At 43.2% G+C, this 72,089-nt stretch overlaps 1 long non-coding RNA gene across 1 annotated transcript; it reads left to right on the forward strand.

The window, feature by feature from the left end:
- The first annotated feature begins 7,587 nt into the window (after positions 1–7,587).
- LOC125173455 (uncharacterized) lies at positions 7,588–15,785 on the forward strand. Its single transcript, XR_007155027.1, has 3 exons — positions 7,588–7,739; positions 12,577–12,677; positions 15,198–15,785. It is a non-coding gene; the product is annotated as an uncharacterized LOC125173455 (long non-coding RNA).
- The last annotated feature ends 56,304 nt before the right edge of the window (positions 15,786–72,089 follow it).

Genomic DNA, 72,089 nt, shown 5'->3' on the forward strand with positions numbered 1-72,089 from the left:
CAAAGATAAATAAACACGGCTCCAAGTCTTATAGTAAATTTCTTTGGTCCATCAGGCTTTGTGCAAAGATTGTGAAGTTAAATTGTAAACTCTGAGAATAAGAGTCTTAAAGTGAGGGGTTTCCATGTCTTAAAGAAGATAAAGATATGCCCAAGAGATAATATTCAAAAATGAGGTCGTGAAGAGAAAGATACTCCAAACGGCAGCATCTCTAGGAAAAATTTAGCAGAGACCTCTGAGAGACTGTCCTAATAAAAAATTATTAAAAAACAAACTAATGGACTAAATGAACAAAATGTAAAAAATGATGATCTCGGGACAGTGCAAGCAAGTGAGAAGATCAATAAGGTTAATGAAGACAAAGAAAATAAAAATGAATTGTGAAGTTCGAAAGTGGCAATGGATATTTCTTTCCTTGCTGAACTGATGACCTTGGGCCCATGGTCATCATGGGGAAATCAAGGGGAAATTTCCGCCGTGCAGGTTTCACCGCAGCCATAGGTTAAAGGAATATCGGTAAGGATGTCAGTCTTTGGAAAACCTTGTGAGCACCATTATTGAGTTATGACTGTCGCTGGAGCAGCGTATTCGATGGAATAGGATCTAAATTTCCCCAAGGCAAGAGCGAGTGCTTGGAAGCCAACGAAGTTTAGTGACACCCTTTCATTTTTCTACGCTCAAGTCCTTTGTCAGCTTCAGAACTAGGAAGTCAGCTATTAAATTAGAGAGGAAATAACGCCAGACTCCAGATGTGGCTGCTTCACCCTCCTGACTTTAGCCAGATGTGTCCAAACCATGGCATTCATCATGATTAGTGTGAAGGTGTGGAACGTGTCAGACAACACACTGGCCAGAGTCCTGATCCCAGCTCCTTCACACAGGGAGACACCCCTCCCCAGTGGAGAAACGCTGCTCAAGGGGCAAGGGGTAGAGGTGAATGAAGTCTCTTTAAAAGTCCTGTAAAAGGTAGTAACAATTTTATTTTACGGATAATTGATCCTAGCTCTAAGTTCCAATGACCTCCATTGGGTCATTTGCCCAGCTATATTTAAGCAGTCGCCCCTGGTCCTGCAGCCGTCCTGTCTCCTAGGTACAGAATCTATCCCTATGTATTTGCTTTCTGTTTTGGGGTAAAGCCCCCCATGTTCCTCTCCTTTCACCCACTTTTGGTTGGTAGAAAGCTCGAATTGGCACCAGCTGGGAATTACGTCGAGGGCAACATGGAAGGACCTTGAATCTCAGCTAGTTTTTAGAGGACACTGAGGGATTAACTGAGGCTCCTGGTGGAAGATTGGGGGGTGGGTGTTGGGCAAGCTGGACTAAATTCTTGCTGAGGGTTTAGGGGCATTTAAACCCAGTCACCCTGGTCTAGGTGTGGGCTGGTCTCCAGGGTGATCCTAAGAGGTCACAGGTTATCACTGTCCCACTATTAGACTCCACAAGTCACCTGCCTTTCACACCTGGTGATGAGACTGGGGATACCTGAAGGGTGTGAGTGCTGGAAGCTGCTGTTTGGACCAAGTGAAAATGAGCGAGTGCTTTCAGGGAATCTTCCCCGGAGCCTGCAGCCCACATAACTAGAATAGGTTTTGTCAGGCGGGAGACCCGTCATAGAATATGATTGGAAAGGACTGAGCTGTGCCCTGTATATAGTTTAAGGGTTCTATGTATATATTTTTAAAATGTTTATTTAGTTTTGAGAGAGAATGAGAGGGAGAGAGAGAGAGAGAGAGAGAGAGAGAGAGAGAGATTGAGCGCACGGTGGGGGGGGGGCGGTGGGGCAGAGAAAGGGAGACAGAGCATCTGAAGCAGGTTCCCCACTGAGAGCAGAGAGCCCGATGTGGGGCTTGAACTCCTGAACTATGAGATCACGACCTGAGCCAAGTCAGACCCTTAACTGACTGAGCCACTCAGGTGCCCCTAAGGGTCCTACATATTGATCAGGAAGTTTTCCTTAGAGCCATAAACTCTCCTCTGAGAATTATTTGGTCAAAGAGCACCCTCTTTGTTGAATGAAATGATAATAAGTACCCAGATCGAATGGTTCCTTCTCACATTAACTAAAACAAAACGGACAATGACAACAAAAAAGGTCACATGCAGGTTCTAAGTGTTTTATGCTGACCAAGCATGGTAGGTCACTTCTAAAATTCCCCAGACGAGATGGTGCTTTTTGTTTGGGCAAGGATATTAGCATTATTTGAAAAGAGTCTTTAGACTATTCTAACAGTTCTAATTGGCATTCTACTATGAATAAAAACCACACATGATTCTCTCAAGTATTTTTTAATAATACTCTTCACCTTGGCAGTGTAGATAAACTTGAATTTCCTTTCATTCCTTCTAAAAGGCAGAGAGGGAAGGAGGGAAGGACAGAGAGAAAGTGAGAGAGAGAGAGAGAGAGGGAGAATGGCAATGAGAATCATGAACAATTTTAGTTCATTCGGAAGTCGAGGAGACATATTTTTCAAATGTATTCTCTAAATCCAGATTCCTGTAACAGATGCTCTCATCTCTCAAGCTCTTTTCATCTGTAATTCAATTTCCTCCTAAACGTGATGCTGACATCTGTTGTAATGCAGATATGTCCTCAAGTACCTGCAATTTCTCTGTCAAGCTCAGTGTCATGTTAAAGAACTGTGAACTTTGCAGGGCTTGGGAGCAGACAGTGGAATCCACAGGGCTGCAGGCAGAAAGAAATTTAATGTCTCTTTCATGGTTCTGATGTTTCAGCATCTTTTCTTCTGACACTGAAGCTCTCCTTAAAGGTTTTCAAGGGAACATAAAGTGTTTATTTAATAGTGCAATTGATTGTTTCAGCTTCACTTCTGGAGCCACCTGAAATCAGCACACGCTAAGACTTAGCAGGGAGGCAGGGACTCCGTCTTCAGATTCTTCCTGACAGGGTGGATTAGATAAATTACCACACAATTCTCTAAAGTATTTTAAAAACAAAGACAAAGCACTGCATGTTGCATTTAAAGATGCTGATCTTTGTCCTCTTTCTTTTTTCATTCCCTTCCCATAGCATTACTATAAATCAAGAGCCTTTGAGGCGTGGATTGAGCTCAATCATTCCATCATTAATTAATTCATTAAATAGATCTCTGTCGAGTCTCGGTTCCGTGACTGGTATTGTGCCAGGTGCTGGGGATGGAAAGGTTGATGTGACACGGGATCCATTTTCAAGGAATTCCAACAGCATTTTGTTGTTGTTGTTGTTTTTTAAAGTACAGAACCTCAACCCAGCCTCCAAGGGGGGAATGAAGACAGTTGTACGCCAAAGGAAAGTTCTGAATTCTGACAAGAATACACGCCCACTGTTGGCTTAAATAATTTTCTTCTAGCAGGGACTTGTTTTCGAGCTTCCTAGGAAAGTGGGAATCTTTGCTCTATGCCAGCTAATTTGGAGCTGATAGCGATGGGGAAGAGTGGAACGTTCCTTCGCACCCTTTCTGCGTCTCTCACTGCAGACAATCAGCTGACATCTGAAGCATGACACTTGATTATCCATGTCATTTCTGTAGGTGGCTTTGCCAGGCCTACGTTAGGATCACGAAATCATTCAGGCCTTTAAAAAGGTTTGTCACAACACTTAACCTGGACATCTTCTCTACCAATTGCCATCATTTGGGTTTTTGTATGACACCATCCAAGGGCTCAGCGGGCTGTGCGAATGCGTGGTTTGTGTCATTCCATGCTGACTTAGGGCTGAGTCTGGCTAGGACAGCCAGCGCAGCTGTGACTGGCAGTAGTAAGGGACAGGGGATAGGACTGCAGGCTGCAGCCACACAGCTGCTTGAAGGTTGGTCTGGTGTAAGGGAGAGACAAAGGGGAGTCTGAATTATTCATCGTAATTTCTCAGCAATTTCCTTTAACTAAGATATTGCAGACTGTTAGGCCTGGGCTGAACCTGGGCCACAGATGTGTTCTTATTGGGCCTGTACTGTATTAAAATTGTAATTTCGTAAAAATTGGTTGCCAGCACATAAACCCTGGGAGATTTCACATTAAAGATCTATCTTCCACTAAAAACTGGAACGTTTAGAGGCGCCCGGGTGGCTCAGTCAGTTAAGCATCTGACTTCGTCTCAGGTCATGATCTCACGGTTCATGAGTTTGAGACCCGCATCGGGCTCTGCGCTGACAGCTTGGAGCCTGGAGCCTGCTTTGGATTCTGTGTCTCCCTCTCTCTTTGCTCCTCCCCCACTCCTTCTTTTTCTCTCTGTCTCTCTCTCTGCCTCTCTCTCTTTCTGTCTCAAAAATACCTAAACACTAAAAAAAATTTTTTTTTCAATAAAAAAAAAATTGGAACATTTAGCAACACAGGGCCTACGTTGGTGGCAACAGTGAGCTATCCACTCAGGTGGGACATCCATTTTCCATATGACCTCAGTTTTTACTCCTCTTAACTGTCTCCCACCCAGCTGGCTTCATTATTCAGCTACCTGCCTGGTCCCCTGTTCCACATGGATTAGTTCAACAAAAAGTCTCTTGGGTCAATTGAAAAGTCTTCACTGGGTCACTTCTCTGCTTGTAAGACCTTGCTAGGGACGGTGGGAAAAGCAAAAGATATTCCTGCCCAGATGGGGAAGAAGAGATGAACATGTGCAATAATGAAGGACATGGCCGAAAGACCGCAAGTCAGCGTCAGAATTCGGAGAAAGAGATGCCATGGATGTTCTTAGTCATTAAGCTTCTGCATTTGATTACTTCCAGTTTCCAGAAAAGGAGAAAAACCATCTCTCTTTCCTGCAAAAGAAATTCTGAGGAAGTTTAGAATGTAGCCAGTTAACCCGTCTAAGTGCATGAGGCATCTGTATTCTGATCGCATTTTCAAGAAAATCTCTTTGTTAGGCAGAATAAGAACCCACATCCGGGCAATCAGTATCACTCACACCTGAGAGAATATAAAAAGAAATGACGCTCAATAGGCTACAGAGATTTGGAAGAAGGATTAATACCACCAGCTCCATTCTGCAACTCTTCGAGAGCCCACACGGAAAAGCTCATGCTTCAAAAGGATTGTCATTGTTGAGAAAGACCGGGGCAATGTTTTTAAAATTCTAAGTTTAATTTAATATCGACTCTCTGGCTAGACTTGTGGTCTGGGTTTGCTTTATGAGAGGAAGGCTGACACAGAAAGCAGGAAAGGTCAAGGTCTTATTGGCATTAAATAGGGAACAGTTGGCTACTTTCCCTAGGAGCAAACTCATGGCCCATTATGCCACCGCTTTGCTCATATTTGAAAACAAGAACTAGTCAGCACAGCGGGACAATTTAAAGACATTGCCGATGGCTGGGAGATTCCAGTCTCTCGCGTGATTTAGCGCATACACATACATGCACGAGATGCCGTGCTTCTGGTAATGAATGCTGATCAGTGAGGACACTGAGCAACTGGAACGATCAGTAAAGACCTTGTTTGAGTCTTAATAAAAATGAACATTTATCGACCACTTATTATGTCTTAGACACTGTCCTAAATGCTTTGTATGTATTACTGAATCCTTACAACAGCCTTACAAAGTAAGCTCCATAATACTCCCATTTTACAGATTCAAAAAAGGAGGCAGAGAGAGGCTAAGTGAGGTCACCAGCGACCCAGAGCACCAATGGGAGGCGAAGTCAAGTTTGAGGCCGGTGTGTATGCCATTAGCCACCGGGCGATACTTGGGTTCAGCGTGCCTTGCTCTTTCACTGTGGGGATTACGAGCCCTCAAACTTCTGCTTTTTAGAAGAAATTGGGTAATGTTAACAGTCGGGGCGTTCGTGAGTTTATAAGTAGCCCCCCAGACCGAGGAAAAGACCACAGTCCTTTTCTTTCATTCCACTCCTGGACATCGCAGGAGAAAATCACAACATCAGGGCGAATGGTTTCATACAAGGACACCGTAAGCTCAGAAGGAGGTCCCAGAGCTGCTGAGCGCTGCTTGCAGTCATCGGCAGGGGGGCCAGCACAACTGCTGTCCCCAGGTGCCAGGCTCTTAGGCTGCAGTTCCCACCAACCCCTCTAAGATGACAGACCTCGGCAGAAGACCCTTGCTCCAATTCGCTGAGAAAATGAGACCAATGTGACATGATCTAGCCTCTCCTTCCCTGCTAGGATGCCCTGTGTGCTCACTCCTTCTTTACTTCAGCCCTGTTATCTCAGAGGGAAAAAAAGCTCCAGTCTTCCCATCAGAGACTGACCCTACTTTTGTGCTCACCACCCCCTCCCTGCGGCTTCCGAGGCCTGCTTCTGCAGTTACCTCTGGCATTTCTTGGCTGGGGAGTCTTTCTACCCTCTGTTGATCCCCCCTGGGGGTGAGGGGGTGGGCGGTGGAGTGAAGGCGGGGGCCTAGTGACTAGGAGCTCAGCTTCTGGATCAGGCTGCCTGGCTATACGCCCATGCATTAGTCACTGCCTGACCTCGGGCACGAAGGCTCAACTTCATCTTGACAATGGAACCGGTTGGGAAGCCTAGCATGGTCGAGACGACTGAGTGAGCTAAGTCGTGCTGAGCGCCGTCCGCATCCTGGATCTGGCTACTTCCTTTCTGTGTCAGCGTTCTTCGCTTCCTCCCTCCACCAGCTTTACGCTCACAAACGTCACTGCAACCACTCTAGGTGACACCACCACTTGCTCAGTTGGTTGAGCGTCGGACTCTTGATTTTGGCTCAGGTCAATGATCTCGTGGTTCCGGGGTTCGAGCCCTGCGTCAGGCTCCTGCTGGCAGCGTAGAGCCCGCTCGGGATTACTCTCTCTCCCTCTCGCTCTCTGCCCCTCCCCCAATTGGCTGCACTCTCTCTCTCAAAATAAGTAAACTTTAAAAAATCGGTTTGAAAAAAAAAAGAGGAAGAAACTTTAGTAACAGCAAAGTCTAGGTAGAACAGTGGAGACGTGCCCATGGGCTCTGAGGTCAGACCGCCAGGCACCGCCTATTGCCCTCTGTGTGACCTCAGGGAAGTTCCTTAAGGGCTCTGTGCGTCAATGTCTCATCAACCTGTGGAGTTGTTGAGAAGTCTGAAATTAGTGATTCTGAACAGAGCGCTCAGAAGAGGGCCTGTTCCAAATAGGCATTGAGGGAAAGGGTCCTTGTTATTATCAGAATTGGCACTTTAGGGGCGCCTGGGTGGCGCAGCCGGTTGAGTGTCCGACTTCAGCCAGGTCACGATCTCGAGGTCCGTGAGTTCGAGCCCCGCGTCAGGCTCTGGGCTGATGGCTCAGAGCCTGGAGCCTGTTTCCGATTCTGTGTCTCCCTCTCTCTCTGCCCCTCCCCCGTTCATGCTGTGTCTCTCTCTGTCCCAAAAATAAATAAACGTTGAAAAAAAAATTAAAAAAAAAAAAAAAAAGAATTGGCACTTTAGAGACCTTTCTCATGTCCCGTATCAGGAGATCAAGCAAATACACAGACTTGCATGAATCTTAACATCACAATCAGATGCGAGGGATCAGAGTTTATCGGCAAGAAGCCTGCTTACTAGATAAGGAAGTATGGGGCTACAGAAGGTTAAACTCAGAATAATAAAGTGCTGCAACACAGACTCGTTCCCAGCAGCTATAGCCCAGGAATCGTGATTAAGTCCAAAAGTCTTACCAGCGGGATTGAAAGTCCTCCTGCCAGTTCCATCGCGACTGGTTCCGCCAAAACTCTGATCATGTGCCTCTTAAAGGAAGTTGGGAGCACAGGCGCAGAGCATAGAAAGCTGAAGGGGCTTTGGGGGATCCTGGCTTTGGGGTACCTTCCGGTTTCCACCGGTGAGCACAGCGCGCCGTGGGGGTTGCGGGCCGGCTCCTCACTCGGAAAACAGCGGGGTTTTAGACCCGGGGAGTCCCTCTTCCGGACCGTGAGAAGCAGAGGCTCAGAGAGACATGTGCTGTCTGTGGACTCCTTTTGTGTGCATTTCCTGGGTGGTTCTTGCGTCTTTCATCTCAGTTACTGACTCAGCTTCACCCTGCTTAGCTTGCAAGACCTTTCAGGGAAACCAGAGCGCGAGATGCCGGCGCTGCGAGTGTCACCTATGATTAAGGAGCCGGAGGGAGTGATTTATGTGGAAAGATTAAAATCTCTCAATGTGGATGGCCGGTGCTGCTCTGAGTGGGGCTTCAGGCATTTGCCAACTGCCCGGCCCGAGTGCCACAGGCTTCCGTCGTGGGGGGACGGTTGAAGGGTGATGCGGGTGGCAGAAACGTCATGGTGTTAAATAAAACAAGGCGCTACTTCCGGAGGAGCGGAAAAGACCAGACTGAGACAGGAAATTCTTCTGTGGCTCTTGTCAGGCCACTGGATATCTCCGGAATTTTCTACACGTAGAACTTGAAGCTCCCTCATCAGAGAGACAGTTCTCAGTAGCTCTTACCTCTTTCCCCTGCAGAGCCCCCTCGCCCCCATTCCTGGGGCTCCCTTTGCTTCCTCCCACTGTCCCTCCACTAAGGCCCCTACCCTCTACCCCCAGTCTTTCCCGCTACCCCTTTGCTCCTCCCCTCCCCAGAGCCCCTCTTCCACCATTCCAAAGAGAGTTCCTCTGTGCCCTGATTTTAAGTGAGGACCACGGGCCTAGAGTTCATTGGATAAATTCTTTACTATTCAACTTTAAGCAAGATAATTAACTGAGTCTCCCAGATAACACTGACCAAACCCTTTGGAAGCGTTGAGACTTTTCAACCCCGGATGTGTGTGTATGTATGTGTGCTTTCATTTGTGTGTATAAACAGAAGCAAGGGTGCTTTACAACAGCCTGAACATGACCTCATGTAGGTGACAGTGTATTCCCAACATGGCTAAGCAAAGATGTGCAGTCATTGACTTAATTGGAGTGGTCAAGGAGTGCTTCTTAAGGAAGTGATGGTGAATGTCAAAGACTGAAGGATGAGTCTGAGTTAGCAAGGTGAAGGGGTGAGGCGGAAGAGAGAATTTCCTGAATGTTGACAAAGAATCTTGTTTTGCAGTAGCCTACCCCATGTCATGATTTGGACAACGTGGTCACTATACCATTAACTATAATAGACAAAATACACAAATGGTGTCCTAGCCATATAGATTTTCTTTTTCTTTTTTTTAATTTAATTTTTTTTTTTTAATTTACATCCAAATTAGTTAGCATATAGTGCAACAATGATTTTAGGAGTAGATTCCTTGGTGCCCCTGACCCATTTAGCCCATCCTCCCTCCCACCAGCCCTCCAGTAACCCTCTGTTTGTTCTCCATATTTATGAGTCTCTTATGCTTTGTCCCCCTCCCTGTTTTTATTTTTGTTTCCCTTCCCTTAGGTTCATCTGTTTTGTCTCTTAAAGTCCTCATATGAGTGAAGTCATATTTGTCTTTGACTAATTTCACTTAGCATAATACCCTCCAGTTCCATCCACGTAGTTGCAAATGGCAAGATTTCATTCTTTTTGATTGCCGAGTAATACTCCATTGTATATATATACCACGTGTTATTTATTCATTCATCCATCGATGGCCATTTGGGCTCTTTCCATACTTTGGCTATTGTTGATAGTGCTGCTATAAACATGGGGGTGCATGTGTCCCTTCGAAACAGCACACCTGTATCCCATGGATAAATGCCTAGTAGTGCAATTGCTGGGTCGTAGGGTAGTTCTATTTTTAGTTTTCTGAGGAACCTCCATACTGTTTTCCAGAGTGGCTGCACCGGCTTGCATTCCCACAGATTTTCTTTTTCTAATGAGCAAGACAAAGATAATCTATCTATACTTCTTCCCTTGTCCAGTGGCCTTCATATGGCACACTAAGCCGTTTTCAGTCTTCTCCTGACCCCTCCCTAGTGGGCCTTGAGTTCTAGCCTTTATAACTCCCAGATCACATCATTCCCTTTTGGACCTCTGTACCCTTGAACGGTCTTTTCTTCTGTTTCTGGATTGTCCTCCACTGTTTGGATTTGTCTGTAAAGCTCTTGACATTTCTGCTAAGACCTGCCTTAAAAATCACCTCCTCTGGGAGGCCCTCCATGATCCAGTTAAGGGCATCTTTATAGCATTATAGTGCCTTATACCTGTCTCTATTTGGAACATATGTCAATATCATGCATATTTGAATATAAGTTGCCCCTTCTGGCCTGTGAGTATGTTCGATTCTTTTTTTGGATGCTCAGTGCCTAGCATCGTGTTGGGCATAATGTAGGTGCTTAATAAATGTTTGTTGAACCAATGGATAAATTGCAGTATACATATGCATATTCCATAACTACAGTGTGTATGTATAAACACTCATGGATTAGCAATAAACTGAAGCTCAGAGAGTAGAACATTTGGACTTTCCGTTTTGTTGGGTAATTGAAAAAACACACAAACATTTAATCACTTAGCTCCAAGTAGTATAACTATTTTTTTTTTTTTTACGGGCAAAATGCAGGTGTCTCTCTTTAAAAATAATTTCCTTAAATGTGATAAGATTTATTATTTTTTTGGCTCATATCTGTTAGGTTATTATAGTGTTTTAAAATATCTGGCTTAGATCACTTGAAATTCTGAAATTATACTTTAAGCAGCTATTAGCATAATGATATTATCTATTAATAGAGATTCCTACAGGAGTTAAAGGTACCTGCAATTTACATGAAATCAGAAAACTTGGTGTGATTGGTAGCATCACAACAAACCCAGCATGACTATTGTAATGACTACATTTCCCATCACTGTAATTATCTCCTAAAACTTTTATTGGGAACATTGATTGCCATTTGCTCACTCATTCGCTTTGAGAAAGTGGAATGGTGAACAAGTGCCAGGAGCGAAACTGTAGCCGTACGGGTCCTCTGCAAAGTACCCACTAGAGGACTACGGAAGGGTTTGCCATTGGCCGGGAGAGCTGTGTGACCGGTCCGTGTTCAAAATAATGATGGATTCCACATTTCTTTCAATTACCAAGAATTCCGGTGAAGAAGATGAATGAGACATGGTGGTTTTCTAAGAGAAACTATGAAATGATAGTTTATAGTTGAAGAATATTTGGCAAAAATGTCTTGTGTTCCCTTCCCCGGCATGGTGCATCCTGAAGGTTCCCCTATTTGAAGGAAGGTAGGGATTCACCTTCTTCGTTCTCTCTCTGGGTTTCTTTTTAGATTATGTTTTAAAGTACTAAAAAATTAATAAAAAACATTTAATGGAAGTATAGTCAGTGATTCTTGAGTCTGTCCACCTGTCTCGGTCTTCTGTGCCTGGTCGGTAAGCCAGGCGACCGTCGGCCCTCCCCCAGACCAATGCAGCTGCTTGCAACTGCCCTTCCCACTTCTAACTGTGCCCAGCTCTCCAGGGCACTCTCTCCACTGCGGCCAAAGTGCTCCTTCTAAGTAGCAGATCTGATCATGTCACTCCCTTGCTTAAAGTACCTCTCTAACCCCCCAAATCTTTATCATGGCTTATAAGGCTTCCATGATCTGATCCATGGGTAGCCCTGCAGACCTACACCTCAGCACATCCCTGTGGAATTCACACACTCCAGGCACAAGGGACCACCGGGGCTCCTACTGGGCTCTTGCTCCTGACCATGGCCTCTCTCTCCTGTCCCTCCTCAGGCCAACTTCTCATCACCAAGATAGACGGTCCCCTCTCCACTCCAACGGCATCCTTATCACGCTGTCCTGAGGCTGCCTTTTGACTGGTCTGTTTCTGCCGCTGCTCTGTAAATTCGATGAGAGCAAGACTGGGTCTGTCTGGTTTGTCTTGTATCCTCAGCACTGAACACAGAGAGATGGCAGCCAGGCACGGCGAAGAGAGGGAGCCACTCTGTTTCCCAATCTTTCTGGTTGTTGCCTTTAACTCAGGTCGAAGACAAAGCGTGCATTGAGCCCCGGTATCTACTTCTAGGTATTGCTTCACACTTGGCCTTGTGCAAGTGGATTTTCCTTTTGGAAGATGGCTGAGAGAACAGAATGAAAAATAAGGCTGTGGTTCTAATCAGGTTGTTGTGAGGACAGAAAATGTAAACGTGGGTGATCAGGTTCAGTCTGTTTCTCCCAGACCCCGCAGGAAGCATCACAGGCCGGCAGAGCGGAATTGGAGCGTGTGCGTGCGCGTGTGTGATGTGTGCGCGCAGACCCGGCTGCATTGTGTGGCCGCGCCCGACGCCAGGTTAGCTTTGTTGGAAACTAATGCCTGTGAGTTCTTCAGATAAAGCAGTTGCTGATCTCTGCTTTCTTTGCCAGAGAATGACCTATGCGTGTTAAATGGCGTGTGTTAGAAAGAGAAAAGCTGCAAATCTTAGAAGGTTACTCTGAGATGCCTGATATCTACTGTAGCCCAGATTTTATGACTCAAAAGGTTATTTAGTCTCATGGAACATGGCTATATATGTGTGTACATGTTGACTGGCATTGGACCAAACCAATTTAGAAGAATGTAGCTTCTATCAAGAAATGAGATTGCAGAATATAAGAAAAGGTAACCAGGACAAACAGTGGTGGGTAGGTTGTAGAGATCTCCATTTCTTGGCACATATTAAAATTAGTTTGCGTGTCACGTCTTTTTTTTCCCTTAAAAAAATGTTTTTTCTTAAAGCTTCCCCAAGAGCTCTCATTGAGGCTTCTTTGGAGGTGAGCTATACAAACTGCTGACTCTCTTCTTTCTGTTACAGACTAACAGATCATCCTGGAAATGTTTTCCTGCCATTGCTTAACCCTGTGCAGACACCTTGGGCCCCATGGCTCCCTTTGTGTAACGGATGGCACAAATTGGGTAATACATTTGAACAAGTCTGGCTGATTCCTGCCAGGATGCAGACAGAATAAGCAGCAAAGGAAGTCTACAAAATACCTGTTTCACTTCCTCTCTCCCTTCTCCGTCCCTTCCTTCCTCCCTGGGTCCACATAGTCCAATGCAGAGGCTTAGCAAGCACCAGGCATGTTGGCTTACTGATAAATCGCAAAGCAAATAGATGTTTCATTTGCATTTTTTCTTGGAAAACAATCAGGTGGTACGAGCCTGCCTGGGGTTGCTGGCAAGAATGTCAGTGATTGTTTAGCCACCCAAACAATTTCTTCTTTCTCTAGTTTTCTGCTGGGCGCTTTAAGTTGTATCTTGCTCCTTTAAGCAAAATAGCTGACTTGACTTGTCTCTGACTTGTGGGAATAATTGAATTCTTATGGCAGGGGCTGAGTAACCGGAGAGCAGCAAATGAAAATTTCACTCTACAACATACCCACACTCTTCAACACGCAGACGTGTGGGCTCGTCCACGGCGATCTCTGTGGTTCGGAGAGACATTTGGGGGAATATCTGTGTACTATTTGCCTTTCTCATTTTCCAACCAATCTTAGGGAGGGGTGGTCAATGCTCTAAAGCTCAACAGGGGCGTTGAAAGATAAACTTTGCATGATCGAGGAGCGTGTGGAGTTTTAGAAGTTGAGAAGCACAGTGATGAAGAGAGGTGGGTCATTTAGTGATTTATCCAACCTGCACTTTTATGGAAAAACTGTGCCTTGGTAGAGAAGGAATCAGAAAGGCGAAGAAACTAACGTGAATTGGATGCTCAGTTATGCTCAATAATTAATTTGAGTGGATTAGCATATTTAATCCTTGCAACAAAGCTGTTGTCCCACCTATTTTACAGATGAGGAAGGTAAGGATTAGAGAGATCAAGTTTACTTGTCAAGTACACCCATCCAGTAAGAGACAGAATAAGTACCTGAACTCAGATTTCTCTGATGCCCAATATAGCTGCAATTCTATCACTTTAAATTATCGGGATGGGGGGGGGGGACCTCCAATGTATACCACTGTGGCCCATGGGGTCCCTAGTCCACCTTATCACAGCAGTGTCTTTCTCTTGCTGCCTTGCCTGTCTGTCTCTGCTGCTCTTAAAGCCTCATCGGTGCTGGATAGTTCTGGGGAATTCTCTGAGCACCACAGGCCATCCTTACCTTTGGAGGTGTGTTTGGCTTTAGCATGTATCCTTTACACAGAATTAGGAAGGAGCACTTAAAAAAAAGATTATTTATTTATTTTTAGTTTTAGATCTATTTTGAAAGTTTTATTTATTTATTTTGAGAGAGACAGAGCCAGCCTGAGAGGGGCAGGGGCAGAGAAAGAGGGAGAGAGAGAGAGAGAGAGAGAGAGAGAGAATCCCAAGCTGGCTCTGCACTGTCAGCACAGAGCCTGACATGGAGCTCGGACCCAGGAACCATGAAATCATGACCTGAGCTGAAATCAAGAGTCAGTCGCTTAGCTGACTGAGCCACCCAGAGAACCCTGCTGGATGATTTCTTGAGCTCACCCATTACTTTTCTAACCATTTAGAATTAGTTTGGGTATCTACACTGAGTCATCAGTCAACATGCATTTTTGAAGGCCTTTCAGAGTAAACCATAGTCGTTATCTGCCTGGGAGATACAGGAAGACTCTCACTCCAGTTAAGATTCACGAACAGCCTAACAATCTAGTTGGGGAGATAGACAAGATACATATCTATCTCTCTGTCTCTTTTGATCTCTATCCCTATGTCTGTATATATGTCATTGACTATAAAATTAAAGCAGTGAGAACATTTCTCAGGGCTTCAAACACCTGCTAATCAAGAAAATGAGTAAATATAACCAGGAGGTTTGGAAAAGACTTGAAATTGAGCATATTCTTTTTAGAACCTGATAATGCCTGCGTATTAGCTTTTCATGAGGACCAAAAAGGGTTATTCTCTTTAAACACACACACACACACACACACACACACACACACAAACAAAAAACCTCCTCTTTTGTACAACAGTCGCCTGAATAGTCAGGAGTTGGCAAGGTCTTTTCTGATGTTTATTGGAGCAGCTGTGGAAATAATTTTGTACCTTGGATTCTGTGATTTATTTCCATTATGAATAAATTTGGAATTTATTTTAAGGCTTTCAAAAACTGGGAGTGCTGTGGTCTCAGAATTATTTTTTATTAAACATTGTCTCCCTGGCTGCATTTCAGGTGCTGGCTGAATTCTGCACCGTGGGCTGTGTTAGCATCAGAAATGCCTTTGAATGATAATAATTATAATAATTACATATATAAAAAGGATGGAATTGGGTTTCAGTTCTATTCGGCTGAACTTGATATTTGACTTTACTGACTCAGTTTTGGCATGTTTAAAATGAAGATAATTGATAAGTACCTTGTTATCTCTGAGGAGTGGGCATGATCGTGCTTGAAAAGAGACTCGAACCCTTGAATAAATGTGCCCTGAATGCAAATTGTTACTTATTTCAATCAATGTGTTTTACAGGTTGACATCTTGGACAGGAAGGAAATCGTCCCTATACTTGAATTCAAGACTGACTTCCAAATGAGAACGAAATCAACATAGTAGACAAGGAGGCTGGGAAGATCTGACTCTCTCCAGAAGCAGCATTGCCACCTTGCTGCCACTGGGAACTAGAACTGCTGTCTTTCTCACAGAATCTTATTCTCGAAAGACAAGTCACACTTTTTGCTCTCGGGGCAGAGCCATGTATCCCAGGCTCTTCCTTTTTTCCTTTGCCCTCTCGCCTTTATTCAAGCTCATTGATTCTTTGTTTCAGTGGGAGCTTCCAAGAGAAATGGAGTAAATCATTCAGCAAGGGGAAGACATCAGCCATCTAGAATCCTCAACATTAATTTAGAATTCACTTTTATATGGTTTAAACCATGAATAAACAATAGACAAGGGATGGGAGACTGAGGGAAGGAGAAAAGTGGATCATCTAGTGAGGCTCGTGGAAACAAATGAATCTACTGTGTCCACACTGACTCAGTACAACTCGTTTCTGGTCTCCAGGAGCTTAGAGTCCAGTTGGGGAGAAAAGACATACTCATCATTTATGAGACACGGTGAGAGGGGCGCCTGGGTGGCGCAGTCGGTTAAGCGTCCGACTTCAGCCAGGTCACGATCTCGCGGTCCGTGAGTTCGAGCCCCGCGTCAGGCTCTGGGCTGATGGCTCGGAGCCTGGAGCCTGTTTCCGATTCTGTGTCTCCCTCTCTCTCTGCCCCTCCCCCGTTCATGCTCTGTCTCTCTCTGTCCCAAAAATAAATAAATGTTGAAAAAAAAATTAAAAAAAAAAAAAGACACGGTGAGAAAGTTTATGGCTGCCACCAAAGCGTCACTTCTGATCCATCTACAGACTATGGAGCCCCCTTTCTTGACTCCCAAGGGACCCGGAAATCTATACACAGCCTCTCTAACTGTCTAGGAGAGTATGCTGGTGGCAGAAGCACCCCTTGACTGGGTGAGGGGAGCCAGAATTGGGTTTATTTCCTATGGATGCTAGGTCCAGCAGCATGAGTCACTGTAGGGGATGGACCCTCTTCCCGTTCAATCTGCAGCCACTTATAGTATCACAAATGGGTTCTCCAGCGCTTGGAGATGATGGGTCCAGATTCTTTGTCTAAGAGTCCTGATCTTTTTCCTTCTCTGCTCTCCCCACAGTTTCCTTCCCAGGGTCTGGAAATGTCTTCTCACACTCCTTTAAAACACGGTTTATGACATCCATGTTCCTGGAAGAATGGGGAGCCATCTTCCTATTCTCCTAAGCGTGCCTACTTTGTTGATGGTGACCCTCGTCAGGACTAGTTTCAGTCCTGCTGTGTGCTGTGCACGATGTGCTCCTGCTGTGTGCTGTGCACGATGACATTCTGTCATATGTTTTGTCAAAGGGCAGAAAAACAGAGAAAAGAAAACATAAAAATGGCCAATTAGCAAGTAAGCCAGGAAATATGTGCTGAGCAGCATATGACAAACGTTTCCATGTACTTTATTCTATTTCGTTTTCATGATAAAGCTCCCAGAGTAGTTGTTATTCTTCCTACTTTATTGAGCAGAAGCCTTAGGGTCACAGGAGTTAAACCACTTGCTCAAAGCTGTATACATAATAGAGCCCATAATGCATATATTTTCTGTTGCCCAAGACACTGTTCCTTCTACTGTACCATGGCTGCTTCTAGGTCAAAAGAGGAAGAACTTCCTGTGGGTTAGAATGTCCTAGGGGTAGGTTTATGAGGAGGAGGTATTTGAACTGGCTCTCGACTGAATTATAGGCTCTGGCTAGACAGTGGAAGAAGGCAAGGCTATTCCTGGACTTGGAAGGATTAGGATGACTAAAACCACAGGTTGAAAAAAGTGGAAGGTGTATTTGGAAGACTGTGTGTAGACTGTTTTGGCTGGAGAGGAGGGCTCATTCATATAATGAAATGGCACCCAGCCAAAGAGACGGGAACAATGAAGACTGCTTTGCCATTGTTGTGATTCAGGAGTTTCAGGCACCTCTGTTAAATGAGGATAAACAGGGCTGACCTTCCCTCACAGGCAGTCTGGGATTCTGAATCATCGGTGACTGGGAAGTGGCATGCTCCATTATCTGAGGCATGATATTATATCCACCAGCTATTTTGTGCAGTTGAATTTCTGTTCCATTGAAATGATTCTCTCAGTGTGAGCTCAATAGCGACGGGCATGATGGTGGTTTTTCTATGTTGCCAGAAACTAGGTCTGAATTTCTTCCAGCGCCTCCTGCTCTAAAGCACCTCTTATGATTAATTAACCTTTTGTGGAGTAACTAGGACATCTGTGTGGGATGAGATGTACTTTGGTCAGACTTCAGTTTTCAGTTGTTCGGCAAGAGGATAATTAATTATAAGAGCTGAATCTGAACAGAAGACTTTGGAGGAAATCCAAATGAAGCAAAACATCTAATTATCAATGAACAGGAAGTATTTTTTTTATTATTGTTGTTGTAGAAGTGAATAAAATACTTAATATAAATAAAAGGTAGTAACAACTTAAGATGCTTGCTTGGAGTGTACATGTAATGCGATAAATATTTGTTTTTTGGAGATAAAGTACGATGAACTCACCATAACTAGACAAATACGAAACAGGGGCCAAGTTAAGTGTCTACAATAATATGTATTCCCCTTAGAGAGAATTGCGTTGGCTTTAACAAGGGTATATCTAGAATCACCTGGCTATCATTACTACTGGCAAATAACAGTAAACATCTCTTGTCTACAGAAGAGGGTTGGATTAAGATGCAAAGTAAGAGATAAGAGGTGAGAAGCTAAAAACAGTGTAAAATCAATTTCTGTAACAGAAATGGCTGCTGTGATAGAGATGGTTTTTCCAAAGCTTAACTTTCTGAGGTGAATCACCTGCCGTGGTTAGCCCACATCTACGTGACACAATCTCCTACAAACCCCACAATCCCGACAGAGCCAGAGATTCTAGCTGGACTTACTGAACTGTGAAGATGGGTACTGTGGTGGACAATGAGAGAAATTTCCACTCTCAAACGAAATGATCCTCGGGGTTGGTTGTTGCCCACACTCACCGGTAACTTCTCTACAAGTACTGCATGGTTGTACTTCAGTGAGGGAATATGATTCTAGTTGTATTTGTAAGTATCACGAGGCTTCCATTCTATGAAGATGCTGTGTCCTTTCTTACTTATTTCTCCTGTTGCTATGAAATTATTTTCATTCCCATTTTCTTTCTACCTGTGGCTTCGGCTGCCTCACGTGAGCACTTGGTGCCCACGCTTTGTGCATCTCTCAGTTTCTACAGCTTCCTATTGTATGTTGTTGTTGGGAGACAATCTTCCACGGTGTCTTGCATTTCTGCATTCTGCTGTTCAGTACAGTAATGTCTCTGTCAGGGACAAAGGTAGGGCAGGTTTATCAGTAACCCAATATAAAAGATTTAAGTTTCCTAAGTCTGATGTTCCTCAACTATGATGCAAACCTACTGCATCATATGGCTGCTCTGTGTCACCCTTTTGGGACTCAGAGGGGTGCCGGGGACAAGGAAGGAGAACCAGGGCAAACACGAAGCTCCTGCTGTGTGCTGTGCTGTGAGTAGTAAGTCATTTGTCTCTGACTCAGGTGTCTTGTGTCTTCTGCCACATCCATGAAGGTACGCCAGGCTAAATTGTTACATTGCAAGGAAGGTGGTATTTCTATATACTTCCTGACATATAGGTCTTACAACCAAACTCCCTCTGAGGATCTGACTGGGTCAGTTGGTCACCATCCAGTATGGAGGCTGCCTGTCGCACTGAGCTGTTGTGCTAGACCCTCTTCTAGGATAGTCGATAGACTGCAGCTTTTGGATCAGGAACTCTTTTTTGAACTAGCCATCTGTGGCCAACTTTTCAAGGTCACTTTGTTCAAATATTGAGGACTGTGAAGGAGGGTACAGGATCTCATTAAGAGGGGCCATGAGCTTGGCAAACCCTTGAAAGTTCTCAGAAGTGGACATTATAAGTTTTGCCTTTCACAGACCGTCCAGGGAAATGTTACTGAGAAATAGTTAATTCACCTCAACTCTCTGGAATATTCTGAGATTTTTGTGAACGAATATGGGTGTATGCCTTATCTGCAGCTTACCAGTTCTCTGCCTAAAGAGGAAGGAAGCATCTGGTAAATTTTGTGCTCCTAACACTGGCTACTGGAGATGAACGCTCAGGTTCACCTTAGAGGTTCTCTCTTAGCGTGTATTCCACTATTGGGAGAGCAGACGTGTGGTTGGCTGGGATTCCCTCCACTGTCAGGTTCAGGCATGAACCCTCATTGGCCCAAATCAATCAGGCTTTTGTCTGTTGATGCAGAGGAGGGCCTATGACTTTAACGCATAGCTTTCACTCTGTCACTGTATTAGTCAGTGTTCTTCAGAGAAACATAACCAATAAGAGATATATATATCTGTATATATATATATATATATATATATATGGCAATGTTACTATAAAACATAGCGCCTGGGTGGCTCAGTCTATTAAGCATCTGACTCTTGATTTCAGCTCAGGTCATGATCCCAGGATCATGGGACTGAGCCCTATGTTGGAGTCTGCCCTGAGCATGGAGCCTGCTTAAGATGCACCCCCCTTTCCCCTCTCCTGCTCATGCTCTTTTCCTCATAATAAAAAAAGTTAAAAATTACCCGCCCCACATATAATATATAGAATATATACTTATATATGTAAAATCTCAGCATAATTAATTAATTAATTAATTGGAATTGGCTCATGAGATTTTTGGAGGCTGAGGAGTCCCACAGTCTGCTGTCTCTAAGCTTGAGACCCAGAAAAGCTGGTGGTGTAATTTGGAATACACCGAGATGTATTCTCGGCGAAATGCCCGAGAACCAGAGGGGCCAGTGGTATCCAAGGGCAGGGAAGATGAGATTAAATGTCCCAGTTCAAACAGGGAAGCAGACAAAGAGAGTTAAATTCCTCCTTCCTTTGCCTATTACTCTACTGAGGCCCTCAGTGGATTGGCTGATGCCCACACACTGCTTTACTGAGTCCTGTGATTCTACAAAAACTAAATCTTAGTGAGGGACACCTTCACAGACACACTCAGGAATAATGTTTTATCCGGGCAGCCTGTGGCCAGTTAGGCTGACACATAATATTAACCATCACGGTCACCAAGCTTGAAAATAAAGCTGACACTTGGAGGAAGGAAAGAAGGGTTGAAAGTCTGGCCAAAGTCGGAGTCAGAGCCCTGGTCAAACCATCCCCAGAGCCTATGTAACTCCTGGCCTTTTCTATTACGTGAGCCAACAAATTAACTTTATTGTTAATGGCAGTTTGAATTGGGCTTTCTATTACTTACAAACAAAAACATCCTAAGTGATTCACTTACTGGTTTTCATAACATCTGAGGTCACTCAAGGGTTAATGCTCTGAGATTATATGGGTAATGCAGACATCTTTCTTACTTTCTTCTTTCTTTTTTTTAAATGTTAAGGGGCAGAGAGAGAGGGAGACAGAGGATCGAAGTGGGCTTTTTGCTGACAGCAGAGACCCCCATGCAGGGCTCAGACTCACGAACCATGAGGTCATGACCTGAAGTCAGATGCTTAACCAACTGAGCCAAACAGGAGCCCTAGACATCCTTCTGAAGTTGGGATGGTGCATGTTAATTCCGGACACATCAGATGCAAGTCTCACAGGTGTAATTCGCTGGTCTTTTCCCAGTGCCTGATGTACGGCACATGCTCACAAACATTTGTGGAAGGGATCCATGAACACTACTTATGGTTCCCCAGAACTTATTTCCTGACACTTGTCACACCTCCTTGGTTGCTTTGATTGGGCTTTTGCTGCAGAATTTGGAGGATGAGTTTGGTTACTAAAGAGTTAAATAAAAAGATTAAAAAAAAAAATCACACTGTTTCCGTGGACAATGGCGATCGATGTCATCTCGGACTCCACATCCTTTAGGGATGGGTTTCCACATTGGTGATTCAGCAGGCCAGGCCATACTAGTTAATCAGAAGTTATAATTTTGGTTTGTACTGTTCTGAGGTCCATTATAATCTACAGTTTACAGCTTGTGGTTAAAAGGACGGACTAACTTGTTTTGCTGCAGTACAGTGTTATTTTCTTCAGAAAATGATCAGACCTAGAGCTGTGCCTTAGATCCCAGCACTGCCTCTTTGCATGCAAAAGAATACCCCCCTTTCTAACTGAAAACTGCCAGAGTAAAAACAAAACAAAAAAAAAATCAAGACAGAGATGGTCTTACCTTATGTATATCTGCTGTAAGTCCAGGTACCAACAAGGATCACACCCGAAGTGGGAGAATCATACGGCCTTACTAACTATGGCTGAACCATGTTAAAGTCATGAAGAACCCTGATGGGACCTCAGGTTAATATTCCCAGCTTGCCAAGCCGCATGTTTGCTGATATCAGGATTTTCTAGTGGATGTGGAAAACAGTTGAAATCAGAGTATCTGGGTCAGCATAATTTAATGTGCTCTAACTGACAAAAACCTAACCTGAACAGCCTTCTCCAATGTTCAGAGTGTTCTCTTCCTCTCTTTCAAATGATTTGTCACACCCAAAGAATGGGAGAACTTCTTGGAATGTGTTCCTGACTATGGACAGCACGTCCACAATGCAACAAGTAGACAGCAGGGTAATTGCGTGATGGCTGACACTTCTGGGAATAAGGCAGGAGGTGCATCATTTATGCCACTAAACCCACCCACACACCATGCAATGTCTTCCTGGAATCGCAAAGGTAGTTCGAAAAGAAACTCAGACCTTATAGGTAGACCTAAATCCAAGGCCATGTGGCACTGGGGAGAGCAAAGTGGCTGCTGGAGTTTCACTTACAAAGGACTTCTTGTCCTGGTCAAACTTGAAAATTCAAAGAAATCCTTTTGTCAGCTAAATTCACAGTTTCTCTGATAGGGTTGCACTTCGGCCTTCATTATTTCATTAATGTAGCTTTAGGCACACTTATTTTCTGAAAGTCCAAGCTACCTCCATTTATTTCCTTTAGTATTTAGAAGGCTAAAACACCGTCATACCATTGCCACTTTCCCTAAGCATCCTGACAGGTTTAGATTGCCAACTGACTTTTCCTTTTGGATCAGCAAAAAAAAAAAAAAAAAAAAAAAAAAAAATCCCTGCTAACCATTTCCCCATGGTATCCCTCCCAGCAGTAAAATTCTCAGCACGGCTACTTAACAATTTCTTATGGGCTCGTTTTTTTTTCCATAATGAGACTGCCAACAGATGCCCATATAATGGAAGTCTCCATTGACTCCCGTGAATCCGAATTTTGTAGCTGAGCTTTTTGTAAATCTGCATCAGCAAAGCATTTTCAAGAGCCTCTGTCTCCCCGGATGGTCTGCTTCTCCTCTTGTCGCTCTCCAGATTCTCTTCTCTTTGCTTCTACCTGCGTGCGTGTGCGTTTCCGTATTGGAGTATAGCCTTTTACTCTTATTCTAGCACTTGATTATACTTACTCTGCTCTATTATTCTCGTCTCTAGTGTTTTTTTTTTTTTCTTCTAAGCATGGATTTATTTCATCCAGCTGATTCCAAGAATAGGAACCGTATCTTCTAATTCTTTGTATGCCTCTAAATACCACTCACCACGTTGACTATGGCTAATAAAGATGCTTCCCTGGTAACATCAGTTTCCTGGTCTTGGCTTCATTTGCAGTAGTTTGCTTTACTTTAAAAACACCCCTCCAATTTATTTTTAATATTTAATATTTAAACTGTTTAAAAGCCATTTTTCAGGCCTCTCTTTATAAGTCCATTTTGCCCAGTTGCAGGTCTATCGAAACTGGATTTGACTGGAAAGGAATCTTAGATGCGTGGACTGTAACTGGATATCTTCCTCATATTTAACTCAGCATCTAGTTTGTGGTTTTCTAGTTACTACTTTTAATTGGTTTATTAAGTGTGCTAAACTTGGTAGGGGTTAACCAAGAGACAGTATTTATTTTCCTGCCATGACTGTCCTTAATTGTACTTAGATTTTCCTTCTTGGCCTCCTTGGTGAGGCTGATCTCACAGCTTTGCAGTCAGTGTTAACAAATAGCACAGCCCAATCTAATATAAAAATTTCAGTCTCGGGGCGCCCGGGTGGCTCAGTCTGGTGGGCGTCCGACTTCGGCTCAGGTCATGATCTCGCGGTCCGTGAGTTCGAGCCCCGCGTCGGGCTCTGTGCTGACAGCTCAGAGCCTGGAGCCTGTTTCAGAGTCTGTGTCTCCCTCTCTCTCTGACCTTCCCCCATTCATGCTCTCTCTCTGTCTCAAAAATGAATAAACGTCAAAAAAAATTTTTTTAAAATTTCAATCTCTCATCTAATCACAGCTTCTTCCCCAACACTGCCTGCCAGTCCCCCCCATCCCCCATTGCTCAGAGAAGACATGATCCCTGAGTGCAGTAGATGGGCAGGGAGGCATGGCTGGGTCTCCCTCTTGTTGTCTACTGTGCTCCTTCACTCCCCGTCTCCACTCAGAACACTACTGCTTTGGACTCTTACAGAGTTGGGGTGCTAAGTAGGGAGGAGAGGTAGACAGTGACCGTTTCCAACTTGACTGCTGCTGGCATAATCGGTGCCATTGTTCTCAGTGTGGCAGATGACCCAACACTGGGTTTCACTCAGGAATGTTTGTGGGATCTTTGTCCTGCATGGGGAAATGTGTTCTTTGGCTGACCTCTTATGACATCCCCTCCGTTCTTTGCTCTGGTTCTATACCCCACTGCGCTTTCTTTTGTTGGGGTCCCGATGCCCTGTAGGCAGAGTCCCGTCAAGATGGTGCCAGCCTGCCTCCCCTCTGTGGTATTCACATGGACTATCTTTATTCTTCTGCTGGCTGATGGAAGTACGGCCTGCTCCTCGGTTTGCTTATACTCCAGGGATAGTCGCGATCTTGGAGGACACTTTAGGTTCTCCCAACAATGCTTTTTTGCCCCATTCTTTAAGATCATTCTGCCAAGGACTAAGATGCCTGCCTTCTGTATGCAAGTGGTGGTGGCAAAGCCCCTTCTAGTTAGCAGGGTGTTTTGTGTGGCAGAGGGTGGGCAGAGAGTCAAAGGACCCCCAATTCTTTCTCCATGGGACAAGGACGGGACAATCCACTCCCACACATTTCTCCAGAGGATTTCTGGAGGTCTTATGTTTCTCTAATGAAAAATAAAGCACGGGTGCACATTCTTTCAGTGTTTATTCCAGATTCTTCTAGATGGTTCTTATATGAAAAGCAAGGCACTTTGAAAGCCCAGATGTTTGTTGTCTTAGCATAATATCATACGTATTATTACCGAATTCAAAGCATATGATTAAGGAAACAGGAATTAGATAGATGAAAAATAGAGTCTAAATTTGTTGAGTGAGATTTGAATGCAGTATTCTTTTTGTAGATTTCTCTTTCAGTTGAGCAGTTATTTTCATTGAAATATTATTTGGTTGAGGAAACCTTCTACATAGTGAAACATATGGGCAGCGATTCTTGGCTTTAGAGCTTCCAGTTTCTGACAGGGTTTCAAGATGTCTTAATGCTGAGACTAGGTCTGCAGCTTTGGCACCTTGGACAAGGCATTTTTACAGAGCTAAGTTGTTTTATTTTTAAATTTGAGAAGATTTTACTCAGTAAGTGTTAAAATCCTTCAGGCCTCTAATAATTTGTAACATTTGCATAATGTACATTCATATTGGTAAGAATTGAAAAAGACCAGCTTATGGGGCACCTGGGTGGCTCAGTCGGTTGAGCGTCCGACTTCGGCTCAGGTCATGATCTCACCGTTCTGGAGTTCGAGCCCCGCATCGGGCTCTGTGCTGACAGCTCAGAGCCTGGAGCCTGCTTCAGATTCTGTGTCTCCCTCTCTCTCTGCCCCTCCCCTGCTCATGCTCTCTCTCTCTCTCTCTGTCTCTCTCTCTCAAAAATAAATACACATTTAAAAAAAGAAAGAAAAATACCAGCTTAAAAACTGTAACTGCTTTGAAAAAAAAAATCTGATTGAACACTTGTATTAACAATAGTGCTGCTCATCAGGATTTCATCATTCAACTTATAATTCGTACAGCCTTTAATTTTATTATTTAACTTTGCTACACTTTCAATAATGGAAAGTTTAATAATCAGTGTCTTTAATTCAACACTTGTTCTAGTTCTGGCATTTTCCCTTTACTGGTTGCAAAACAAGTTACTAAGGGTTTCCTTTAGACTATATGCTATAAATAAATAAGGACCTGGTTTTTAAATTTTTTATAACTACTAAATAGGACATTTAGTTTTCTCATCTGGACAGTGGATACAATAACACAGCCAAAAAAAAAAATCCCCATGTCCCCCACAAACATGTTCCTCAAGCTATCCGAACAGAGGATGTGACCAAGCCACAAGCAAGGGGTCCGTCCCCTATGATTCTTCCTTCCCTCACTCTCGACATCTAATCAGCTAGAAAATCCTTGGCTCAACCTCCAAAGTGAATCTCAAGTTCATCCATTCTTCTCCACCTCTGCTGTTACCACCAATTTTGTTAATTCTTGCCTGCAGTAAGGTAGAGACCTCTCTGTTTTTTCAGTTTCTCTTGCCCTTAGACTCCACACAGCAGCCACAATGGTCTCTAAATACATAAGCCAGGTCACCTTCATCCTCTCAAACCTTTCAGTAGCATTTGTTTGGAGTTAGAGTAAAATCCAAGCTCCTTATCGTGGTATATAGTTAAAGTGATTCTAGCTGTGGTGATAAATGGAACTTGAAATTTCAGTGGCTTAACGTACGAAAAGTCGCTCCTGGTTCAAGCAACAGTCAGCGCAGTTGATCCTGGTTTAGAGCAATTTGCCTCCACAGGATGATTCGGGGACCTAGCTTCTACCTCGTGGTCCTGCTGTTCACTTGCTGCCTCAGGGTCTTCTGCATCCAGCAGGCAGATGGAGGCAGTGGTTGGAGAGGGCACACCCACTTATTAACTGTTGTGGCATTCGTAAGACCACATTCCAATACTGCTTGCATACCATTGGTGAGAATTGATCACATGGCCCCACCCAGAAGCTAGGAAGGCTGGGAAATGTAGTCTCTGGCAGGGAAACCCTTAAAGGTACAAGTCTGGAGAGGTCAGCATGCATCTTTGGGGAAAGCCAGACATCCTGTCACATACAGTGTTTATTTTATTATTAAAAATTTTTCTTTAACGTTTACTTATTTTAGAGAGAGAGAGACAGAGACAGAGAGAGAGAGAGAGAGAGAGAGAGAGAGCGCGCGCAAGGGAGGGGCAGAGGGAGAGGGGGACAGATGATCTGAAGCAGGCTCTGCGCTGACAGCAGAGAGCCCAATGCGGGGCTCAAACTCAGGAACTGAATGGTGAGATCATGACCTTAGCCAAAGTCGGACATAGCTACCCAGGCGCACCCCCACACAGTGTTTAAACAACCCCACGGGTTGCCTCTAACTGCCCTCCAGCCACCTCTTAAAAGCTTTCTGGGACTAGGTTCCAGCCATGATGGTCTTCCTCCTCTTCCAATTTCAAGCTCATCCTTGATGAGCCCCACGTCCCCCACAAACATGTTCCATCCCTGGAACTCATCCTAGGACTTTTGTGTTCTCTTCTTTCTGGCTGGAAACTTTTTTTTTTAAACTTTTTTTTTTTCAACGTTTATTTATTTTTGGGACAGAGAGAGACAGAGCATGAACGGGGGAGGGGCAGAGAGAGAGGGAGACACAGAATCGGAAACAGGCTCCAGGCTCTGAGCCATCAGCCCAGAGCCCGACGCGGGGCTCGAACTCACGGACCGCAAGATCGTGACCTGGCTGAAGTCGGACGCTTAACCGACTGCGCCACCCAGGCGCCCCTGGCTGGAAACTTTTATCTCCAGGCCTTTTCCTGGATAGTTCTCCTCAATTCCCAAATCTCAGTTCAAGTACCATCTCCCCAGGAGTCCCTGCCCACCTACCCAATACAGTACTCTTCCATGTACCAGTTTTAGTTGTCTTCACAGCACGAATCGACTATCTGGAATTACCGATGCTTGTTTACTTAGTTACTCTTCATTTTCCTCCCCACTCATCATCTGTGTCATGTAAACTCCATGCCCGACTATCCCACTCACTGCTATATGTATTTCCGGCACACAAAACATGACTGGCACATATAAATCAATCAATACATATTTATGGAATGAATGGAGGGAATCTTTTAGTCCTGGAAGTCCAAAATCCATAAAGGAGAGTTGATATGGGAAGGTTGACACCACTCCATAATCACTAGGATTCAGTTGTGCTGATCAATTTTCAACCAGTGAAATCAACCATCTCTGCTATATTAAATCCTCATTGTATCTTCCTGGAAGAACCTCGTGGAATATATTAATCCAACAAAAAACCCAAATTTATATCCTATTAAAAATCCAGTTTTTTGCAAGTTTTTAAAGAACTACCAATGTTACTTGGTATTTTTAAAATAGTCCTTTTTTGACTAAATGTGAATATGCATTATAAGTGGTACATTTTGTTTGTGAGTAATTTTTATTGCTATTAATAATACTACTGGGGAATACAAATGAAGCCGCATAAAACAATTCTAATGGCTGCTCCACCAGCCAGTTTTAAAGCTGCTAATGGAACCTGAGGCATTCGAGGTTTGTGTGTACTCAGAATTTTAGAATGACTATTTAATTTCTTTCCTGATTATTTCCAGGGTGGAAATTCAAAGCCCTTTTGAATTCTCTTTGATGAAATTACTCATATGAATGTAGCGTTTTATGAAGATGTATTTTATTCTACTGAGAAGCAACATAAGAGGGTGGAAAAAATATTTCTTTCAGACACTAAAACCCTGAGTTTGAATTTTTTGGGGTCTGCCATTTACTAGCTATGCGACCTTGCCCAGGTTATTAATTTTCTCTGTGCACCAGTCGCTTAATCTGCAAAAAGAGAATAATAACATCTGCCCCTGCAGGGCTTTTGTGAGGATAAATGTCAATGTTTTGCCTAAAGTCAGCACTTAGTAGGTGCTCAAAGAGTTCTTTTTTTTCTTCCTTTACGGTATATGTTTTTCTTTACTCAATTTAGCCCAAAGTTGTGTAGAAGGCAAAGACTGGTGGGGCAACTGTTAAAAAAACAAAACAAAACAAAACAATTTCATATGGAATTTTTCACACACACTCAGGGTCAGACTGGAAATGTTGGGGTCACCTCTTTCTCTCTTGATCACATGCTTAGTAGGTTACAAGTGATGTTTGTGTTACTCTGGAATTATCCCTGGAAACCATCCTGGACACTTCATCTCTGACTTTGTCGCTAGGATAACTCTCAACTGCTCTCTGCAGCTTGCTTCCCTTTCAACTCTATTCTCCACATTGTGCTGGCTCCATCTTTCTAAAGTGTAGATATAATCATCTTCCTTTTCTTCGTAAGCCTCAGTGATAGTTAATGTTCCGTGTCAACATGACTGGGCTCTGGAGTGCCTGGATACTTGGTTAAACATGATTTCTGGGCTTGTGTGTGAGGGTGTTTCTGGGTGAGATCAGCATGTGAAGGGGTGGACTGAATAAAGAAGACTGTATTCCTAAGTATAAGTGGGCCTCACCCAATCCACTGAGAGCCTAAATAGAACAAAAAGGTGGCAGAAGGGGGAATTCTCTCTCTCTGCCTGACTGGTGAGCTGGCACATTGGTCTCCTGTCCTTGAACCGAGACTTGTACCATAGGCGCTGCAGTTCTCTGGCCTATTACAGGATATGTGTATCCTATTGGGTCTATATCTCTGGAGAATTCTGACAAGTACAGCCTCTGAGCCTCCAGACGCCCGTAGGTTACAATTCGACCGTGCAACTGCTTAGCACGGTTTAGTTGTAAACAGCCTTCCCAGATAATTTTACTTCCTTTCTACCCTCACACACCACACACTGCTGCTACTGTGCTCTCTTTACCATTGTCTGAGTGCTCTGCCTTTCTGCCTTGAAAAGTAGTTTTTTCTTTTTCTTTAAAAAAATTTTTTTTTAAGTTTATTTATTTTGGGGACAGAGAGAGACAGAGCATGAATGGGGGAGGGTCAGAGAGAGGGAGACACAGAATCTGAAACAGGCTCCAGGCTCTGAGCTGTCAGTACAGAGCCTGACGCGGGGCTCGAACTCACGGACCGCGAGATCATGGCCTGAGCCGAAGTCGGACGCTCAACCGACTGAGCCACCCAGGTGCCCCGAAAAGTAGTTTTTTCTATCTAGGATATCCTGCCCCCTTTTCTCAGCCTGGTTCACTTCTATTCATCCTTCAGCACCCAGGTCACACATGACTTCTTCAGATCTATAAATCCTGTGACATTGGTGAGAGTCCAGTGTTGTGACCACTGGTTGAGTAAAGGCTTCTCTAGTGGATCCTAAGGATTGGGGTGTGTGTGTGTGGGGGGGTTCCCTTTTGCTGACAGCCCAGTTAGGACACATAAGCACATAATATTAAAAATATCGGGGTGCCTGTGTGGCTCAGTCTGTTGAGTGTCTGATTCTTGATTTCTGCTCAGTTCATGATCCCAGGGTCATGGAATCAAGCCCTGCATTGGGCTCTGTGCTGATCATGGAGCCTGCTTAAGAGTTTCTCTCTCTCTTTCTTCTTCTGCCCCTCTCCTCTGCTCATGCTCTTTCTCTTTCTAAAATAAAATTGAAAAAAACTACTAAATTTATTTTACATGATGTTTCTTAAGGCAATTCATATGTTTATAATCTGAAAAAAGAAGTAAAAACAAATTGGTTTAATATTTGTATATTATATATTTATATATAAAGCACTATACATCTGATATTGGTGTAATATTTTTTTAGCATAATTTATTGTCAAATTGGCTAACATACAGTGTGTAAAGTGTGCTGTTGGTTTTTGGGGATAGATTCCCGTGGCTCATCGCTTACATACAACACTGAGTGCTCATCCCAACAGGTGCCCTCCTCAATGCCCATCACCCATAATATTGATAGAATATTAAAACGTGCTAGAAGAAGCCACAGTTTGCAACAAGAGGACTACAGATTCAGTCAAGAGAGAATAACATAAACCAACTTCAAAAGCAACTTCCTCAACAATGAAATTTGATCACAGATACAACATTAAAATCAGATAGTGCTGTGTGTGCTAATTATGGAGTCTATGAAATTCTAGCCTGCAATGAAAAACCCCTAGTGAAAGGGAAGTAAAAGAATATTGCTTAAGTTGATGATACCGCATTTCCTGATAATAACAATATACCATCTTTTACAAATGAGATCTGCAAACTTTAAATGAAGTAGTTTTTCATTGATTTGCAGAGAATGTTGTTCCTCACCGCTTTGGCCAACGTGTTAAAAATCAGTCAACAAACGTTTTCAGAGTGCTTTCTGTGCTCTGGACATCGTGCTAGGCATTGTGGAGATCATCAAGACGTTGTTTCTGTCTTCAAGGGGATTTTAGGCTAGTATCTCACTCACCTTAGTGTCATCTCCGGTTCCCTTGCCTGACCTCGCCTTCAAGACAGATCAGCAAACACTGCCTGTATCCCTACCCTTCTGCATTTTGCCACGTCAGCACGAGTTCTTCTCCCTTCAGCTCATCAAGTCTCACACTTGGTCTATCCTGACTGCAGACCACCCCGATCTGCATCTGTCCCTCTTCCGACAGGAGCGTGTTTAACTGGTTAATGTGAACCCCATCCTGCCCCAGGGGTCTCACCACTGTTTATACGAGTTAGGACCCCCGCCCCCCGTGTCTGACTGGCTCAGGTCATGATCTCATGGTTTGTGAAGTCGAGCCCGGCATCGGGCTCTGTGCTGACAGCTCGGAGCCTGGAGCCTGCTTCATATTCTGTGTCTCCCTCTCTCTCTCCCCCTCCCCCACTCATGCTCTGTCTCTCTCCCTCTCAAAAATAAATAACATTAAAAAAATTAAAAAGAAAAAGAGTTAGGACCCCCTATTTACATTTAATTACATCCACTTCTGTTACACTGACTTTCTCTGCACACTCACGTTTCTGTAAAGGAATGGATCTTAATCCCTTTTTTGGATTTTTGCATCTAGAAAGCTTTTTGTCTTCTTCTTTCTTCTTCTTCTTCTTTCTTCTTCTTCTTCTTCTTCTTCTTCTTCTTCTTCTTCTCCTTCTCCTTCTTCTCCTTCTTCTTCTTCTTCCTCCTCTCCTTCTCCTCCTCCTCTTCTTCTTCTTCTTCTTCTTCTTCTTCTTCTTCTCCAGAAGATTCCTGAAGTCCAGAATAGTCCAGGGAAGGTGCTTGTGTTACAACTTAGTTCTTTTGCCTGAGTTTTTGTAAGCCTCTTGTTAGGAGACAAGCAGGTTGAAACTAAGAGAAGGTGGATGGAGTGACTTGAAAGACCTAGATGGGGCGAGGACTGCTGAAGGCAGGAAAGAGAAGCTCACATGAGAGGTGGGAGAGAAGCCCACACTTCCCTGTAAATGCTAGTCCTGAGCAACTAAAATGGCGCCTCTGTTCAGGGTCTACTTTCATGAACTCTGCTGCGAGACATTTTTTCTGGTGAATATTTATTACCCCAATGGTAATCCTTCATTTAACATAATATAAAAATTGTAGAAAAAGAGAGTAATTAGTAATAAATCATCATCTCATCCATTAGCTGTAAATAATGCCACTTTGTCAAAGTCATAATCATCAAGCAGTCAGCTAGAGGTGATTATGTGTGCTACCCAACTGGAATCAGTCCAAAAACAAACCACAGCTCCCGTTTATTATCCTAATTATGCCTTAATATGATGCCATCTTTTTCTCCCATAAACTTGATAACAATAAAAGAGTAACAATGAAAATTGACAGGATAAATGAGCAAGAAAGGTAGCCCGGGAAACTTCCCAGCTTTCCCACCCACCAATCTCTCTAATTTCTGATGCAGAAAAGACTGTAAGTCTTGAGGAGGATGCTGAACAGAATAGGGGAACTCTTGGAGTATTGGGTGCATGATTACATGGGGTAATTTTTTGTCCACTAGTCCATTAATCAAATTAGAACACAGGCAGTCCTCACTTTGCACAATACTACGTTAAATGAAATGTTTACATATAGGAACTGTTACTGTTTCACAAGGTTCAGTGGTAAGCAACAATGGTACCATGGAATTGTGCAAAAGAGCCGACATGGTTTTGATATGCACTCAGTTGAGTTAGCCTGGGACCATGCAAAGTGGCAACTGCCTGTAGTCTGTTTAAAATAAGTGCTTCGCCCCAAATTTTGTTAATGAGATTTATCAGACTGTTTGAGAGCATTTGAGTTGATGGAAAAACTAATGCAAAGGATTTAAATGAGTCTTTCTATCACCACCTAGCCTATTATCTCGAGTGAAGGACATGAGTTTTCTTGACCCGGTGGATCCATGATGGGAGAATGAGACTTCTGTGTTGGAGCAAGTGAACAAAGGGTAGGATGGGGCTCAAAGACCTAGTTTAAAAGATCAGAGGTAGGTGGACAAAATAGGTTGAAGGCCAGAGAAAGAATGTTGGTAATGGTGATTGATATGGAAAACCCAGCTCATGAAAGTTAGGATATTCCCCAGTACAAGGAGAAGGCCAGTCAAGGATCTGTGTGGGGAAAGGCTGAGGAATTAGTTGCACAGGTGATGTGATATTAGGATTTCTCACCTGTGTAGATACCACCTTAGAGGACTTGCCCAGCTCAAATGAACCCCTCAACTGGCCCAAATGGCCACAGTGATGGGCCCCATAGTACATTTTTAACAAGGGGACCGTGCTCTCTGGTCACATGGATTGGTCCAAGGGTATGCCCCTAGTGCAGCCTGGACCTGAGTCCTTTCCCTGAGGATTTGGACTTGAGAATGACAGAGGGACAGATTCTTACTGGGGAGCTGAGCCACTGAAAGCTCCCTGGCCTGTTTGGCTTCACTTTTTGGTTTACAACATGCAGGGAGGAAGTGGAGCTAAGAGATGGAAAGATTCTTCTGCATGTTTCTCTGGTTCTTGGACCCAGTCTTTTTTAAGTCCAAGATGCATTTTTGTTTTGAATTTCTGTAAGCTGTTCCTATAACTTTATGAGATAAATTCAACCTTTTGGTTTAAACTAGCCTGAAATGGTTTCTTGTCACATACAGTTAAATATCCTAATATATGACAGGAATCTAAAGGGTATGGGATAGATAGAATGAGAGCTAATGAACTCTTGATTGGGAGGGGAAACAGGTTAGATCAACAAGAAAATCACAGTGACCCCTATTCCACACACTGCATCTGGGGGAAGTGCCTTGTGGCCAGAAGGTTCACAAAAACCTCCAGTGACTGGAAATGGTCTTTAGTGCTCAAAGGTTATATGCTGTTGAGTGATGTGAGATTTACTCGTGATGGGCCTCAACTGCACACAGTTGATGCCTTACAATGAAAAAATATCACCAAACAAGGCTTACCACTTCCGGTTCTTATTCTTAAGCCTCACCTCCAGTCATTAGCTGCCTCACATTGTATGTACCAGTGGACCTCCAATGGGGTCTCTTTCATTTCTTTTAATGGATCATGCGGTTCATAGTCCTTGTGCCTCCCACATAATCTTTCTCTTGCTTGGAAAGCCTTGCTTCTTCTCACCTTCTGGTGGTCTCCTAGCTGTCCTCCTAGGAAGCTCTTTTTAAAAAAGCCTTCCCTAAACCCTATAAGCAGAGTAAATCTCTTCCTCCTTCCTCTATCCCACGTATTGTCCTTCCCTACTTGTTTGAATGTCTTCCTGACAGATTCATAATTCTTTCAGGGCATAGAGCAGGTCTTCATTATCTTTCTTTCCTCAGTGTGAACAAAGTTCCTGAACCATCTTCTATGCTCAACAAATATTTATTAATCCAACTTAATGAACTTCTTTAAACTAGACCGCAGATGAAGATCATGTATGAATGGTGTGGGATGCTCTGGAGATCAGAGCATTGGATATGACCCATCCAGTCACACAGATACATGGCCCGGGATTTGGAGGAAATTGGATTTTGCTGATGCCCGTCATGCTGCAATGCCCAAATCTGAAACTCTAGTCAACTTCTGAGTGTTATTATTGCATTATCAACTACCTAATGGACGTTGCTGACTTGGATGTTTCTGTAACTTCAAACTTAATGAGTGGAAAACTAACTCATCAAAATACTTCGTTCTTTAGCCTCATTAAGGTATCATCATTCTTTCATTCATGCCATTTCAAACATTGGAAATTTCTCTCCATGGCAATTGATTAACCCAAATCTTCTCTGCTCTTCTCTTGCTCTGTCTGTAAACCCATTCTTTCTTTCTAATTTTATTGTCTCCATCCTCTTTCAGCCCTGGGCTATTACAATAATCCTAAAGTCTGGCCTGAGGCCCTTTTAGTCCACAATCTATCCTATATGCTATCACAACTGAATTAGTCTTTCCTTCTCATCATGCTACTCTCCTGATAAAACATTAGAAGCACCTAGCACGTTGCCATGCAAAATAATCTGTAAGTTAATTACAATTACAAATTGTATTGCAAGACAGAATATGAATGGCTGCAATATCAATATTATTATACATAGAAAAATTATTTTATAGATTGCTAGATGCTTTGCATTGTTCAATTTTTTTCTTTACTATTTCGCTCAACCCAGTAGAAGCTACATAAAAAGAAACAGAGCAACCATTCATATTCAATGGAACAAATGAGAAACTTAAAATGGAATTTGTTCATGTATCTATTTCACACGTATTTATTGAGCACTTGGATGTGTCGGGGAGAAAAGAATTGAGTGAGGGGAGGTAAAAGAAAATGTGATCTTGCTATGGATTCAATGTGCGTGTCTTCCCAAAATTTGTATGTTGAAATCCTAACCATCAATGTGATAATATTAGGAAGTGGGGTCTTTGACAGGTAATTAGGTCGTGAGGGGGGAGTTCTCACAAGTGGGCTTAGCACCTTTCTAAGATGAGACACCAAAGTGCTTGCTTGTTCTGCCTGCTGTCTGCCATATGAGGACTCCAGGAAAAGATGGGCACCCGCAAGCCAGGAAGTGGACCTTCACCAGATACCAGAAATGTATGCATGTTTACCTGTGTACATGTGTATGTCCATTTATACATGCACATGTACTGATACCCATATGCACATATTACGTATGTATATATATTATCTCCATATATCCTATTGGGTCTGTGTCTTTGGTAGAACCCTGACTGACGTACTCCACCCCTGTTATCAGCAACTCTTCAGTAGAAATGTTTGGAGGGTACTAGGGATTGCCTTTCTTTTTGGTTTTCTGAAACACTGCAAGGGGTGGGGAGACATAGGATCTATCTCCAGCTTTGCTCTGCCCAGCATACTTTTCTTTTCTCCTTTTTTTCCCCTGGTAATAGAAAGCCTCCATCTTAAGGGGAATCTTATCCCTGTACTTTGAATGGGACTCACCCACTTTTACTCCAGGGGTTGGCATTTGACACAGCCCAGCCAATCAGAGTAACCCATCTCATTGGCCACAGTGATTGGTTTAGGAATGGACATGTGACTCAGACTGGGCCAATAAGATTCCCCTTGGGACTTCAACGCTCAGGAATGTGGCCATTTATTAGGAATTTGCTAGCTGAAAGGGCAGTGTAAGGTTGGAGGTGTGGATGGGGCCATTTCTTCTTGTTAAAAAGCCTGACGGAGAATAAAATCAATAAAGAGGAAAAAAGGCAGATTCCTCATGCTATTATTTCAACCCCTGGATCTAGCTGTGTGCCCTGAATTACTCAGTTACATGTCCTAGCAACATCACTCTTGCCTGATTTTTCGCTTGCCTGTCGATGATGGTTTGAGCTGTATTTTCTGACACTTACAACTGAGTTTTGACTTATAGAGGAAAGCAAGAAGCCAGTGAGGTGGTAGAAAAGAGGATGATTATGTAAGGGGCTAAAACAAAGCAAACATTATGGTGTTTGGAGATACAAGGGAGACATTACAGCACAAATTACAGAATAATATAATAAATCCTCAGGAGGATGGCGTTTTTGCTACTGGTTGAGATGGTCAAGTCATGAGACAGCAGCTAAAGGCAGCTTTACAGAGCTTCCACTGTGGCTTAAAGAACGCATGTAAGAAAATTAAAATAACTTTTTAGTTTTAAAACTGAAATAACTTTGATGTACAAATAATTAATTGAATAGAGTGAATTATGCTTAGGCCTGCACCATATGGTGACTCCCTTAGTTGATTAAGAAAGTTCTATTAATGAAGATATTAAGAAACACAGCATCAATTCTTGGTTGGGTTGGCCATCCTTATTTTAGATACTAGTCAAGCCTAATGCCCATTTCTTTAACACTTCGAGCTGGATTAGTAAAAAGTTGTGCTGTTATTGGTAGGTGAAAGAGGAAGTCTGAACTTGTATGGCAGGCAGCAAGTGAATTAGCATTTACTATATAGCAGTGTGATAAACACTATTTTAGGGGTAGGTACAAGGTAATTGACAGCAGAGAGTAGGGGTTTCTAGATCAGGGTGTGGGTTTTGAAAGATTCCTGGGGATAAGACTTAAACTGATATTGGAGGATGAGTTAAGAGTTAGCTAGGGGGCGCCTGGGTGGCGCAGTCGGTTGGGCGTCCGACTTCAGCCAGGTCACGATCTCGCGGTCCGGGAGTTCGAGCCCCGCGTCAGGCTCTGGGCTGATGGATCGGAGCCTGGAGCCTGTTTCCGATTCTGTGTCTCCCTCTCTCTCTGCCCCTCCCCCGTTCATGCTCTGTCTCTCTCTGTCCCAAAAATAAATAAACGTTGAAAAAAAAATTAAAAAAAAAAAAAGAGTTAGCTAGACGATAGAGGGGTTGAGAGCATCCTAGATATCATAAATGCAGAAGCACGGGGGACAGTGCACAGCTCAGGATGGTGGAAATAAAATTATGTGTAGGAGAGGTGTGAGATGATGGTAGAAAGGTAGGCAGGGGCAATCATTGGGACGTAGTGTGTTAAGCTTCAGAATTTGAACTCTGGTGGAAATATATGGAATACCACTGAAGGGTTTTAAAGCAAGAGAGTGACCGTTTCTTTAAATCGCCCAAGACATGAGCTTTTAAAAGCTATCACTATATCTGTGGCTAGTCATAATTGCATAGCAAATAAGGAAATGAGCAATTACTCTCACCTGTAGGGTGTTATAAGGAAAGCCTTGACTATCTATGAGGCTCTGATCAACAGGGCTTCCAAGGAGTGACTGGGTCATTGTTCTCATGGGGCTTTACCAAAGGCCTTGAGCAGAAAGACAGCACTTTGAGAGAAGAAGGCTTTGTACTAGAGGGCAGTTACTGATTCAAATTCATGTGTGTTGTTGAGTCCCAGCTGGGCCTTGACATTGATCTTCTTACTCCTCGATCTGAAATAAATTCAGAAATACAGTCCTTTGGAATGAAAGCAAAAATAAGGGCGAGAAAGAAAGGGGAAATACAGAAGAGAATTAGCCTTACTTTACTGAGAAATTCCCAGCAGGGTATTCTTTTAAGTAGCATGTATTCTGTTCTATTCCATTAATTTTAAAAGGAGGACCACTAGAAATGACTTATCTGAGTAACCCAAAAGATTCAGATCAGCTAGTCAACTAATGGGACCCAGGTCACCTTTTACATGAATGATGCATGAGTAGATGATAGATACAAGGAGCTTTGCTAAGTCTGCTGATATTTAGTGTCTAAGAAATTGAGGGGTTTCCGTCAAATGAATAAAGATTCTTCCAGTATAGTGATTTCCTGTGTTTTGAAAGATTAGTGCACGCTTTTGCTAGTAGTTTATTTTTCTGCTTTGACAAAGAGGAAAATTAAGGAAAAAGAAAGGTTGGTATATACACATATTAGAAAGATGGATTCGTAAAACTGCACTGTTGTACTGTTTTTGAACGACCTTTTTTTTTTTTTTTGATGGAAAAGAGACTTGTAACCTTATTTGCATTTCAAATATTACTGGAGTGGAATAGTAAAGATCAATGAATTGATTGTCAGAGAAACAGCATGAGTGACAAATTTCCTAGTAAAGGAAAAAGAAATACAAAAGAGGAGGATAGTCAGGTCTTCCTTATTCGGAAGTAATGGAACAAAAAGGTCTCCGTCCTATTTTTGGTTTCATTTTTCTAAAATTTAAATAATCTGTGAGGATAAGAAGAAAAATGCTGACCTGAAAAGTACATGATTATATGACACTGGAATATGGCCCAAAGTGTATGTTGGGGGTGGGCTACATTTCCCCTTGCCTGGGGCATATTTTGAGAGACAGTACAATATAACAGAAAATGGGTTGTATTTGGAAATTGAAAACCACCCTTCCAGAAACTCAGCTCTCCACCATTCAAGGCCGGAGGATGGGCTTCTTTTCAGAATGATTATAGTAGAAACATTTATTATATTCAGAGGAAGTCCCAGTCTATAGAGAAGAATGTAGGCTAGTTCTATGTCTCAACGCAATAATCCCATCAGTATGTAATTGTCCTAGAGCTGAGCAGTTTACAAATGTTTATCTTGAACAATCATTGACTGGGTGAGGGCGTCTTTTTTTTTTTTTTTAATGTTTATTTATTTTTGAGACAGAGAGAGAGTATGAATGGGGGAGGGGCAGAGAGAGAGGGAGACACAGAATCCTAGGCAGGCTCCAGGCTCTGAGCTGTCAGCACAGAGCCCGACGCGGGGCTCGAACTCATGAGCTGTGAGATCATGACTTCAGCCGAAGTCGGACGCTCAACCGACTGAGCCACCCAGGTGCCCCCGAGGGCATCTTGAATAGCATCACATGTGTGGGGCATCACTAGTATCACCTATTTGGAGTTGCAGTAAGGTTAGTGCATCTCCTTTTCATGGCCCACCTCCTTTTGGAGGTGAAGATCTGGTCTGCACACTTTAGGTTCAGCTCGCTACATCTCACTGCCCATGTTGGACGGAAAGAACCTGAGATGAGGATCTACCCTGATTCACGGGCAGGTCTAATGCTTTGCAGGGTGGGCAGGATGGGTAAGAGGAATAGATTGTTGGCCTAGGATTTGGAGAATGGAGAATGGGGATTATAGATCTCAGAATGAGTCCAGAGTTAGAGAATTTGTGCATCTTTATCATGTTAGGTTGAATTGTGTTCCTCCCAAAGATGTGTCCAAGCCCTAAATCCTAGGATCTGTGAATATGACCTTATTTGGAAGTAAGGTCTTTGTAGATGTAGTTAGGGACCTCAAGATGAGATTGTCTGGATTTAGAGTGGGCCCTAGATTCAGTGAGTGGTGTCCATAGGAGAGAAATAAGGAGGAAATTTAACACACAGAGACCCAAGTGGTGAAGGCCATGTGAATGCAGAGGCAGAGATTGGTATTATGCTACTATTAGCCATGCATACCTGGAACCAACAGAAGTTGCAAGAATCAAGAAGCCTTTGGAGAGAGCATGGCCCTGTTGACATCTTAATTTCAGAAATTGCCAGAAAAAGCATCCACAATCTCAGAAACTGTGAGAGAGAGAATAAAAAAAAAATTTTTTTTTTTTAACATTTATTTATTTTTGAGACAGAGAGAGACAGAGCATGAACGGGGGAGGGTCAGAGAGAGGGAGACACAGAATCTGAAACAGGCTCCAGGCTCTGAGCTGTCAGCACAGAGCCCGACGCGGGGCTCGAACTCATGGAGCGCGAGATCATGACCTGAGGTGAAGTCAGCCGCTTAACCGACTGAGCCACCCAGGCGCCCCGAGAATAAAAAAATTTTTTAAGTCATTAAGTCTGTGATAAATTGTTACAGCAGTACCGGAAACCTAATATACTCATGAAAACATCCCTACTCTGGAGACTCCAACTACAATCTCATGCCACTGGGTAAAGGCCAAAGAGGGGGCTGTGGCACTGCTGGGTTGACTGATCCTGACTCTAGAGAGAAAATGGGATCATGGCTCCAGAGGGAGACAGGAAGGAGGAGGACAGTTTAAAGGAAGTGGTAAAAATTAAAGGATGGCTTAATCATCTGGTACAAATAGGGCCATCAATGACTCAGATCTCTCAGGAAAGACTCTGGGTCATTCCATAAGGTCAAGAATCCCTAGTTGATGTTGTGGCTAAAGGCAAAGCTAACTTAGAATTGGTGGGGTGATCAGGGTGCCTGGGTGGCTCAGTCAGGTGAGCAACCGACTCTTGATTTTGGCTCAGGTCATGATCTCACGGTTGTGAGATCACACTCTGCACTGGGCATGGAGCCTGCCTGGGATTCTTTCTCTTGCTTCCTCTGTCCCTCTCTCCTGCTCTTGCTCTCTCTAAAATTAAAAAAAAAAAAAAAAAAAGAATGGGTGGGGAGATTCATAAATACCACCTATTGACTCATGACCAGCTAGAGTATTTTTGATTGGGTTAAACACATGTTTTTATACTTGAATTTTCATCCTCTTTTCCTCTTCCATTTTTCTGTTTCCTCCATTATGTTTATAGGGTGTATTGGTGAGAGTTAGCTTAATACTTTGGTTTAGAGGCTACAAAGTACCAGGAAAAGATCACGATAGAACTACTATAAGAATGGACACTCAGAAATCTTGCACTTGAAGCTGGGTGCAGGACCTGATGAGACCTTGGGTGTCTGGATACCCACCCTGTCCCCATTTTGGGCAGAAGGTATAGACCCTTTATTGATTATAGGAGGGATAGTTACATTATGTTTAGCAGTCGTATGTTTAAACAGCAGATGCATGGGAAGAAGGATGTATGTCGATGTTGAACAGCTAAAACAGTGGACATTTGTCAGTTGTTTCAACACCCAGCATCTGAAGTCTCTGTTTCTGTGTGGGAGATTCACTACCTTATGAGTCTTAGGGGAGGCTGAGTCTGCTTCTTACTGTAGAAGCCAAGCACTTTCCCAGCCTCCCTTGTAGGTAGGACACATGTGCACCACCTGGGTTCCACCAGTGAGACTCATTTACCCAGAGCTGGAAGCTAGAGCTAGAGGGTGTGAAGAAGCAGGGGTTCTGAAGACAGTTGGTGGCAGGAGCTCCCTCCCCTCCCCCATCTAGTTTTGAGAGACAGCATGGCAGGGTTCTAGGTGCTTTCGTCATTGGTCAGTGTCTCATGTTGGTGACTTTGGAGACGTAAGTTGTAGTGTCTGTGTTTAGTGGTGTCATCTCTGCTGCTTGAGGTCTTGGCTGACCCTAGACTGTTGATTCTTCTGTTCTGTGAGCCACCAAATTTCTTATTAACAAGTTCCTTTTCTCTTTAAATGAGCCAAAGTTGGTTTCCCTGCCTGCAGGAGTCTAACTGATACAGTATTCCAATTAGGGTCTTTTAGTTTTCTTTCCTATTGTCTTTTAAAAACACATATTTTTATTTGATGCATAACAAAGGGTATGCAACGTAAGTGTGAGTGAAACAAACTAATACTCATCCAAAGTAAGACCCAGAACATTACTCTCCCTTCCCCAGGACATAAACACTGTCCCAAAATTAGTCTTTATTACTCCTTTCCTTCTTTAAAAAATAGCTCTATCAACCTATCTAGTTACAAGTAAACAACATAATCCTTACTTTTGCTTATTTTTTGAGATTTATCAAAATAGTACCATTCTTTTAACTCAACACTAGTTCATAAATGTAGGTAGTAAGAAAATGAAATTAATAATATATCTACTTTTTGACTTTCAAAATATTTATCGTATATTGAGGTAGAGTATTGTATTTATTTCAAATTCTCCAGTAGAATTCTTTTTTTAAAATGTTTATTTAGTTTTGAGAGAGAGAGACAGAGTACGAGTGGGAGAGTGGCAGAGAGAGAGAGAGAGACAGAGAAAGGGATACACAGAACCCGAAGCAGGATCCAGGCTCTGAGCTGTCAGCACAGAGCCTGACATGGGGCTCGAACCCACAAACTGTGAGATCATGACCTGAGCTGAAGTCGGATGCTTATGCAACTGAGCCACGCAGGTGCCCCTGGAATTCTTATGAGAAAATCAGACAGACCTGGAGAAGGAAGCACCTCATGCTATTTTTTCATGGGCAGCCAGGGAAGAGCAGGCACATGAAACTATTAGGTCCCGCAGGCTTCTAGAGGGGCTGTGACTGGCTGGCTGGAACAGAAGTCTTAGTGGTGACCCATTCTAGGAGGACCTGTGGACGGGGACTGGTAACAGCGACATAGCATTGTATCGGCAAACGAGGAGGAGGGACAAAGAGGCCATGGTTCCTGGGTGTCAGGCAGAATGTGCAGGTCTGTGTATGCGTGCATGTGTGGGGTGGGGCGGGGGGGGGGCACTCGAGAGAGCAAGAGGTTCTGGAGAAATGTTAGGTTGTGTAATATCTGGAAAGAAGAGGAAAGAGGATTTTAAAGAAGTTTTTCTGTGAGTCATACATTTAATGTCCTTTAATACTTTTTAAAAGATGAAAGCAAAGTATGGATTGCCTTTTTTATTTTTTAATGGGCTTCAGATTTGAGAGCAATATTAAAACCAAGACTATGTACCCAGTTTCCCCTATTATTAACACACATCAGTGTGGTACGTTTGTTTCAATTAATGAACCAGTATTGACACCTCGTTACTAACTAAAAGTCCATAGTTCATTCAGATTTCCTTCTTTTAAAATTTATTTTAGGGGTGCCTGGGTGGCTGAGTCGGTTGAGTGTCTGACTTCAGCTCAGGTCATGATCTCACAGTTTGTGAGTTCGAGCCCTGCATCGGGCTCTGTGCCAACAGCTTGGAGCCTGCTTCGGATTCTGTGTCTCCCTCCCTCTCTGCCCCTCCCCCACTTGTGCTCTGTCTCTATCAAAAATAAATAAAATTATACTTAAAAAATTTAAAAAGTAAATAAAATTTATTTTAATTCATTTTGAGAGCGATAGAGACAAGCAGGGGAGGGACACAGAGAGAGGGAGACAGAATCCCAGGCAGGCTCTGAGCCGTCAGTGCAGAGCCCGACATGAGGCTCGAACTCGTGAACCGTGAGATCATGACCTGAGCTGAAATCGAGTGTTGGGCGCTTAACTGACTGAGCCACCCAGGCCCCCCCCGATTTGCTTTGTTTTTATCTAATGTTCTCTCTCTCTCCCAGGATCCCATCCAGGACACCTCATGACATGTGGTTGTCATGTGCCCTTAGAGTCCTTTGGCTGTGGCAGTTTCTCAGGCCTTCCTGGTGTTTGGTGACCTGGCCACTTTTGAGGAGTACTGGGCAGGTATTTTGTAGGATGTCCCTCTATTGGAATTTGTCTGCTATTTTTCTTATGATTGGATTGAGAATGCAGGTTTTCGGGAGGAAGACCACAGGGGTGAAGTGCCATTTTCATTGTATCGTATGAAGGGTATGTACTCTCAGTGGATAGGCTTTTAGACTCATTTTACCTCTTAGACTTCGTTGTTGTTTTTCATGCGGCTTCATTTAATAACTGGGCCTGAGGGAACCACAGAGTTTGTTCTAGTTGCAAATGAATAGAAGAAACACCTGCTTATTAAAACAAACTAAGCATTATGGGAATATTACATGTGGCTTCTAATAAAGACCGTCACAGGATAGAGGCTGCCATTGAGCATTGGCACTGCATCGCTCCATCCCCTCTCCCCAGTTCTGTCTCCTTCCCTGAGCCCCTGCGCTCCAGCGGGAAGGAAAGATCTCAGGCAGTTCTTCTTGGCCGGCGCCTACTCGGTGTGCTGTCATTTTCACCCGCGTTAACCTATTAGGAAGAAGCGACCCTAGAGAGATGGTTCTTCCTTTTGCCTCAAAAGGCCCCCCATTCCCTACTCAAGTCCATCTTGTCTGCCTGGAAGGCAAGGGAGAGAGATATTTGTGGGTTTTGTCCGTCTGTGTATTTCCTGAATACCTTTTGAGCTCGATGGAATCCTGGAGAGCCCAATTTGTTCGTATTTAGGGTGGAAAGTGCTACCATACAGAATGCTGTATTGGACACACTAACGTCCTATGGATTGTCCATCGTGCTTTGTGAGTTTGGAAAGTGTTGTTGCATACGTAAGGTTTTGACTTGTAAGAAATTTGCGAGGTAGGTAAACCGTGTGTTATTGTCTCGGTCTTATAGGAAATAGAGGGAAAAGAAGTTTAAATAACTTGCTCTGGATGGCACACTGGTCAGCAAGCAGTCTCGAGGACAGAGCTCGGCACAAGCCCTGACGGCTGCAAGTTGCGGTCTTAGTGCGTTAGCTGGTTCGGGCTGCCGGAACAAAGCACCGCAAACTGAGTGGGGGAAGTAACGAGACACTTACTGTCGCACACCCCTGGAAGCTAAAAAGTCCAAGAGCAAGATGCCAGCAAAGCCATGCTCCCGCAGAAGGTGCCAAGGAAGGCTTTCTCCCAACTTCTGGTAGTTTCTTGGCTCGTGGCAGCTGAACCCCAGTCTTCACGTGGCATTTTTCCCGTGTGGGCCTGTCTCCTGTGTTCCCGACTCTAACTGTTAGGCCACACCGCCTCTCTCATCGGCCCTCATTCGGCGCCTTGCTGGTTAGTTTCCATCGGAGCGCTAGCATAGAGTTGAGGCATCTCTAATTTCGGGGTCTCAGGATGGTCTCTCCTGTGAGTGCGGAGGGGTTCTCGGCATCCAGTGTCCTGCAAAAGGTGCAGGTGTTCTGAACAGCCTGCTGCCTGACTTCCTTTTAAAATGCCAGAGCCATTAAGTACAGTGGATTTGTTCCACTGGAGAAGAGTGGGTTGCAGTCAGCAGGAGTAAAAGCCATGCCACTTACTGGTCTAAAAAGGTGCTTAGCAGCTACAAATAACCCCCCTGGATTAATGGAATCAACAGCCTCTAGGTCTCCAGATGCAAAGGGGCCATTTATTCGACATCCATTCATTTATTCAACAAGCCGTGGTGCCGGTTTGGGTCGCGCCGATTCTGAATCGAGACTGCTGTCCTTCCTCTTAAGGCTTCCTTCAATAATTATTCTGTTATTGACACATCACTGACCCAGGCATGACTAATGGTTTAGTATTACTGAGGGATGCAGCTAAAGGTCACCTCGGGTGGGGGCGGGGGGCTGGGGGCTGGAGCTGACATTTCCATGGTATTGCGGTGGAGTAAATGGAGATTTTAAGGGGCAGACCCCACTCAGTCTTTACAGCAGACTTGAGTGCCATTACAATGCTGCATAATCAAATTTTTTCCTTTTCCGGAATCTTCGTTCTGCTTATTAATTAAGTGAAATGACACAAGAGGGTGAGTGCTGGCGGTCTGTGGCACACTTAGGTGTATCGCGAGGGCAGCAGCACAGGCTTGATTACAGTCAGGGCGAACAGTAGCAGGTTACTTATTGGGTAATAAGACAGACCCAGGAGTGTCTTTGTAAGAGTTGAAAGAGGAATTTTCAGATAAAGGAGAGAAAAAATGTTTTTAATGAAATTTAGAAAATGGGGTCAGAGTATAATTTATGGACTAGATCTTGCCCTCCAGCATCGACAAAGATAGAAAGAAGACAGGGAGGGGGAAAGAATCCAAAGCTCCAGGAAATTTCTCATTAGCGACATCTCTGTTTCCTGTCCATCTGTAACTCCGTGTCAATGGACTGCTTATATTTCTTTAAAAATTTTTTTTAAATGTTTATTTACTTTTGAGAGAGAAGGAGACAGAATGTGAGCGGGGGGGGGGGGGGGGGGGCGGGTAGAGAGAGAGGGAGACGCGGAATCCAAAGCAGGCTCCAGGCTCTGAGCTGTCAGCACAGAGCCCGACGTGAGGCTCGAACTCACAAGCCGTGAGATCATGACCTGAGCTGAAGTCAGACGCTGAACCTACAGAGCCACCCAGGTGCCCCTGGATTGCTTGTATTTCTAGGCAAGGTTTATTATCATCTCCTCAAGATGCCTTTCTTCCTATAAATACTGGAGGGCCTGCCCGTAAAAGACAATGCCTGGTTACTTTCACTATTGTTGGTTTCCCTAGATGAGTCCTTCATAGAACATTGCTTCGCAGACAATTCGGGGAGGCAAGGGGTATAAAACTCTTTGTGTTTTGTGCCTAAAGACGGGCTGAAAACATTAACACAATCGGTCATCATAGATCAGTGGCTTGTCCATTAAAATGATGCCACAAATCTTTCCTGAATGAATAGATGAACCCAAAGAGGCCCATTCTGTTTGCTCACTGTGGTGGACCCAGAGATCTTATTTCAGGACTGTAGGTCTCACACCACCAGCTGCCCCGGGTGCCCTTGGTTGTCAGGCCCTCTGGGTTGTCTCAGATGAGGAGAGAAGGCTTGGGTGAGGTCACGCCCCCTTCTTGGGGCAGCTGCATCCAATGACTGATGATGAAGGGACAGTGAGACTTGGCTGTCTCTGCCCATGGGGGCAGTATTTAGAGGTCAGTCCATCTTCAGAATTCCCCAGGGGCTTTGTTGAGCTGTTCATTGCAATTTCACTGTGGTCCAACCTCTCCCTCTACCCAATTTTACTACCTTCGCCTCTCTTCCGCAGGTATTGGATCCCAAGAGCATGCCCTAAAAATGTCCTGCACGCTAATCTCTGTCCCAGAGATGGCTTCATGGGCAACCCAAGCAGTAACATTGATGGTATGTTATGTCATGTGTTAGGTCCCAAATATGGAAGAGATCTGAGGGCCGACAGGGTAGGGTGAAAAGACAATGTGCTACTCATTGAGGAGAGAGCTCTTGTTTGTGTCTAGAACCTTTATGTGGAATTTGTAGGCTGGAATACAGCAAATTCCACCAGTAGCTGCACCCCACCCCAGACCCGGGCTTTACTCTGGCATCTAATGGCTCCAGTCCTCTTGGAGCCAAACTCTTTGATTCTTTCCCCTTTAAGTCTGGGCTGTGCTGGGACTGGTTTACTGGAAATAGGAGGGGATTACACAGCAGGCGTTCATGAAAAATGGGCACATGAAGTTAATTGTACTTTCTCATTGGCTTATTGCATTTTGAAGGGAACGCTGAAGCTATCAAAATGTGCGGTTGGGAAACAGAGGCTGTGATGCCGTCTGCATATTTTTGCGACCTTGTTTAAAGGGTTTCATTCAGCCCTCTAAACACTGCAGGGAACAATTCTGGCAGTATCTTCTATCTTCCCTTCCTTTTCCCTTCTTTTTCCAGGGCAGACGATTTAAGGCAGACCTTCTGTGCATCCTGGATCATCTGTGTTTACTTGCTCCTGCCAGTTGCTTGGCTCTATTGTTAAGAGAAGAGAATATGAGAGAAGAAAAGTTATGCTCCTTAGAGGCTTTTCCAATTAACTGTTTGAAGAGACTTAAAAAAAAAAAGAAAGCCTAAGTGTGAGGTTATTTGTATGCCTAATTTCATTTTTATGTTACACGTACTTTTAAGTGTAATTTACCAAGGCTTAACACTTGTATTCTTTCAGGGGCATTACAAAGAGCTTTGCACATTTATTACAGCCCTTTAAATGGCTGTGTTTTATTTCCATATTCTTTTAAATGGTTATTGAGTGGATTTGGTGCTCTTCCTGTAGTTAAAGTGCATTTTTTTATGTACATAAATGGTAAATAATTGATACCTGCCATATGCTTCTCTCTGCCATTCCGAGTTCCCCTTCCCCGTCCTCTCTTCATTCTCTTCTCTTCTTTGTTGCTGTTGGTTTCTGCCCTTATCTTGCTCTCTATCCTTTCTTCCCCTCTCTCTGCAGGTCTCCCCTGCTTTCAACACCATTTTCCTCCACTCTCAATGTGCTCGTTTGAGAGGGGTTTTTATATGGATTCTTGAGATCATTGCATTACCCAGTGGGGGTGAAGGAGGGGGGGGTAAGGGCATACAGCTTTTTATTAGGTGATGCCTGGATCAAGAATTTTAAATAAGAGAGCCATTTCAGAGAATGTGGCTTGAATTTTTTTTCCTTCAGATTGAATTGATACTGGGCGAATTCTTGCTCATTGCCTCTGCTTCTCTGACTAACCAGTGACAACCTCCAGGAGCTTCGAATTAAGGAAGATATACCAGTGTCTGAGACCATTCTTAGCAGGGAGAACTCCTCAAGCTGAACCATTTTAAAGGATCTCTCATTAGGGAAGGGCAGGATAACTAGTGCAAGAGGAAATGTAAAGAATGTTCAGTTGGATGAACTTGTTTGGGGGAAATTCCTACTACATTGAAGCCACAGAACTGTAGAAATTTTAGATTCCTTTGCTTTTACATCTCCAGAAGGCAAAAATCAAAACCCATTTATAGATGTTACAGCCCACAAACACTAGAATAGTTTTCCTTTTTGAAATTTTGAAAAGGGGTTGACAATTCGTATGGAAATACAAGGAACCCAGAATAATCAAAACAATCTCAAAAAAGAACAAAGTTTGAGGACTCATGCTTCTCAATTTCAGAATTTACTAAAAAGCATCAGTGATCAGGGGAGTGCAGTACTGGGATAAGCATTAACATATTGATCAATGAACTAGAAATGAGCGCCCAGAAGTAAACCAACATAGCTGTGGTCAACTTCTATATGGTAAAGGGGCCAAGATCATTTCATGGAGAAAACACAGACTTTCCAACAAATGGTGCTGGTGCATGCGAGGAAATGAGGTTGTACCTCCACCTTACGCTGTATACAAAATTAACTCAAAATGGATCAAAAGCCTAAATATAAAAGCTAAACCCATAAGCCTCTTAGAAGAAAATGTGGAGCTAAGTCTTTGTGACCTTGGATTTGGCAACGAATGCTCAGATATGATGCCAAAGGCACGAACAACAAAAGAAAAAAAAATAGATAAATTGGACTTCTCTAACATTACAAACTTTTATTCTTCAAAGAGTATTATGGAGAAAGTGAAAAGACAACCCACAGGGGTGCCTGGGTGGCTCAGTCAGTTAAGTGTCTGACTCTTGATGTTGGCTTGGGTCATGATCTCATGGTTCATGAGATCGAGCCCCAAGTCAGGCTCCCTGCTGACAGTGGAATGCCTGCTTGGGATTCTCTCTCTCCCTCTCTTTCTCTGCCCCTTTCCCGCTTACACGTGTGTGTGTGTGTGTGTGTGTGTGTGTGTGTGCGCGCGCACGCGCGCGCTCTCTCTCTCTCTCAAAATAAATAAATATATTTAAAAAAAAAAGAAGAGACAACCTACAGAATGGTAGAAACTATTTCCAAATCATTTATCTGATAAGAGATTGTATTTAGAATACATAAAGAATTCTTAAAGCTCAATAATAATCAGATTTAAAAATGGGCAAAGGATTTGAGTAGACATCTTTCTAAAGAAGATAGCCCAAAGGCCAGCAAGCACAAGAAAAGATGCTAACCATCATTAGCTATAAGGGAAAGGCAAATCAAAACCAAAATGAGGTACTATGTCACACTTGCTAAAGTGAAAAAGAGGCAGTAACAAGTGTTGTCAGCATGTGGAGAAAATGGGACCCGCATACATTGCTGCTGGAATGTGGGACGTAGCCATCTTGGAAAACAGTCCAGTGGCTCCTCAAAAGATTGAACACAGAGATAGCATACGGAGTAGAACCCAGCAATTCCACTCCTTGGTATACACTCGAGGGAAGTGAAAACATATGTCCACAGAAAAATTTGTACATGAAATGTTCATAGCAACATTACCTATAATAACTAAAAGGTAGAAATAAACCAAATGTCCATCAACTGATGAATGCGTGAACAACACGTGTCGTGTTCATAAAATGGAAAGTTATTTGGCCATAAGAAGGAATGGGGTACTGACATATGCTACAGTATGGATGAACTTTGAAACCATTATGTTAAGTCAAAGAAGCCAAAGACAAGAGTCCACATATATGATTTCATTTATATGAAATATTCAGGATAGGCAGAAAGTAGAGACAGCAAGTAGATTAGTGACTGCCTAATGCTGGAGGCAGGGGAATGGATGGGGACCCTGGGGAGGGTAGCTAAAGATATGGGGTTTCTTTTGGGGATGATAGAATGTCCTAAAATTGTGGTGGTAATTACATAACTCTATGAATATAGTAAAAGCCATTGAGCTGTATACTTTGAAGGTCTGAATTGTGGGGCATGTGAATTATATCTTAGCAGAGCTGTTACCCACAAACATCATAATCTCCAATAATTGAAAAACAGTTGGAGCATTTGAGGTTGTGGAAGGTGACTGTTCCCCAAAAGCAAAGCTGCAAACTCTTTGGAAAATGACTTCTAAAACTCAAGAACCTTGCTGTAAGTAAGCAATTATTCCTGTTTTACAGATGCACCACTTGAGATTCAGAGGCTTAAATGACCGAAGTTGTACAGATAGTTCATGGTAGTGGTGGAGAACCTAGATGCCCGTCACAGCCTCTTAGTGCAGGGTTCTGTCATTATACCAGCCCTTCCCAGAGTTTTCTTTCCAGAGTCCTTTGGAGGCAGCAGAAACGAAGCAAAGCTGCTTTTTCTGGTTTTCTTATATTGTTTCTCTGAACTGACATAAGCCAATTAAAAAAATAGATTTATATTTATTTTTGAGAGAGAGAGACAGAGAGAGTGGGGGAGGGGCAGAGAGAAAGAGGGAGGCAGAGGATCCAAAGGAGGCTCCGTACTGTCCGTGTGGAGCCTGACTCGGGGCTCAAACTCATGAACTGTGAGATCATGACCTGAGCTGAAGTCAGATGCTTAACCGACTGAGCCACCCCAGGAGCCCTGACCTAAGCCAATTTTTAATGCACACTCTCAAGTCCTTTTTGGTAGGTAGCAGGGGCCTTGAAGAACTTTGATGTAGGTGAGAGTTAGCTCCTCCCACACAACCTTTCTACTGGTTATAATGAAAGCAGATCTCAAGAAAATTCCTCCCCCCCCACCCCTCATCATGTGAACGTTACACAGTCAGATAAACAGGCAGGCACAAAACAGCTTCTATGATCTGCTCTGCGAACATGATGGCATCCTAGGTCTCTGTCCTTTCGGTTGTGTTTGTCCCCACCTGTGGGAAAGGTCCACCTGAGGCAGACATGGTGATATTCCAGAGGCAGGATTCTGTTCTACAGTTCAGGCAACCAGAGATTTTCCTGGCTAACGGCTGGAGCTGGGACCACTCGGACAGCAAGCCCTGGGCACCAACTCAGAAAGAAAGTCCAGATTCGGATACTCTTGAAGCAAGGATGGGGACAGTCTTCAATATTTTAGCCAAGATATACTTCTTGTATACATTTAATTTCACCAATAAAGCCTCAGATTCCACTTCTGTTAAATGAGGTATTTAAGGAGTAGTGTTGTAAATACGTGGAGACTTTCATGATATACCAGCTAAAAAGCCACAATTCAATGAATGGCTTTAAATAGAGCCACTTTAAAAATTCCTAAAATTCACTACGCTAGGGGTGCCAGGGAGGCTCAGCCGGTTAAGCGCCAAACTCTTGATTTTGGCTCAGGTCATGATCTCACGGTTTGTGAGTTCGAACCTTGCACTGGGCTCTGCACTGACCATGTAGAGCCTGCTTGGGATTCTCTGTCTCTGTCTTTCTGCCTCTCCCCAGCTTGTGCATGCTCTCTCAAAATAAATAAACTTTAAAAAATTCACTCTGCTAACTAGTAAAACCTTCGTTGCCAATTGCGATAAAGAGAAAGAAGCATTTGTAGCAGCTGCTTCTAGAGTGTTCCTTTCAAATATGACGCTAACCGAACACTCCAGGGGTGTGGGTTTCCCATGAAGGCAGCTGATTGCTCCTAGAGTGGAAGCTTAAACTTACCAGCGTAGGCAGAATATCTCACAGTGCAGGGCGAAATATTTCAAGTTCAATCACAATTAATAAATACATTCACTAATAAATATGTGACAAAACCAAGCAATATACTAGGGCTGTCACTTGCTTGACGTATTTTAATTACATATTGTGATGCGTATATCTTCAGGCTTGTAGGCAAATGATATAATTTTTCACATCCAATAAAGAGAAAATGTATAGAAAAGGAAGACATAGAGAATTGATAGAAAAAAAGAGAAATAGAAACGAAAGAAGAAACAGAATAGTAGATTTATAGTTCAGAGACCCAGAGAGGGGCCCACAGAGACAACCAAAGACTGAGCATCAACCTGGCCAAACATCCTTGGGTTGTTCATTTCCTAATTTCCATGTGGTCTCCTCCAAGACATCCTTTCTATTGACCAAGAGTAGAAGGTGCATCTCATCAAAATTATTTCCAGCCCTGCTGGAGGGATAGAAAGAAGTCAGCAGAGAAGTATCTTCTGAGAACTCCCGTGTTCATTGCAGAGTTATTTACAATAGTAAAGACGTGGAAATATCCTAAGTGTCAGTTGATAGATGAATGGGTAAGGAAAATGTGTCCTCTGCATACATGTGTACATGTGTATACGGGTCTATAAATTCAGCCATAAAAAAGAAGGAAATCCTGCCATTTGAGACGACATGGATAGACCTTGAGGACATTACGCTAAATGAAATAAGTCAGACAGAGAAAGACAAATACTGTATGATCTCACTTATACGTGGAATCTAAAAAAAAAAAGTGAATTGACAGAAACAGAATAGATTGATGATTGCCAGAGGCAAGAGTTCGGGGATGAGGGAAATGGGAGAAGGTGGTCAAAAGGTGCGAACTTTCACTTATAAGATAAATACGTTCTGGGGATACAGTGTACAACGAATGCAGTGATTAGAATTAACGATACTGTATTGTATACTTGAAAGTTGCTAAGAGAGTAGATCTTAAAAGTTCTCATCACAAGTAGAAAAAATTGTAACTATGGGAGGTGACAGATATTAACTGAATTTATTGTGATAATCCTTTTGTAATGTATACACGGATCCAATCATCAGGGGGTATGCCTAAAAATGACACAATGTTGTGTGTCAATGATATCTCATTAAAACCGGAGACAAAGAGAAGTATCTCTGGAGATAATCAACCTGAGCTCCCTGTCCTTTCCTGAGTCTGGCAGGTGGCTCCTGCTAGGGATGTGATGCGGAAGGGATGCTTCCTAGGGCAGGCGGCAGAACCGCAGCTGCGCATCGACTGGCAGAAATCCAGAGGACTCTTCCACGGAGGTCAGGTGAGTGGGCAATGACACAAGGCATTCGGAGAAGGCTGTCCTTATCTCATTGTTCCTACTCATCGCCTACCTTGGCCTTGCCACTTAGAATTATGTGATGCTGCGAAACCTGGTCAACCTTTCTGCATCTCAGGTTCCACCTTCATAAAATAAGGTGTATTGAGGACTAATGTCATAAGTATAGGAAGATTCCCAGACCTACTTTTTCTTTCTTTCTTTCTTTCTTTCTTTCTTTCTTTCTTTCTTTCTCTTTCTTTCTTTCTTTTTCTTTCTTTCTCTTTCTTTCTTTCTCTTTCTTTCTTTTTCTTTCTTTCTCTTTCTTTCTTTCTCTTTCTTTCTTTCTCTTTCTTTCTCTTTCTTTTTCTTTCTTTCTTTTTTTTCTTTCTTTCTTTCTTTCTTTCTCTTTCTTTCTTTCTTTCTTTCGCCTTTTCCTTAATTCATTTTTTTTTTTTGGTAACAGTTTTCTTTTTTGCATTAAGAGTACCTTAAAAATGCCTGTGGGCTCTGCGAGAGGTATACTGAGACAGTTTTTCTCAAATACCCGTCAAAATGTTCATAATGGAGGAGGGAAATGAACGTTAGACCCCCTGAGATGTGTGGGGAAGGAGTTGGAAGCTCTTGCCTTGAGCTCAAAATTTATTTGCAGCTTTAAGATTTATTTTAAAAGTCCACGAATTTTGCATTTTACTCCGAGTCTGCATTCTACCCTAGTTTGTATGGTCTCAAATAATGGCATTTCCTCTATTATTGGCCTTCAGGAAAATGTACCATGTCTATCCCGTGGCTTCTTGTTCTCCTGGCATGTCACTATGTACTCCCCCGCGTCTGTAATCCCTGGCTTCAGCAGGGTGGCCTTATGTATCAGCTAACACATTGGCAAGCAAAGCTACAAAAGAAATAGGACACCCAAAGAGGACTCTGGTTTTGTTGTGGGCCCATTGGGTCAGTTGTTCATATCCAGGCTACTCTAAATCTCTAGCTGGAAACCATGCCGATCTTATTCTCAGACTGAGGCAGAAAGATGAGAGAAGTGGGTTATAGAAGCAGTTGAGAGGTTTTCTGAGGTGTTCTCAGCCTCCTGAATATTGGGCTTAGATCTGAGGTCTTCTCAGCCATATAAAAAGTGCTAAAGGATTCTAGTCGTCTCAAAGAGAATCTGCATCAAACTCAATCATGCTGGGCCCCCTAAAAGAAGGTGAGAACTTGAAATGGTACTTGAACCTGAATAATTCCTTTAGGTGATACTAATAGTTTTGGGGACCCTGAAGTTCTTAACATTTTCTTGGCTCCAAGGTGCAAGCATTACTTTAGGACGGTCCTGCTAGTGAGAAGGCATCATCTAGGCTTCTGTGGTCATTCATGAAAGATCCCATTGTTATAGAAAGGTGCTAAGGGTTAAACGTTCTTTGGGAGAGGATCTTTTTTAGAGTAACCTCTCAACAAGTTGTCTTGTGCGGCACAGATTGGCTCAATCATTACTAACAGATGCATCTGCAGCAAAAGACAATTTTGCAAGCCCAGGCAGAAAAGAACTCATGCTTTCCTGAAATCTTTCCCTTGGCTCACATTAAAACTAGCCAGGAGAAAAGACATAGCAAAGTTTATTAGGGACAGTTCCCTGGAGGGGAAAATAATGGGGATAATGAGACAAATATTCCTAAGGCATCCTGGGACTTCTGAAATAAGCAGACTCTGGGCCACTGAAATAGCTGGTGCAGAAATGGCTTTGTTATACATAGTTTTACAAGATGCATTCCGTTGTTATGTTCCAGATACATTTGAAATTTCCTAAAGGGGCTGCAGTCACTTTTAAAAGTATCATCACCAGGAGTAGCCACCTGAATGTCAGTCAAGACTGCCTCAATGTAGATGGGGTGATACTCTAGCTTCCTTCTGGTTACAAATGGCCCAGGCTTCAGAAATAGCCAGACTGAACAACGTTCATGTTTGGAACAGAGTGGCCTGCCCGGGTAGGAATATGGGGAGGCAAGGGGGGAAGCTGTGTTTCATCTCCGGCTTGGTTCTCTTTAAGAAGTAAGAATGCAGCCTTGGGGAAAAGGTGATGGGTCAGGTATCCTGTCGGGGAAGTTTGGGAACTGTGCCTAGTGTAGTCTAATTTTAATCAAGAAGGAGGCAGATGGAGTGTGTGTGTGTGTGTGTGTGTGAGAGAGAGAGAGAGAGAGAGAGAGAGAGAGTGGGGGGAGAGGGAGACAGAGAGAGAGAGAGAGAGGGAGAGAGAGAGAGAGACCTAACCTTTCTGGTTAGGATGAGATAAGCCATTCATTTAATGGTCTAAAATCCATTGGGACAGGCATATTAGTTCCAAGTAAATGCTACTAAAGGCTCCTCGAGTCAGAAAGAGGTCCACCTATGCAAAACTGAACCTTTATCTAGACCAAATCACATTGTAGAGCCTTGCTTAGTGCATCTCTCCCATGGCATTGTAGATAGCCATGGCCCTAGATGTATGATGGGAAGGTACAGGAGGCTGTTCTGTCTACCATCCAGGGAGGCTCCTCAATGCACTATGTCTCAATATATGGACCATCTTCCTATAGGTCTGGCCTTGGCACTCATATGAAGTTGAATAAATCTGAACACAAGCTGCATGTGAGGAGCTTCTGATCTATCATAAAAGATTCATGTAGAGGAATTATGTAGTGGTTAGAAGCATACAGCAAGACATTCCGGCGCAGTGGTTAAGCTCACAGCTTCTGAAGTCAGACTGCTTGGGTTCATATCCTATCATCTCCACTAGTTAGCAGCTTAAGCTCACCAAAGCTCAATTTTATCATTTGTCAAATGGGATTATTTTGGTCACAAATGAGCTGATATATGTAAAGTATTGGAATCATTATGAGCATTCATAAATGGACCAGTTATTATTAGCACGCATATAAATGCTATTGCAGATTATTGACATTCATTGAAAAAACATACATTAGGAGACTTTTGGTAATCCCCAAATTTGGGGATGCCATAACACAGCTTTGGTAACAAATTTTCCTTTATATCCTATTAAGTTACTACTTTTGGGAGGACGGGGGCAACTCGGTCTCAAGGAGATATTTTAGTTTCACAAACCAACTCTCCACCCCAGGTAGTGAAACATTCAAATTCGTGCTCAGCAAATGAGAAATTGTTTCTTGCCATGGACCTTTGGAGTTAGACGGGAAAAGTGAAAAACAGGACTCTTACATTTCAGACAATGTTGAAGATCTGTAAGACAACAGAGCCTCACAGAATGCCCATTTCCTCAGGGAACGAGAGGTGGGGAGCACTCCAACATCTGTCTTGTGATAAGCTTGGAAATTTGGCTCTGCCCAACCTCCTGGGTGAGACGGGAATAGGTGGGGGTTTTAGGAGGGAGTTGGGGCAGGAAGTTGTCGGCTGGCCCGAACTAGAGGCTCCATGAGGCCATGACTGCTTGGCATTCTGGAGATGCTTCCCGTTTTTCTGAGATAGGTGTTTATTTCCTGTCTGACTTTGAGGGAATATAACTGGACACTTTCACACATCTAAGAATTGAGGGGTAGAGCAAGTTCAGGGCAAAAGAGAGATCCGGGTCCAGGTACCTTCAAGCTCCAGCCTCTTTTTTTCCTGCATATTTTATCACTCTGCTGAGAGCTCCTTTCTTAAAGGCCTTCTCACTCTTTCCTTTCTCTACCCTCCCCCTCATCAATGTCTGCTCCAGCAAAAGACTTGACGTTAGCTGTTTATATTTCACAGTGAATTTAAAGTGACATGTTACCTCTCTTAGAAGTACTTACCCCTTCGCCTCATGTATGGGCGGCAATTGAACACATCTTGCGTTGGCTTTGACTTTGTCCCTATGTTCGTGGCAGTATGTTGGGGGCTCCGTTATAGATTTCTGTGCGCTACAACGTGGAAGAAACTTCAGTCACAGGAGTTTTAATTCACGGATCTTCCCTCTATCAAACAAAATGTCATTTGTACCAAGAAAAGAAACAATATTTATAAGCAAATCAGGAAAGACCCTCTGTACCCAACCGCAATGACAAGCAAAGGAAGGAGAGTAAGAAGAAAGAAGAGGAGAAGGAAGAGAAGGAGGAGGACAACTGAAGAAAGAGGAGAAGGGATATAGAGGAAGCGTCACCACCTCCTCCAAGCAGCCAAGGGCAAGGAACCCCGATGACAACATGGAAGCCAAGTGCGGGCAAAAGTGAGAGCTTCATGGTATAAACAGGTGCCATGGAGAACAGCACTGAGTTTTGGGATTCCTTTCCCCTTTTCTTTGCTTTGAAATCTTTGCCTTATAAAAGAATTTTTTAAAATGTTTACTTATCTTTGAGAGAGAGAGAGAGACAGAGAGAAGGGGGTGGGGAGAGAGAGAATGAGCAAGGGAGGGGCAGAGAGAGAAGGAGACACAGAATCGGAAGCAGGCTCCAGGCTCCGAGCTGACGTTGGGCTCGACTCACAGACCGAGTGATCGTGACCTGAGCTAAAGTCGGATGCTTAACCGACTGAGCCACCCAGGTGCCCCTGCCTTATAAAAGAATTTGAAACGCAGCTTACTACTTTTCTCATTTCTTACATTTTTACCTCAATATTTGCTAGCTTAAGACACACCAAAAACAATAAGTACATGCGCGCACACACTCCATTTGAAGACTTTTCTCAGAGTTCCTATCCTTGTTTGATCTTTTTCCATTCTACTTATTACCTAGTGCTTTCTCTTGCTAACCAACTTATTGCTAATTGAAGGCTTTAAAGGTCAAAGTTTATTATATTGTTACCTCTAAAATGTGCATTAAAAAACAACCAAGAATATCCTGAGAAAGCAGCGAGGTGTTGGGCAAAACCCGGAAGTTGCTTCAATTTCTACTTGGCAGGCTTTAAAATTTTGCTTTTGAACAGAGATGAGCTAAGGGGGAGAAAAGAAGACTAGAACATCCTCAGAGGGAAGGGAAGAAGTCTGAAGTGTCCAAAAGTATTATGTCAGCTTTTCTTTTTAACAGATTAAAATAATCCAAGTCACCTCCGAAACATAGCGACGTTATAGACAGGGTGTGCTGGAAATGATCTATCAGTTTAAAAATGTTTTGCTTACAAAGTACCTTTTTTCATACTTAAAATGGCAACCTGATGGTATTGTCGAAGGGGGAACGAAAGAGAAAAATTTTATGAAACAATGGCTTGTGTGCAGCCTGATTTAGCGTAGCTTGTGATGGCGTAGCTGCTGCTCAAAGTCACGTGCTCTCATCAGGTTGTCCGGGGAAGGATTTCGCCTTTCTGCTCTATGCCACTACTTCAAGGGGAGAAAGAATCGGGGTGTCTCCCTGCACAGCGTTGGTCCCTGGGGCCCCATCTGTCTGCCACGCTCAGACTGTATTGGTGGTAACTCTCCCCCCTCTCCCGCCCTGGAGGCCAGCACAGAGATTTTTTTAAAGATGGATGACTAAACTTTGTTCGGGAAAGCGTGCAGAGAAACACTTTATCACAAGAGCCTTGTGCTGCGTGTTTCATAGGTGCCAAGCTCAGTACCTGCTGCTTTATTCATTCCTCCTTAGCTGTCAACCTCACGAGTCAGATACAACAAACATCTTTAGCTCAACTTCCAGTCTGTGGAGGAGAAAAATTCTCTCCTGTTTAGACTCCCTCCAGGCTGATCCTTTTCCCTATCAGCAGGGCCTTTGCCTGCTTTGGCAAAGGTGTTCGCTCAAGGTCAAGCTGACAGTGGGTAGGAAGGTGGGGGACCAGAGACGGGAGCTCAGTCAGAGCCTGAGTACTAGAATCCTATAAAGCAGAGCTGGCCTTGGGCCGAGGTCACATGACTAACTCCCTCATGAGTGGGCCGAGGTCACGTGACCAAGTCCCCACGTGAGTGGGCCGAGGTCACATGACTGACTCCGCACACAATGCAGTCAGCTACAGATAGTTCTGTGCAGAGTTTATCTTATATTTGAGCTCTAGGTCCGGGAAACAGAGACCATAAAAGTTACAGTTTTTGTCATATGATGTGACTTGTGGGAGAGGGTCTTCACTCCCTTCCATGGCCTGGGGCGGAGGGGGGCGGGGTGGGTAGTCACCGGTAAGTACAACTTTGAGGTGGCGCCTGGAACGTTCATGGGTGTGGGGTCAGAAGTTCGACACCTGGATCTGTACCTCAGTGTCACCCCTTATGAAACGTGTGACCTTGGGTGGGTCGTGTAACTTTTTTGAGTCTTAGGAACTTCCTCTGCAGAATGAGGATTGCGTGAGACCCATAATGTATACAAAGCAACTAATGGGGTGCCTGGCCCTTGCATTTAGGAAAAGTTCCTGGTAATTATTATTCTGATCCTTAACCTGAGAGCCTGTATGGAGCCCATGCTCCATGGACCACATGCTTCTGAATGCAGATTATTAGCTTTGTTAATCGCCTTGGAAATACATGATGGTGCTGAATATTTGCCTTTTATATACACAGTTGTGATGGGCTCATCCTTTGCCTGTCTTTTCTTTCTTATACTTTTTAATGGTTTCTTAAGATATGAACTAATAGGCAATTTTACATAAAAGTAAAAATACTAAATTAAATAGACATAAATACATAGTGATGTATATAATATATATAAATAAATATATATACCTGCCTAGATATACTTGCCTTAGAATATGAAATTTTATCAAGCTTGTCTATTATGTTTATTGACCCCGTCAAATATACCTCTACAGACACTGTAAGTTGGTGAAAATCTTTCTTTGGTCACAAAAATGCTAAGCAATGCAATGTGGCAAATAAAAGTAATAATCTGTATTTAAATTTATCCTTGTGTGTATATGTGTGCGTAGATATACATATAAATGTATATCACTGGCCACCTTAAATCAAGAAATTTAAAATATAATTTAGTCTAAAATTTCTTAGACAAAAATAAGACAGTTATACATTTTTGGTGTCATTCACACTGCAGAAAACCTATTTACTAGTTAATAAAATTATTTCTGAGATTTTCCCATATCTGGTGAAGTGGTTTCCTCCTGAAAATGTGCCATTTTGTCATTTCATTTGATTCAGTTAATTTCCAGAACTCTCCCTCTTTTGATGAGGTAATTTAAATAGGATTTGTTATCATGGAAGGAAGACCTTTCTCTAAATTCTCTTCATGAGGAAATTGGTGAACTATTTTCTTTGAGGATACGGATTATTTTCCTTTGAGGGGCTGTTTCCTGATAAAGAGAATTTAGCTTTTCATGAAGAATCTCCAAATTTGTTTAAAACTGGTTTAATAATCTGCTTCATTTCTGTGCCAAATATCAGTGTGAAAAAAAAGTTTCTGAATATCAGTTAATCCGTGGACTGCTAAATGCAGCAGATTGAGCGCTGTGTCTGTGAGAGATGAACCTTATGTTGAAAAAATGCTGAACCTGCAGAAAAGCCGAAAAAGTAAAATAATCCTGATAATCTTTACCAGACTCAATGATTGTTTTGACACTTTGCCACTTTTGTGCACACACACACACACACACATACACACACACACACACACACACACACACACCTATGCCCTTTGATTTGGATTTGTTTGAATTTTTTTCTCATGTTAAGATTCAGGCTAAACATTTTTGGCAAGACTGGAACACAGCCGACATCGCGAAGCTTTTAGATGAGATAGGAAGGTGACAATTATCCCCTTTTATAGAAGTAAAGAAGAGGGACAGAGCCATCCCTCAGGTCAGGTGACACGGGGTGACTGTTGCATGTTTGGGGAAGGGCTTAGAGAGTTAGTCACTTAGGGATTTAGTGGATGAGGAGGCTAAGACAGAAATAAGTGGTTCCTGCCAAGGGGTGCATTTAAATATTCTGGTATTCTTGAAGCTAATAGGCTTGTATCATCAGTTCATGAGACTTTCCCCCTCCTGCATCTCCAAGGCAAGATCTATGATGCTGTCCCTAACACACTACTCACGATTCCTAGATTGACCTTCCAAAAGTTTGTTTTTTCCCTTCAAGGGTATTTTTGATAGTCATTTACATCAAGCTTGACTTAAATAAAAAAGGTTTGTGGATTGGGGTAAGGCGAGGGGAGGGAATCATTGTATGATTTGCGCCTGGCCTTGTACCTGCTAAAGTCAGCTCGAAACTTTGTTTTACTTATTTATTTATTTTTTTTAAATGTTAAAACCATGAGTCTCTAGGGGCAGGAAGCAGGAGACGACTTAGGAGTAGAGTTGTGATGTGCTCCTTAAGCTTGCTGCTGAAGGAACCATGACTGAAATCCCTCAAGAAGAGATGAAACCAAGAGGAGATTGGGGCCAAATGGCTGAAGTTCTCGAGTCTCCAGGAGACCCCATAAATAATAGATCGTTCTCCGAAAATAAGAATAAACAAGTCAATGACAGAAAAATAAATGATAAACTTCAGGCAACTTTCCAGAATTATCTAGTTGTTTTTCTTCTTCTAAACTTTTGTATCCTGGGGCATACCACCTCTGTGGCCAAGATCTTAGAAAATTGCTTAAAAAAATATTGGCTGAACTCTGTAAACAATAGTGGCAAACAGCTATCAAAAGTAAGGGAGGATGGAAGGCCCTGGGACCCACTCTCAAGCTCTGTCTGGGTGTCCCAGCCACATCATAGGACACGGTGATAGCCACTAGGATTTCTCCCTCTAGGTGGTTGCTCAGTAGGCCATTGGCAAATCGCTGTAACGATCCGGCTCCTCTGGCCATGCTCCAGGCCTCAGAATCTCCTCTCTAACATAGCAGGAGCAGCAGAGTAGGAGAGAGGCACAGTAGCAAATTCACTGGAGAGACTGAGTTGCTTGCTTTCTGTTGTTGTCAATGGCCTCTTGAAGGTCACGGCTGAGTTCACGGGAAAAGTGGCACTTTGGCTGTGAATTTATTACTGATATAATTTCCATCTCTGTCTTCCCTTAGCCTCTCCACTGGCAGGTGGCTCATGCATAAGTCTTAAAGAAGTTCAGCCTCAGGATGCCCTGGCGGGGTTGGCATGATGTGAAATGAGCTACGCACCCCCCAATACCATCCTTCAGTAGCTGTGATAAAGCAGCATCTGCCCCCACAAAAAGTCCAGGGCAAAGGTCATCTGGCATTCCAAGGGAACTCTCCGCTGCAGGGAGCCTTCTAATTGGCTGGTATTGATCGGTAAATTGTGTCCCTGCTGTGATTAATTCTGGCCCCCCCAAACTCCCTCAGCATGAGCGTGATAGGTCAAGGTTTGGGGCCTCTAGGCATCCTTTACAAATGGAGCTCAGGTCCTTAAAGGTGCCGGTGAAAGATTGTAGCTTGTTAACTCTCTCCCGGCTGCTAGTGCTGAGCCAGGAAGCCGGTTTCATTCAGCTTGCTCTCCCTAATAGCGGCTTAATGGGATGCTAATGTGAGGAACAGAAGTTATCAGATGGCTTGTACGATTTATGATGGATTTATTACCACTCTGAGTTCCCTTGATGTTCAGTGCATCCTCTCCCGATCCATCCCTGTTATTGGCCTTAGCAAATGGTTTCATAATTAATTAATTTTTTTTTCCTGAGGGGGGGGTTAAATTATTTTTGCCCTGCTGCTTTTCCTCCATATTTATTTCCCAGTGGATGACCCTCCTCCGTGTGCCCATCAAAGATGGAACATACCAACGGCTGTTCTCTCCAGCCTCCTCTCTTTCTTACCTCCCCTGCCAGCCAATGCCTACCCTTCTTTCTACAATAGGGGTTCTCAGACTTGAGTCTTCACTAGAATTACCTGGGAGCGTTTATGCCTGGATCCTGTTCCCAGAGATTCTGACTTAATTGGTCTGGGGGTCCTGCCTGGGTATCCGGAGTTTGAAAAGCTCCCCAGGTAATTCTAATGTGCAGTCAAAGATGGGAGCTGTTGGAGTAGTATCTAAAGGTGACTTAACTGCCACCTGTCCCATGATGCTTTTTTCATTCCGCCAATGGACATGATCTCTCCTCCCTTGGAATCCGTCAAACACTTTGTATATGTCTTTGGAACCCGTGCCGTATATGTGTATTCCACTGGCTGCTTCCTTACAGTTTACCTACTTGTGAACTTATAGCCACTCTTAGGGTCTGAGCTTCTTGTGGGCAGGGACAGTGCCTGAACTATCTTTGGGCTCTTGTCGTGCCTTGCATGGAGCCAGAACTCAGCATATATCTGGCGACCTGAGTTTTACCAGTGACTGCACGCTAGCACATGAGGGAAGTGTGCCCCGAGCCCCCCCCCCCCCAGTCTCACAGACATCTCAGGCAACATGAGGGGATTCTGTTTTATGACCTTAAAGATAGATCTTCCCTGCCAGTGTGTCCCTGCTGCCTTCTGTTCCTTCTCACCAGGGTGGCTACCTGTCCTGGTTTGCCGGGGACAGTCACTGTTGATGCCTCCAGTCCCCGCGACATTGTGCAGAGAACCTTCTTTCACTTTCAAAGGTGTTCCAGTTTGGATGACAAATTATCTGGTTCCTCTACTTCTCACCCTCCTCCTGCCCTCTTTCCTCAAGTCAGCCTAGAAAAGGCAAACTTTTTCAGGGCTTAGCCCTTCTTTACATGGTAAGCTTTAAGTAAGCTTCAGGAAGGCCTGTGCTCACACTGTGTAATTCCATGAATAAAAAAATGATAAAATAAGGGAAGGCTAAATTATAATTAGTGCAGAACTGCAAAAATCAATACCTACCCTTATTCATTAATACGATCGCCCTGATTTAAGAATTCTTGTCAAGCACCAGCCAAGTGCTGCAGTAGACAGAGCGGCCAAGAAACCTAGCGTCTCTCTTCTTGGAGGCATAAGCTGTTATTGTTTTATTAAGAAAATGCATGTTGCCAGTCACCAAATACAATGCAGTCTTGTTTGTTATATAATTCTTCCGGTGACTCTCTGACCCAGGTGGGTGTTTTCTCATATTACAGATGAGAAAGCTGTCACAGAGCTGATGAAAAGTGGGCTGAGTTTACATATAGGCTGAACTTACTCATAGTACATTGAAAAATCAGCAGGATTTTCAGCTTGTCTTGATGATAGAAACCGATGAAATGTATGGCTTATCTTACTGATTGGGCAGAAATCGAGTAAGAGAGCCTAAAACAAAGTAAAATTAAACGGCAACTAGAACATAAACAATTTTGTGGCTTTAAGTAGAAAAGACCACAGAGTCCGTAGCTGATTTGGGATTAAGACGGATAGTTTTTGAGTTTCCAGAAAGCATTATCAAATTCCGGGCACCATGAGAGTCTCAGTCTCAGATTAAGAGAATCCGCCGAAGGTTCAACATGAACCCTCTCTGCGTCTGAGCCTCGTTCTCCTGGCCCAGGGCAGAGGTTTGCCAGGATGGAACCTTCCCAGAGAATCTTTAATGACCGTCTCCACCTCCTTTCCATTGTACCCCCACTAGGCAGGACCTGCAGAGAAAAGTCTTCCCTTTTTAGACGTAGCTAATGTGGGCAAATGAAGTGAACTAATTTTCATTATTACAGGTAATACATAAATCTTGCGGTGAAATAAATATTATAATGTGTGATCGTGGACTAAAACGTGTGGCTCAAAACACACAAAGCTGGGTAAAAACAAACTAACAAACGTCGAGGATGTGGGAGAGCTAGCTATTCAAAGAAAAATAAAGCAGCAAAATCCTGGGGCCTCTTGTACCATACTGAAGTGAGTTTTAGCTACTCATGCTGTGTTAACTGTTGATGAAATGTCATTGAGCTTAAAATAAAATAAGTCTGTAGTCTCAGATAACGCTCTACAAGATCAAATAATGTTAGGCCCCTATCCACAGTTATATGAAGAAATAACTCATAGCAATGTACCAATATGTCAAGATTTTTCACAGGAAGCAATATGAAAACTAGCTGGATGGTGTCAGGCTTGTTTAAAAGCTCATTTGCTCCCCTTCGTCACTGTCCTTCCACCTTTACATGTCATATATCCTGGTCTCTTGCCGATGTGGTTGTCAAAGTACAAGCTTAACAGTGCTGCTCCCTCCACAGAGATGTGTTAAGTGCGAAGATGGCAAAGTTTCCTGCCGAAAGGGAAATGCAAAGGGCTGGAGCCAGCTGAAGTCATGAGATACTAGGTGACAATAAGACTGTGTCATTCCATGACATGTGTCCCTGAGGTACCGATGAACTTTGCACAATTTTTTTTTTCTGTTTTATTATTCTGTAATAAAAAAAAGAAAAAAAAAAAAGAAAAGAAAAAAAGAGGACATCCTGTAAAAAAAAAAAAGAAAAAAAAAAGAGGACGAGGAAAGACATTTCCATTCTACACAAAGGGACATCGGGCTCAGAGAAGTGAGACGAATTGCTCTGGGTCACTTTAGTTTCGGGGATTTCCTGACTTCTGTGAGCAACCACCAATCGCTCTGCCCCTCTCACACATACAAGCACACACCCCTTTCCACAACCCCAGCATGCTCTGCGTTCAGAGGAGCAGAGTTCATGTCCGGGTTGGAAGAGGGGGGGTGTATGAGGTCAGTGAGCACGCCATAGCTTCCCGCCACCTGAAATGCCTCATGACAAGGATCGTTCACACAATCCCTTCCTTGGTTCGGCGTGAAAAGTGTTAGTTTCATTAAACCCGACCTGTTTGGGGTTCTTTTCCACCTCCTGAGATTTCACCTGTGAGATCCAATTAGCATCCCAAAGTCATAGGAGGCTGTTCAAGGAGAAGTCTACACACTTTTCAGCTTTTGAGTCACAAGACCTGAGCCCCACTTTTAGTTCTGCCCTGTGCCTGTCTTACTCTGTCAAACGGTCAAGTTGAGTAACCCTTTGTGGCTTCCGATTTCTTAGCTAAAGGGTACTTTGGATGATTTAAAGGGCTAATTTTAAACAGTCTAACACAGGAGTTGTCAAAGTACCGCCTGCCTGCTGCCGATTTATGGAAATAAAGTTTTGCTAGAACACAACCACGCCCATTCATTTAAGGCTATTGTCTGTTTATTGTCTACAGTTGCTTTTTTGTTGCAAAGTCAGAGTTGAACACATGCACTCTACACATGCACTCTTGATTAGTTGCTTAACCCGTTTTGTTTTATGTTGGTTCTTACTTTTTTTTAATGTTTATTTTTGAGAGAGAGAGAGAAAGAGAGAACGAGTGGGGGAGGGGCGGAGAGAGAGGGAGACACAGAATCTGAAGCAGGCTTTAGGCTCTGAGCTTGGGGCTTGAACTCGCCAACAAAGAGATCATGACTTGAGCTGAAGTCAGACACCTAACTGACTGAGTCACCCAGGAGCCCCAGTTCTAATTCTTAAATATGTGCTCCTCTTTGGTCATTCTCTGATCATGGCTATCCTTCCCCAGAAAGGGAATGACTACACTTTCTTTTAACTGTTGCTTCCTGGAGAGTTTCCACTTCACTTTGGGGACTTCTACATCTTTATAATAATGGGAGATTCATCTGGAGTGGATGGGGTTTGTGTGGACTGGGGAACAGGAGTGAACGGGAAAGCCCTGTCCCCTTACTTCTTGAGTGGGTTCAGGGAAAGGCCATCAGACATCACCCCAGCCTCATATCTCTACATAGCATATATTTTTTTTGGTCAAGGTATCCATAATTTGATTTTTAGTATTGTATCTTTAAACAGGGACAGTTTTTTGTTTGTTTTTGTTTTTGTTTTTGTTTTTTTTATTTTTATTTATTTTTATTTATTTATTTATTTATTTTTTTTTTTTTTTTTTTGTTTTTGTTTTTTATAAAGCAGGGATATATGGTGTAAGGGAGAAGTCTAAATTTTTTTCCCCCAAATTTCAACATCACTTAAAGAAAGAAAAAAGGCATTCTTCATTGCTTTGTGAGAACAATAGTAAAAAGAGTCCGGCTTTGGGAGGTCAGAATATCTGGGTTCAAGTCTAAGTTCATCTCAGTTTTACTACGTTGGGCAAGTCACTTAATTTCTAAGCATCAGTTGCTTCATAAAAAAAAATAGGTATAATAATAGTGCTTGTTTCACTGCATGGTTTTGAAGCATAAAAGATAATGCAGGTAGAAAGCTTCATAAACTATAAAGCCTTCTATAAATATGACCCATATATATAACAAGGTCTATTCCAGAGTATTTGATTACTTTCCTTTGGTTTATGTCTTTATATTTGTATCAGACTCACAGTTTTAATTATGGATGTTTTACAAAATGTTCTGAAATCCAACAAGATTGATCCCTAAGAATGTGTTTTGATAGTTTTTCCCGTTCAGAGTTTTGAGTGCTTGTTATAAGATAACGCATCCCGCTTGGGAATTAGTGCTAATTCTAATGACTTCCAAGAAAAGTCTTGCTGTGGTTTTGGATGTAATTATTTTCATAATTTCAGATTAAGAGGTCTCGACATCTTTATGTTGAATTTTTGCAGCTAGTAAAAATGTAGCCCTTCCTATTAATTATTAAAATTGTATCTCTTGATGAATGTTTAAAAAGTTTTAATCCATTTCTCACTGAATTTGTAGGTATTTTATATTTGTTGCTTTTGGAATTGCTTTTCTTTTCTGTGATATCATCTGTCTGGTTATTACTAGTACATAGGAATACTATTCTTTTTTAGGCATTTCTCTTATTCCAAGCCACTTTATGGGTCTTTATTAATTAAGAACACTTTTAGCTGATGATTTCTTTGGTTTTTCCAGTTATATACTTAGGCGATTTACGAGTACTTTAGCGTTGTAATTCACCAAACTGAATCCGTCTGTTTCACGACTTCTTGCCTTATTTAGCCAGAGAATCTAAGCGATGATGATACCAGAGGACATTCTTTGTGTTTGTGCCTGATTTGGGATATTTCCATATTAAATATAATCTTTATTCATTTTACGCCAAGAGCATCTTTATCACATTCAAGGGCCCTCCTTCTAGTGTATTTAACTGTTGACTTTATAATTAGGAAAAGGTGTTGATTTTATCAAACGTGGTATCTATGAAACTATCACGTAGGTTAATTATTGTTGAACCCGTGAATCCTCGGTGGCTTAATTTTTCCTTGGAAATCAATCTCCGTGGGCCATGGCTGGCTCTGCTAACGGTGGCAAAACGTGTACATGGTGCCGTTGTGAGTCGGAATATCTCAGTGCCGAACGCGATACTCAAGAAAGTGGGCTAACGCAGAAGCGAAGGTTGTGGGGGGCAATACCCCTGGGCTCCTCTCCTGGGCGCTTTCTCCGAAGTTGGTAGCTTTGAACAATTCTTCCAGGTCATGGCAGTTGAGATCACAGTTGTTAACACTGTGGAGAAAAGACATTAGAGGAGGCAGCATGGAATATGCAGAAAGAGTTCAGGACATGCCACCCCAGAATATGCCGCTTTGGCATGTCGATCACTTCGAGTTGGAAAGAGCAGATGAAAGAAGAGCGATCTGACATTTCTTTTTTCTTCCTAAGAGCAGACGATGACGTCCCCTTGTGAAAGTTGCCCTCCTATATCAGGAGAAAGAAGCATGATCATCAGAGAAGGGGAGTCCAGGCTGAGAGAAACTTGCACAAATGGGTCTCGTTAAAATAGCCCATCTCCCTCTACTCTTCTGTTATGTTACAGTTACTTTTTTACACCTGCTACTCTTTGTTCCACGTAGCGCGTAAGCCCTTAGGCTTGCTCCCTTCTTTGCGTTTTCACTTTTTTTCTTGTGGGGGTTCCCACTAACGTGTAAATAAACAGTGTATACTCTTCTTGGTTGATCTCCAGTTCTGTCACTTCCCAGCTGGAGACTGTAGGAGGGTAGAGGAAATTTGACTTCTCCTACGATGGGAATGAAACTCAGTGGCCGGGTCAAGACATATGAAGTTAGAAAGTTGTCAAAGGTGGGGCCTAGAATGTGCCCCTCTCCCTCCAACTAAAGGTGCAGCCCCCTCCCCCCTCAGCCGGGGCCCAACAGCCTCTCAGCTCGCCCTTGGAGCCTGCTTGTGCCTCTGGGCCTAAGACTAAGAGTGGAATTTCAATGCCATTGGTCTTGCATTTTAAATGCCAAGCCCCAGAAATATCCTCTAAGATGTAGACAAATGAACTAACATCAGTGTCTATACCAGGTTCTTGCTGACACTCGGCCACTTGTATGACCTTTCCACATGGCATTTAAAAAAATGAGCAGTGTTTTCCTCTTCCCCTGGCAGCTCAGAATAGCTGTTTCCTTTCTTATAAACAAGTCATATCTCTGGGAATTTCTAAAACCTAATGTTGTCTGCTCAGAAGCCATGACTCACACTCTTTCCTGGCAACCCTCACAAATTCACGAACACCTCTTGAGGAAAGAATCCCAGACAAGAGTGGTCACAGAAAGCCTCAGATTCCTTCATTTCAAACACAGGAAGCTGAGAGACAAAGGAAAACACCACCAACAGCCCCTGGCTGAGGCAGCCCCCTCCCCACCCCCATCTTGGCTTAGCTTACATTTGTGGCTGTCAGAGCAGGAAGGGGAAACCCACCTGGAAACTTGTCCCAGCCTGTCTTTAGGTCACCACCCACCCGGCACCCCTGCTTGGGAATTTACCTAGTTCAGCTTCCTCCTGAATCTGGGGGGGAAAGGCTGTCTGGGTGGGGTGGGGGGGACTCCCTAGGGAAATTACCGGGAAGTTCACACACCCTGAATGGTGGGGCTTCCTAGCTGCTGTTAGCAGGAACCCTGAGGCAAAAATATCTATTTTCTGCACATTCTTTTCTCAATAGTTCCCCTCCTCCGTCCCAGGGTCCCAGGCCCTGTCCCTCGTCTTGAGTGCCACGTCCTGTTCCTCATACCTCCTAAGTTGTCGAGAAACACAGCTGAACAATTTTTATTTGGCTTCTCCCATCTCAACAGTATAAAAACCTATGGGTGCGTGGAGGGGGGCGCGCGCGTGTGTGTAATTCACATGTAAACAATAAGGCAAAGGTTGAAGAGACTGGCTAAGCAAAACTGAAAACACTCTGGGTGAACAGGACATTGCTTCAGCTCTACCCATTTGGTGGCCAAATGAAAGGACCAAGGACTGATCTGTCTATGGCCCAGCACAGACCCTGTGGTAGGAGGGTTAATCCCAGCTGGCCCACCACGTAGCCAGAAATCGGTGTCACCCTAACCAGAGCACGGGAAGTCTAAAGGATCCATAACTGCACGATCTGTGAGATAATAATGCTTCACATACATAAAATGTGATGTATGTGCCCGGCATTCCTCAACTGTTATAACCTTAACATATTTTGGCATTTCACAAATAAGGAAGCACTACTGGGGAAGTTTCATTATTTGCTCCAGAATTTTTAAAAAGTTCCGGTGGGGCGTAACTACTGAGCTATGGTGGTGGCTCAGTCAGTTGAGCATTAGACTTTGGGTTTAGGCTCAGGTCTCGTCTCATGGGTTGTGGGTTCAAGCCCCGAGTCAGGCTCCATGCTGACAGTGTGGAGCCTGCGTGGGATTCTCTTTCTCCCTCTCTCTATCTGCCCCTTTGCTGCTCATACACACATACACTATCTCTCTCTCCCCAAATAAGTGAACTTTATATGAAAAAAAAAAGTCGTGGCAAAGCTGGAATTTAGACCTATATCCACCTGGAAACTAGAATCTGGTTCTAAGAGAGTGAGATGGAATGGGAAGGGAGAGAAAGAGAGAGAGAGAGAGGGAAAGAGAGACAAAGAGAGAGAGGACAAGCATGTGTGTGAATGTGATATTGTAAATTATAATGAGAAATACATGTTTGGTCTTCGTCCCTGTTTCTGGCATAGAGCTTACAACCCTTAGAATTTCCTAAGTGATGAGAACAGATATAGGTGCCTTTTGTTATTTTAATGAGGTGATTTTCGGAAGCATCTAAGGGTTGGTGGGAGCTGGTTGCCAGTAGACCCAGCCACATGATTAGAGAGTTGGAACTCTCACTCCTACCCCCACCCCACCCCACCTTTGGGGAACTCAATCTCCAATAGCCAATGATTTAATCAATCATGCCTATGTAATGAAACCTCCATAAAATCCAAAAGGATAGGAGGGGGGTTTGGAGAATTTCCGAGTTGGTGAATATATGGAATGGTGGGTTGGAGAGGGCACGGAAGCCCACTGCCTTTCCCTTGTACCTCACCATAGTTTATCTCTTCCCTCTGGCTGTTTCTGAGTTATCTCCTTTTGGAAGGAACTAGTAATCTAGTCAGTAAAATGTTTCTCTGAGTTTTGTGATACGCTCTAGCAAATTAATCAAACCCAAGGGGTTGTTGGGACTCCAACCTATAGCTGGTGGGTCAGACGTGCAAGTGACAATCTAGACTTAAGATTAGCGTTGGAAGTGGGGTGCAGACTTATAGGACTGAGCCCTTATCTGTGAGGTGTGATGCTATCCCCAGATACATAGCGTCAGATTGAGCTATGGTGACTGGAATTGGTGACCGGAATTATGGTGAGTATTACACTAATATAATTTACTAATTTCATTTCTTCCTCAACTCTTTAGGGAGACCAAGCTATTTAAGTTTGCCTGGGACCTTTCCAGTTTTAAACACTGGAAGTCTCACATTGGGAACTCCCTCAGTCTTGGGCAAACCTGGACAGTTGGTCATTCCATCGGTCACCATCTGGAAAATTTCTGCTACAGATCACATGGATCATTAGAAGACAAAGGCAATCCATTTGTGACTCAGAAGAACCTGGGTCATTGGGGCATATAGTTGAAATCCACATGCACTATGCATAACCTGTCTCTAAACCTCTTACAGAGATGGTATAATTTGGGTCATATAAAAAACATGGAATAGGGACACCTGGGTGGCTCAGTCAGTTGAGCATCTGACTCTTGATCTTGCCTCAGGTCATGATCTCAAGGTTTGTCAGATGAGCCTGAGTCAGTCTCATTGTCAGCACAGAGGCTGCCTGGGATTCTCTCTCTCTCTCTCCCTTCCCTGCTTGTGTTCTTTCTCTCTCTTTCTCAAAATAAATACATACATACATACATACATACATAAATACATAAATAAATATTTTTTAAAAAGCATGGAATAGTTGTGGATATATAAAAAGCAAGGTAGTTTGTGTGTGAACATTTGTGGGATCAGCACAATTGTAAATAATATACTTTTAGGTAAAACCAAGTCCATGAAGTTTCTTTTTTTTTTCTTAATACAGAGTCCTTGTTTTCT

This window comes from Prionailurus viverrinus, chromosome C1 (assembly GCF_022837055.1).
Source record: "Prionailurus viverrinus isolate Anna chromosome C1, UM_Priviv_1.0, whole genome shotgun sequence".
Classification (NCBI taxonomy): Eukaryota; Metazoa; Chordata; class Mammalia; order Carnivora; family Felidae; genus Prionailurus; species Prionailurus viverrinus.